The sequence below is a fragment of the Pungitius pungitius genome, chromosome 12, assembly GCF_949316345.1.
Source record: "Pungitius pungitius chromosome 12, fPunPun2.1, whole genome shotgun sequence".
NCBI lineage: Eukaryota > Metazoa > Chordata > Actinopteri > Perciformes > Gasterosteidae > Pungitius > Pungitius pungitius.
Genome location: NC_084911.1, coordinates 16,829,133 through 16,901,221, shown reverse-complemented (window position 1 = coordinate 16,901,221; position 72,089 = coordinate 16,829,133). Strand labels below are relative to the sequence as shown.

The 72,089-nt window shown below is 45.7% G+C and overlaps 1 protein-coding gene across 3 annotated transcripts; it reads right to left on the bottom strand.

Annotated features, from left to right (window-relative positions):
• Positions 1-31,903: 31,903 nt before the first annotated feature.
• On the bottom strand, positions 31,904-68,901 carry LOC119220241 (protein TANC2-like). 3 transcript variants are annotated; one of them, XM_037476087.2, is made up of 29 exons: positions 68,672-68,901; positions 60,500-60,599; positions 60,277-60,381; positions 50,868-51,007; positions 50,280-50,448; positions 49,867-50,187; positions 44,897-45,022; positions 44,538-44,804; positions 42,983-43,122; positions 42,125-42,356; positions 41,870-42,042; positions 41,214-41,294; positions 40,928-41,128; positions 40,546-40,680; positions 39,776-39,972; positions 39,574-39,682; positions 39,165-39,287; positions 38,949-39,086; positions 38,752-38,850; positions 37,690-37,881; positions 37,494-37,587; positions 36,839-36,972; positions 36,628-36,751; positions 36,311-36,486; positions 36,019-36,151; positions 35,516-35,607; positions 35,304-35,438; positions 35,096-35,196; positions 31,904-34,425 (listed from the first exon to the last, which is right to left on the bottom strand). In XM_037476087.2, exons 2-29 carry the CDS (start codon positions 60,555-60,557, stop codon positions 32,592-32,594), a joined length of 5,829 nt encoding a protein of 1,942 aa, XP_037331984.2. In that variant the 5' UTR covers positions 60,558-60,599; positions 68,672-68,901; the 3' UTR covers positions 31,904-32,591. The 3 variants fall into 3 exon arrangements, with proteins under 3 accessions (XP_037331984.2, XP_037331986.2, XP_037331983.2); XM_037476089.2 differs by having other exon boundaries at positions 60,500-60,586; XM_037476086.2 differs by lacking the exons at positions 60,277-60,381; positions 60,500-60,599; positions 68,672-68,901 and adding an exon at positions 57,024-57,881.
• Positions 68,902-72,089: the final 3,188 nt, after the last annotated feature.

The window sequence follows — 72,089 nt, the reverse complement described above, 5'->3', positions numbered from 1 at the left end:
TCTCTCTGACTTTCTGTCTGAATGTTGATTGATCGTCTCTTTCTGACCTTCTGAGCTGCGCTCAAAATGTCCTGTGGTCAGTTAGCAGAGAGACTGCAGGGTGGAGCTGCTCTTTATTGTAACCATGCACACACACACACACACACACACACACACACACACATAGGGATGTGGATCTTCACTGTTGACAAGACATTAGCGAACATTTAGCGTTAGTAATACATAAGTATTTCATGATATATTCCTACACCTACACAGCAAAATTCTTAAGTTAATTTTCCAGTGTTGGGCAAAAGAGTTGAAGTGCAGAGTTGAAATCACGCTGCAAAAAGTTGATTAAACTTGTACGAAAGAGTTAGAGTCCAGTCATCCAGTGTGAAGATCAGATCCATGTGCAACACTTAGTAGTTAAATGAACTCTTTGATATGATTAAAATGTAACTGTACAGTGTCACACTTCTTGGTATCAGGCTTAACTCCATGTAATGTGGGCGGCACATGGATTGGTGACGGTGGTCCAGGAACCACAGGGTTGTTGGTTTGAACCCTGGTTTACCCATGTTCCATGTCATAGTGTCCCTGAGCAATACTCTAAAATGGCTAAAATGTAAACTCCATGTGTTAAAAATGCAACATAAGTTAGTTTTGATAAAAGCATCAGCTAAATGACGTTGTATTCAACACTGAGCAGATATATTTTGACACTTATTCAGTTAAATTGTTAACACTTTGTTGAGTGTTGATTTAACACTGACAAGATTGGGACAATTAAACACCAGCTTAGAGTTCAAATTGAATCTCACAGAGTCAATATAACTCACTACCTACTGGTGTTGAGAAACTAACACTTGAGTATTGTTAAATTTCAACTATATAAGAGTTAAAATGAACTCTATAACAGTGTTATAATGGCAACACTTTAAAAAAGTGTTACTTTGACACTGTGAAGTGTGGACCCCATGGGACACTTTAAATTATTTCTTCCTAAACCTAACTGGGTATTAAAAAATATCTAACTAATTCCAGTAGTAGTTAAGTAGTTTTGTTGCCTAAACACTTACCTGTAGGCTTACTTTTGAGGACACCGGTGTGAAGTTCCTGGTAAACCTAAAAAAAAGACCTTATGTCTACAGCACTTGATTTGGTAAAAACATTCACCTTGAAATCAATTTGAAAGACTAGTACTACTTTAGAGGGTCTTTGTCAAAATGTATCTTGGAATACTTGGAATTACGACCAAATACCTGTGAATGGCATTGAATCCGTGCTAACAATGCTAACTAAAGAAACGTTTCAACATAGTTTCTAAACATCGATAGTTGATTCAGAGGCGGAACAGAATCAGCCTTAAAGGCCAAGGACCGTTGCACATTGAGACGTGGTCTCTTTTAAGTAAAATGAATAAATAAATAAATATGTGTCCGTTCATTTTTGGCTGTGAGATATGATAAAGATCAGTGACATGATTTGATGGGCTTTCACGGCAGGAGATTGAATTGAACTAATCTGCCCACGTGGATTGAATTAAACTGTACTTAAATGTACAGTAGCGAGCCGCCGCTTTGATGTCGCCCTGTTGTCGACTTTGCACTTCCTCTCAGGTTGTAAAAACTTGAACACACAGCTGTCTGTCATCATACACAGCAAGACAGCCTCTGTGTGTGTGTGTGTGTGTGTATGTGTGTGTGTGTGTGTGTGTGTGTGTGTGTGTGTGAGCGAGAGAGAGAGAAGATGAAAAGCATAGCCTACCTGCTGCTTTCTCATTATTGCCTTTGAGAGCCTCAGCAATAGTTAAACATCTATGTGTGTGTGTGTGTGTGTGTGTGTGTAATGGGCTCTTTATAAACGGAAGCTATTGGATGTTTGAAGTTTACGCTACTGGCAAAGAACGAAGAGGAGAGGGGTTTGGGTTTTATGTGGAGTGAGCGTGTGTGTGTGTGTGTGTGTGTGTGTGTGTGAGTAAAAGGGGGCTCCCACTAATAATCATTTACTGCAAGTGTGTGTACGGTGGGTTTACACCTAATAATCGTGCTTCAGCTTGGTGTGTATGTGTGTGTGTGTGTGTGCGCGTGTTTTTGTGTCCTCATTGCTAAACAGGAAGTGACCACCTGCTGATTGTTCATTGTGGGTCTGCATGCTCGCTGTGGAGCTCCACTCGATGGCTGTTCTCTCCTTCACGTCCACCATGGACACGTGTTGTGATGGCGGCCCTAAAGAGGACGATTGCTAAAATCCTTTTCTTTGTCTGAAAGGCTGATGCTCGACAAAGTGAGGACTATGTCACGGACTGTCAGGTACGGCCCTGCCCCCCCGCCCCCGGCGCTAGATTGACGGCGCCGTGTTAAATATGAAGTTAACTCCGACAGCTGAGCTTGGAAGAAGTTCTTTAAGAAGAAGTCCTTCTACAACGCACAAATTCAGGTTGTGTTAACTTTTCAAAATATTCTCTTGCGTCACTTAATATTTCTCCGTGCTTCATTCTCTCGGCTGGTCAGCAGTTTTTCACCTTTCACCCTTTGTGTTTGTGCAAAATGCAAGGTGTCAAAACTACATTTAAGCCTGGCCGGTGCAGCACGCGAGGAATCACATTCGCATTTCATCATGTTGTTGCTCTTTCAAACCAAAGTGGAGTTTAGCCTTTTTAGACCGATGGTTCCCAAATATAAATATAGAAATATAAATAAAAAGCTGAAGAACCGTACTGCCATCTGAAACCAACACAAAAAAAGTCTCCACAATGAATCAGCTCTTGATAAATGAATCATGTATACAGTAGTATTTACATTTACATGTATGTATACAGGGCTTTGTTTCTTCTTCCTGCATTGATGTTCTGAAATGTACTTCGTATCTCAAGTAAGATTCCTTGCATGTGTCCACAAACCTTCCCAATAAAGCGGATTCCGATGCGTCTTGAAAAGCGTGCGTTACGTTTCTTGCAAAAGAAGCGCAGTGAGACAGAGGGATGCAAGCGTTGCTTTAAACACAATTGGGCAAGACGTCACACGGCCCTTAATGATGTATTCGATAGTGACGTGTCTGAGAGGGGACTGCACTCCACCACCACCCGTCACCTCCTGGAATCATTTGCCGAGGGAGAAGGAGAGGAAGAAGCGGTTTGATCTCAGAGGACGTAATGAAGGAATCTCCCGGGTCGGAAAGGGCGAGCGAGAGAGGGGGGGGGGGGGGGGGGGCCTCGCCAGTCCTCGCTCTCCTTCTCCCTCCGTCCCTCGCGCAAAAGCAACCCGGATAATTGAAGGCCTCGCTTTGGTTTGGTAATCAAGAGGAGGGACGGACGAAAGCGGAGACAAAGTGATCGCGGAGCGAGAGAGAGGGAAGCCACGTCCACATGTGTGACTCACTCTCCCTCCCTCCCCCACGCTCTATAACTCTTCCTCCATGACACTCTACCTCGCTCTCTCTCTCTCTCTCTCTCTGTCAACGAGGTCAAACTGAACTCAGAGTTGCACCGATGTTCCCGTATAAAACATATAACACAAGTACTGATTATTGATAGTAGTAATGTGAGGAGTAGCAGTGGTTGTTGGGAAGTCACAGCTAAAAAGAGCACCTCTCTGTGTTGTAAAATGGGTCTGAATGTCAGGGACACGCACGCCGTCGGTTTTGGATGTGCACGCCATGTTGAAGTCAGCCACAGTTTACTGTCGCTCTTCTGCTGAACGAGGAGGATGGGCAAACTTCATACCAGCTTTTCAGCTGCCTTTGTCTCCGCAGCATCAAAATAGGAAGGCACGCCCCTTGCTCCGTTCGTAGCCAAATCCATGTGGCTCTGAAAGCCTCCTCAGGCTTTTTTCTGCCGACATTTACACGCATCAAAAGGTCCCGCTCGTCGGCCTTATTCTGAAGGAGACGGTAAAGCAAAGTGCAACATCAAAAGCTTGTGCCTTTTTGTCTCTTTGCGTTGTGCAAAAGGATGCAGACTTGATAGATTAGGCTTTGTAACACATTGACCAGTTGGTTTGCGAGGAAAAACCCAAACATTGTTTATGTTCCGAATGTGCCGTCCAACGAACAATGTCGGAACCAACGTTGTTCTTGCGTCCGGGCGAGGGAGACCCTCACGCGTCAACCCATCACCCATCTGCGGCCAATCACACGCCGGCAGCAGACGTGGGGAACGTTCCGTCTGAGGCCAGCGTGGCCGTCGGTGCAGACACGGGCTCCGTCGGACATCGGCGCGTGAAGGACAGTCCCGCACGCGGGATGTGTTGCATTAAGGAGAAGGGACGAGGAGGCCAGCTGAGAGGGAATTAACGAATGGAAACGCAGACTGGGGGAGTGACTCAGGAGAGAGAGGGAGAGGAATGTTTAACACACTTTCATGTCTCTCTGCTGAGACTCACTTTCTCTGTTTCCCAACACGCAGAGAATATCAAACCCATCCCCCTCCCTCCTCCTGGCGTACACACACACACACACACACGCAGCAGACGGGCGGAGGATGGAAACTATGAGCACGGCGCTGCTGCCAGACAGCAGAGAGAGAGGAACGGCCCACAGAAGGAAAAATATCCAGCAATGCTCTGACTCGGTTTATTCTATTCTTTTCTGCTCTGTGTTCGGCTTTGAATGTGAGAGAACGAGAGTGAGCACACTGAGCCTTTGGTTGTGGATTTGGTGGCACCAAACATCCATTTGGCGAGCAGAAATCAAGTCCTGCTGCCGTTACATCTCCAGAGAGCAAGCGTGGGCATAAGGGGCCACCAATGTAAAGCTAACGCGCATTAAACGTCTTCTCATTGGAAGAGAGTGTGGAGTGCTGTGGTACACACACACACACACACACACACACACACACACCCACATCCACCACTCACTGATCTCATTATCGCAAAAGGATGCATCTAAATATCTTTTTCTAACTTGGACACGTACCAAGATTATAGCAGCACATGCGCCTGTGCTCTCACACACACACACACACACACTTATACGTCCACGCGGCGGCCATGCACAGTAGCAGCACATGAGCGCTGCTCAGGCCTGTTCAGAGGACCGTTCCACTGTTTGACTCGGATTGCTAACGTAGCATGTAGCATCATACTCTGTCCTCCATCCGTGGCTCACTTGAAACGTGTGTGTGGGTGTGCGTGCGTGTGTGTGTGTGTGTGTGTGAGAGAGAGTTAATGACGTGCCCTAACCTCCTACCATCCTCCATTTCCTGTGTTGTAAACCTGCAGCCTCCAGTCTCCCGACTCACCTGTGTGGCGTGTGCTTGTATTTGTGTGTGTGTATGTTTATGTGGGTGTGTATTTGTGTGTATGTTTATGTGCGTGTGTATTCTTCGCCTCATGGTGCGCTCAGGCGCCATTTGAAGCCATTTAAAGAGGCCACCCCGCTGTGTGCTGACTCAAAGAGGCGATGCTACATCTGGGTCAGACTCATGAAGCTACGCTAACAAGCTATGTAAAAATGAGCAATAAAGCAAAAAATAAAATAGGAGGCAGTGTTAACTTTTTGCGGTTTGGTTGCTTCTTGTACTCGTGTCTAAAGGCCAATAACACGATGGAGGGTGGTACAAGTTCCCAAAGTGAAATCACTCAATCATCATTTTTATCAGAACGCATCATTTATGCTATTCAAATTGTCAATATCTGATAATATTATATTGTATCGTATTAACAGTTCATTGAGTTATTCCTTCAGGTTCTGTTTAGTGAAAATGAGTTGTGGGCTTATGACGTGATGAGGATGTGCTCAGTGATCTGGTAAAATGGAGTGTTTTTGTTTAAAACTCAAATAAAATGAATGGAGATGCAGATGGGAAACAAAGATAAGAAAACAATAAGTAAGCTGTACAACATCTTTCTATCTATGAATCCACATAATTCCGTACAAATAAAGCGGAGATGGGAGGCGGAAATGAGCAGGATCATTCCACAGAATACATGGGACTTAAACTTAAACACTTGGAGGGAATTTAAATGTAAAGTAATTACCAGATTTTTCAGAACTCCCGAAATATTAGCCAAGATGGGCCCAACACATTCCAACTTGTGCTGGAACGAGTGTGGAACTCATGCTGCCAATCACACACACACATATTCTGGCTATGCCCCAAGTTAGGTACCTACTGGAAAAGAGGTCTTTGACGCCCTCAAAGAGATATTCCAACAGGACCCCAACGTAGCACTATTTGGAGCAATACCCGAGGGGCTGGATGGGAGGGCCAAGAAATACCTTGAAAAAATACTGCTCACAGCAGCACTAAAGGGTATAACTCGCCCCCTACATATGACACGTGGATCCAAAAGGTATAAGACATCGATCAAATGGAACAAATAACATGAACATCACGGCTCAAAAAGGCTTTCTTTACAAAACGTTGGGGCCCTGCCACAGCGTTATTGATGCAATAAGGGTTGTTACCGTATGTCCTCCAGCTGAGTTAACTCTCTCTGCACATATCATACACCACAAAAAAAATGTAACCCCCTTTTTCTGTTGGAGTGACCGCCGCCTCTTGTTCTTTCTGTGAGGCACCTGAATGTCATGTGCACCGAGACCACATGCAACTGTAAAATGGACAAAGAAAGTCCCGGTTCTGAAAATGCATGTTGTCATGTTGTTGAAGACAAAATACAAAGTGAGTTCAAAAGAACAAAAAAAACCTCAAATAAATACATATTTAAGATGAATTATGTCCGGTTTACACTCACTCAGCAATTCACAATACCTCATTAAAACTAACTGATTAGATGTATTCCTAATGCATAAGAATACAATATTTTATTTTCTTATCATTTGAATTGTGTGTTTTTATGTGGACAAAAACACTTTTACTGTACCGTAATTACTGTAACAAATTAAAAGGAGAACTTTAATCACTTTTGATGTTTTAGGGTGACTTTAAAGCAATTTTAGGGTTCTCTATCGACCAGTATGGACCCCACTGTGGCCCCTCCAGCCGGCCTGCAGCTCCCCACAGCCCACAAAGCATGTGATTCACCTATACCAGCTCCGTGGTTACCCCATCACTCAGCGGGGGAGATAACAGAACGGGATTTGAGCATCCAGAGAGTACAGTTGCAATGTTTCCCTTTGATGTAAGACTCCGCACTCAGCGTGCGAACGCATCGTGGAAGCAACACTGACCTGGGGTCATTTCCTCCTCCTGAGTGTGTTCTATGCTGCACGAGCTCACTCTCTTTAGACAGCAGTGCAGCGCAACACAACAGCATTGGCTTTGTTACATTTTTTTTTATTTTTTCGTCCCCTCTAGGATTTTGCGTGCGGGACATCTGGAAACGCTCAGCCCAGCGTTGCCACGGTAGCGACAGGGAGGTGGACGAAGCGTAAATCCGCCTCGTCCCTCGGATAAAAGAGGGATGATGAGAAAGCGAGCAAACGAAAAGGCAGGGGGGGGGGGGCAATTGAAGAGAACTGAGGGAGTGTTTGTGTGTTATTGTGTGCGTATGGTTGTGGTGCTACAAACTTCCAAATGAGAGCAGGATGGGTCACTCTGCTCACCCCCCCCGCCCCCCCTGGTAGAGGTCAAAGGTGAGCTGTGGTAAAGAGTCTGACAAGCTAAACTCTTTAGCAGCTGCCTCAGCTCCAGGCTCATTCTCCACCGTTGGCTTTAACGTAACCCCTGCAGGGCCAGGTGGGCGGGGCTTTGCCGCATAAGGCGTGGTGGTCGCGGCATCAGATGGGTTTCAAATGGACCGTTCGAAAAAAAAACTATTTGAACTCCTCTAAATATGTTGGGGTCTCCAATGCTGTGTCCATCTCGAGCCTCCCACGGTTCTCGCATGTGTCTCGCCCATCCATGCCGAACACTGCGCCTCATTGGCTGAGAGGTCGGCGACCCCGCCGGCCCGCGGGAACGCACGGCGAGCAGGGACTTCAAGGTGCCGCTGCTCTCTCCCGCCGCACACACTACAGCGACTACGTTACCCAGAAGGCCGTTCTCGGCGGAGGCCACGTTCAGCCACGAGACCTGATTTAAAGGGCCAGGCTGCGTTTCTGCATGTGCTGTTGGGGTTACTTTTACTATCCTTTAACACTTTGTTAAATTAGGTCCAGACAGCATTTTTTCAGCCCTTTCTCTTTCTCCTTCTGTTTTTGATTAACACATGAAATAGGCACATTTTTTCTATGTGGCTGTCCCTATTCTTCACACAGTTACATTAGATGATGAGAACAAAGCTGCCCTGCCAATTAGCCCTCTCTTTCTGTCCTGGAGTTTCTGCCTTCCACATGTACTCTTTCCTTCTGCTTCAACCCTTTGCCTTCTAACTCTTGTTTTCTCTCTCTCTGTCTCTCACTCCGACATTAAAGTGACGTTGAGCTTTTGAGGTTTCGCTTTAATGTCTATAATGATAACGTTACGGCCTCAAGGCTCTATTTCTTTTTTTTTCTTCTCTCCACGTTCTTTTCATTTGTCTTTCTCTCTTCAGCGGCCCCCTCGCAGTTCTCATGTCTTGCTCTGTTGCATTACCTCCTTTGACCTCTATCCGCGGGTGTGCGTGAAGCGGTGAGAGAGAGAGAGAGAGAGAGAGAGAGAGAGAGGAAGACGGCCCGTCCTCAACGTGGCAGGGTGACGTTTCAAAAACCGGATCATCCCGAGCTCGACAGAGAGAGAGAGAGAGAGAGAGAGAGAGAGAGAGAGAGAGCTGTATTTCCTTCTTCGTTTTGATCACTCAAAGTGGGCGTTTGACACTTTTATCGATACAGTTTGGGAATTAAACGAAGCAGAAGTGTGTGCTTTGTGAATCCCTTTTGTAACCGTGTAACAGCTGTCAATCTCCCAAAACATATGCTCCTAAAACCCATTGAGTGTGTGTTCATATGCACAATCCCCATCGATACTCAAATAAACCCGTGAGTAAAAACGCTATTTCAGCCGTCTTTGCTCGGGCCCCAATTTTACAAAATGGAAATTTTGCAAATCTTGCAAAATGGCTGAAAATATGAAAGTGAAGGAGACATTGCACATTTTGCATGTTCCTCACTATTGAACCAACTTAACCTCCCTAGCAATGCAGATGGCATGTTGGTGATGGTCATGGATGTCTTGGGGCAACATGAACTCACCACGCTCCCAATCCACTGAATGTCACTTTGGGGTGAGATGATTTTTTATTCTTTTTCCTTTACTTAACAACCAATTTACAAAGACACTCAAAGCTCAAATGGCACAAATCTATTTAGCAATAGTTTAAAACTAGCAACATGTTATCGTGAACCGAGACTGCCCTTTATTCCCCAGCTTTGTCGTGTTTTTTTTTTACTTTTAGAGTACTGCAAACAGAGAAACGTTCTGTTTTGTAAATATTCTGCTCACTGAGCTGATAAAGAAAGAAAAGGAGAGTAACAGGAGAGATGACAGTATAAAAAAAAAAAGAGTCTGGGTCGAATATGGGGAAAAAAAGGTTTCCCTCTCTTTCCCTCCCTCTTTCTCTCCGTGGCAGTTTAATCTAACCAATATGTGTGTGTCTGACACATGAGGGGAGGAGACGGAGGGAGGGAGAGAGAGAGAGGGAGAGAGAGAGAGAGAGAAAAATTGCATTCTTTTCCATTGAGGTCAATGCTTTACAGATTCTTTGACCACGGCCTGCCGAGTCTCTCTTGGTGTGTGCGTGTGCACGAGTGTGTGCGCGTGTGCACGTGTGTGAAATAAGTCATTTGGTCTGTTGTCACTGATCAGATTCCAACGTCTTTTACTTCACTGCTCCGTCGAAGTTGACCCTTTTGTTGTATTCTCCGAATGACGCGTCACCATCGTCCCGCAATTATGACATCACTGCCAGATGTGTTAAAGTGTTTTTCCTGTGTGAATATGAATCACACATGACGCCAGTTACATTCAATGTAGAGCTCAACGGCATTTTCACGGAGTCAAATATGATACATAATTGTTTTCAAAGAATTTTAGTTCAATCTTTTTGAATCTTTTATACTTTAGCTTTTCCCTACACTTCCTTCCCACTCTCCTCCCTCAGTGTTAGTCCATCTTCAATCCAGCACCCCTCAGAATCCCCCTCTCAAATTCCCCAGTTTATTCAGATCCAAGTCCACAGTATGCTCCTCCCCCTTCTCCTCCTCTTCCCCCTCCTCCTCCTCCTCCTCTATCCACACCTCACACTTCATCTGCCACATCTTTTCTTCTGTTCCCTTTTTTTCAATCGCTGTAACTTCAATTCTTTCCTTTTGTCGAAACTTTTTTTTGTCTTAGTCCACTTAGGCGCATTTTACTGTCCAGATCCCAATATTTGTTGTATTTCTCTCTCACTCTCTTTGCTTTATTTCTCCCTGATGTTTCAAATAATGATAAACATGCAGACCAAAATAAAAGCATTCCAGGAACGTAGTGTGTGGATGTAAGACGGCAACCTGCAGCTCTTAAAAGTGAAACTTGCATTCTCTCTAATGACCATCAGGGGGAGCCTCCTCTGTGTGCAGGACGAATCGGATTGTGTAGAGGTCTATGGGAAATTACTCTACTTCTAGCTTGATTTGTTCCCTCTCTCCCAGCCCGTCAATCAACAGGTAGCTACCGAGTCTCTCTATGTTGCTCGCCCATTACTTCTGGGCACCGGTTACCAAAAAAAACAAACAAGATGCCGACGGCCTAAACGCCGAGCTCCAGGCTCCAAAGCGGCAGGATAACAAACAACGAGGAACAACACCACAACTAAGTCCTAAGTCTTAAATACCGTCGATGATGTCATGTTAACATTGCTTATGATAAGTGAGTGAATAAAAGTAAGCAACCGGTATTAATGAGGGGGGAAATTGAAAGGACTTGAAAGGATGTTGCTGCAGATCACACTGACAAGGGAACTGGGTGTGAACGTTTGTTCTCCCTCGCGCAAAGGTCAAAGATCGGTGTCCATGCTCACTGACAAAGGTGGTGCCCGGCTGTTGCTTCGAAGCGATCCGAAGGGCACGAGTAGAACGTGACGGGTGTGGAGACGTGGCACACGTGCACAGTTTACACCAGGACGGAACACAAAGAGTACACCGCGCTTTGGTCCTCTCCACCCTGGTTCCTCACACACACACTCACCCCTCCCTACCATGAGCTACAGTCCACCGCAGCACTGTGTGTGTGTGTGTGTGTGTGTGGGTCAGACTCCAGTCCTTCGTCTCTCTAAGCCGAATTGGGAGACGTGCTGGAATCAGCGGTGGTTCGTTTATTCGGTTGTCGGAGACGGAGAGAGAACCGAACTACGGGAATCTCAATCAAACACATCTTTACCAACTTCCAACACCGCAATCACAAAAGAAGAAAAACTTGGTTCATTCCCACACACGTACTCTGGATTTTCTTTGCTGACGTGTGACTACAGTTTAAGGATTTTGTCATCAGCCATTTTCTTTCTCTCTTTGTGTCCCTCACCATTACTTCCTGGCATGCCTTTCGTTTTCCTTCTGTCTCCTGTTACTGCAGTCTGCATGTCCACTGTGTGTGTGTCCTCTCTCTCTCTCTCTCTCTCTCTCTCGTCTACACTCCTTAATCTCTCGCCCACATGACCACCTATTTCCTCTTATCCTCCTCTTCCTTCTTTCTTCCTGTGTTTACTTTGACCCTCTTCCTTTACCATTACACCAACAACCTAGTTCATCTCTGAGAATTTAACTTTAAGTTTTTTTTTCTTTCTCTTACTTTTTCTTAGAGTCAGTGGGAAATGCTGTTGACATGAACCAGTTTTTCCTAATGAGCAACTGAAAGGGATACTCTGCAACATAAATTGCAGAGTATCGCTTATTGTAAGTCGCCTTGGATAAAAGCGTCAGCTAAATGACATGTAATGTAAAATTGGCTTGAAGAACATAATGGCTTGGGTATGATGTCGAGGTGGATGGCCCAGGGTAAAAATAAGGGGTTTAATATATATATATATATATATTTAACCCTCATTTGTTGGCAGCAAGGAGACATCTGTGAGGACACAAAAAGGCAGCTAAGTATGAATCTAACCATCATCAGGTAAAAACGCTCACATAGCGGCGCTATGTTTATGACGCTGTTTAACAGCCGAGCTCGCCGCTATTTAAAAACTGTATTTCTTGAACTAAAAATAATGATACTCTTTTAAACACATTCCTCAACCAAGCCTCACCTGTTCTGTTAAAACTCTTTAAATTACACGTTTCTCCGCACCTCTTAAAGACCCCCCCCCCCCTCTCTCTCTAATTCCCACTGCCCACCTAGCCCTCCCTCTTCCTCCACCTGTGTGCTCTGAAGCAGGTGTTTCCCATGATGCCGTTTGCTCTGTAATATGTGACATTATGGAAGCAGAAGGGAGAAATATGCATGGTTTTATGATTGCCGTGACACCCCTGTTATTTTCATATGATTGAAGGTTCACCCACAGGAAACCGTGTGTGTGTGTGTGTGTGTGTGTGTGTGTGTGTGTGTGTGTGTGTGTGTGTGCGAGGACGAGGAGAGGACTCACACACCAGTGTCAAAGGAAAAGGATGGCTAGGGTTTTTTTTTCATTCCATCTTAGAGATGGATCTGCAACATTATAGATGGAGAGAAGTCACAAGGTCAATCCTATATCACAACCCCCCCCCCCCCCACACACACACACACACACACACACACAGACTCAACACAGCCTTGCCCTGTGATCATGTGTGGTTGGGTTTTACCGATTAAAGGACGTTCGAGGCAGACAAGAAGAAAACGAGAGACACACAGAGGACAATAATCACTGAGGGGTCAGATTTTCTCTTCTCTCTAAGGGTGAAACCACACAAACACTCAAACAGAAGGCAGCTCACGTGGATGGTATTCTAGAACTGCACTCTGACCTATTTTGCGTTGCCATGTCTTTTCCTCATTTCAGATGACGATGTCTTTAAAATGTGAGTCTTCCAGTATCATGGGAGTGCACTGCGGATTTAAACAGAGCAGGCATTAAAAGTAATTTTATTTTATGCATTGTCACGGTCTAATATAAAGAAATAGCTATGAAGAATATGAAGAGGTTAACACTTCACACAGATGATGCATGGGTTCAATAAGCATACAACTGATTCCTTATTTTCATATTCAATCTACTTACTGTGAGGTTACACAGAATATTCCGAAGAATAACTTTGTGTGCGACTGTAAAATGTGTGTGTGTGTGTGTGTGTGTGTGTGTGTGTGTGTGTGTGTGTGTCAGCTGGCTGCCTGATTGAAAAACCCGCTGCTGTTTTTCCACCAGGAGGGGTGGCCAATGTGAGTGGACTTACACGTATCCACTTGTCTGTGTGTGTTCATTTCTATGTTTTTCAGAATCTGTTTCCCACATGATAAAAAGTTTGTCATTTCAGCGTGTCATTTGAAACTCCAACTCAGATCAGGGTATCCTCTTGTAAGGATCTAGTACATCCACATTATTCATCATTTTGACTTGGCAATCAATCAAAATCAAGTTTGGTAAAGTTATCAAAATGCTGAATCAAAGTGAGTCTGTAATAACTTTCATTGCACTCATCCTCAGAGACGCATTAAACAAAGCTAGCTCCAATCGACCCCTAAGGTGTGTCTGTGCATGATATTTGTGTGTGTAGCTGTCAGTTATCATTTCCCTTATTTGGAAGGAAGTCGTAATGCTGATTGGTTTTTCTTTAGCAAAGCAGGTCACCAATGGAAAATAGGGCAAGCGGACACACCTTGAAGGATCAGTTACAGAAGAAACATGGTCTCCCCATGATTTCTATCCATTGAAAGCAAGTCTGCTCATTGTCGTTTAAATGAGAACATTCTGTCGCCAACTTTTTGCCTCGTCCAGCTCCTCTTTGGGGGGGGGATGAGGAGATGTCACGGGTCAGATATGCATGGCCTCCAGTGTGTTCCAGGTCTGCCCCTTGGTTCTCTACACAGTTGGACAGGAAAGCGTTCTTAATTAGATGCTCCAACCACCTTGACTGGAACATTTAAACACCAGTTCTACTCCCACCATCTGGACGTCCACACTCTTTTTGTTGTTACCTTTACATACAAAATCACTGACATGCACGCTGTCACCTTCCTACAGGGCTCCAGCTAACATTCAGAGCAGAGACACACCTCCAACCCTCCGACCATGCTCCACCACTCACCACTTTGGGAGTCCCAAGAACAAAAAATGAGCCTCTCATTGTAGTGTTGCTTCAGAATCCCGTTAAGAATTCAGTTAAAGAGACAGAAAACATTTAAAAGAAATAAACAAAACTCCCTGTCGTCATCGAAATGTTAAAAAAACGGGTTTGGGACACAAGTATATGGGTACGCAACCCAATTTTAAGTAGTGTTATCTACAAAGCCACGTTTAAATTGGCTGGACCAGAGCGATATGATCTCAGCTGGTAGGAGCACCACAGTCACATTATTATGATGCACTCAGGCTCTGTAAAGTTCTAGCAATTTTAGGGCCTGTAATTTAAGAAGATATCCAATTGGTTAAAGCATTAGAAAAGAGGAGGAATTCTGATCAGTTTTACTTCCTGTAACAAAGAAGTGCACCTTACACAACGAATACATTTTAATTGCGTTGCAAACAATTTGATTCATAACTGAATCACTGCTGCCCACGTAGGTTCCAACATGCATCTTCTCAGAGTAAAAAAGGCCTAACTGCAACAATTCAGTGTGCGAGTCACAGGAAGGGAGTGAGAAGGCCGGGAATAGCAGCATGTAATCACGCCTCGACATTTCTCCATCCACCGTGGCATCGAGGCCACTCAGACCGCTATGAATACACATCAAATTAGAGACTCCGCTTTAGTGTGTGTGTGTGTGTGTCTGTCGGGGAACTGATGGTCCTTGGGTTCACAGAGCGAAGACAACTTGTGTATCCGCCTGTGTGTGCGCATCGATTCACAAAGAAAATCCTTTTTTTATTCTGAAGTTCTTCTCCTGTTTTATAAAAGTCGGTTCAAAACAGAGTTTTATTTATCTGCACAATGTTATCATCATTAAGTAAAGCAACACATTTTCAGTCCTGAAAAGGCCAGAAAGCCAACTTTGCTTTAAAAAAAATCGAAATAATATTTGAATATTACAAAGTTATAGACTGTAAATGAATATACATGATAGCAAGAACTGTGTAAGGGATCTTACACATCAGGCATCAAATCAACTGCCAGTTACATTAAGACCAGGAGAAGCAGATTCTGTCTTTGAGCAATAGTTACTTTATTATTGCTATATTCCCAAACAATGTTATTATAAATTACCTATTTATTAAACCCAATTGACACATTGACTCTGTGTTAGAAAACAGAAAAATATAAAGAAGTTTTCCAAAATGGGATTTGGGACTTCACATCACATCATGGTTTGAATCCATTTTTTTTTAACTAAAAACAAAGAACAGATGGGACTTTGCCTCTCTATACAGCTTGTGGATGCACGGCATTCTGGGTAAGGTGAAAGTGCGCCAGTCATCAACAAGAAGCGGCGAGGGACATGTTCACATCCTTCAATCACTGCTACAATACGGTTGTGTACCTTTTAGCAGCAAGCATCTGTCCAAAGCCGGGACTGATGTTCTCAAAGAGGTGTGTTGTGTGCGCTCTCATCACCAACGAACCGTTGTAAAGTTCAAACGACGTTGGTCCACACACGGCGTGGGGTGTTTGGCGTTGCTGGCGGCGGGTTTTTTTACACATGAAAAGATCAAGGAAGAGAAGCGGTGAGCGTGGTGAGGTACCTGGTGCGTTTACTGCTTCCTTAGAAACCAAAAGCTCTTATTGGGCTGTTACTGTGTTTGTGTAAAGTCAGCGACATTTCCATCTCCACGTATTTCATGTGCACGGCCTTTTTCTAAATAATCTCTGTCTTTACAGGAGTTAAATTAAGGCGACAAAACGCCACATATTGTGTTAACATAGCCACTGAAGGACGTGAGTTGACGTCATCGTTGCCTTTTCTAAAACGTCACTGTTTTTCTGACCCATCCATCAAAACCCCTCCCACACGGTATGTTTTAGTAGTTTTTCAAATTTTGTGGTATACAAGATATATATATATATGACAATAAAAAGTCAAAAGTATAAAACACGAGTGCTCAGGCCTGACAAAACAAAAGATTATTATTTACAATTATCCAAATTGGACCAACGTCGTTTGAACAGTTAATTTTAGCTCAAATTTGAAATAAACCATAAAAGAAAGCACTTTTAATAATCTGACCAAACCAGGTTCTTACAGGTCGGACTATACGACACAGCTGTGTCGCTTCATTCTCAGATCTTCAGAGTATAAAGATAGAATCTTAGCTGCTACGGGGACAGTTTCGATGACAATGTCCAACATCAGCCCCCCCCACAGGGCCGGAGGAGGCCCATCTTTAGATGCGACTCAGCAGCACCTGGGTAAACACACACAAACACACACACATTGGACCGAAAGATCAGCACCTACCTGCATGCCACGCTGGCAACCCCCAAACAGCTAAATGGGTTTACAGAAGGGTTTTAAAATGCCCCCCGCCTCTAGCGGTTTCCAGTATGACATTGGGGGGTAAGGCGGGGGGGCACAGGTTACCTCTTCCTTTCCTTTCTTCTCCTCTTTGCAAGTCCCTCTTCTATTCGTCTCAGCAATTTTTATATAACCCTTCTTTCCATATTAGCTACTCTCAAAGACTATTAACGACCCCCCAAGACACCCCCCCCTCACCCCCCCATTCTGCACACCTCTAAACTCGCTGCTGGTTTCTGTTGGCACTTAGCCCCGTTAGCAGGGCTCGCTCCATGTGAAGACCAGGAACTGCTTGGATAAGACCTGCTCGTTTTTGAAGTTTTATGGTGGTGTTTTAAATTGGATTTCTGGGGCTCTACGCTACAAAAGTTAATGGTGCCCCCCCCCCCCGTTCGGCTTTGTTTATGGTGGGGCACATTTTCCTCCTTGTCAGGGAGCCGGGAGCCAGGGGCCTGAGTTTCAAAACCCAAACCCGGAGAAGATGCATTTGTAAATAAATGGCTTTTCTTTTACTAAACTTGACCCAAACCGTGTTGTTGCCCTCAGGATCTTGGACAGGTGCACTGAAGAAAAAGATTTTCCCCAAAATCTTTCATTTGGTAAAATTGTGTATGAATACACTCAAGGTTGCAGGGCTGAAACAATGGTGGGTCAGAGGTCAGTAGAAGAAACCCAACAGGACTTCACTGTATGTATAAAGAGAAAGGGAGAGAATGAGGACAGAGATCTCACTTTATCTTCCATCATGGACCAACATCTGTCTTCATTACATGTGTGCTTCTTTGTCTCCTGACTGCTGGGTCCTCCTGTCCGCAAAGTTCAGGTGTCCTCGTGAGAGACCCTCAGCCATGAGTTGCTCTCGAAGTGCTCTTCAGGACCCCACGTGTCCCAAGAATGCTGTGGATGGGTGCAACGTGGTCTAATATCCTGTATGTCACAATTGAAGTGAAGTTTAACTACGCAGAGAAATACGTGCTGCAAATCTAACCTAAGATCTCAAATCTAATCTAAGAGCACAACCTGAGCCTTTTATGTTTCTACATCTTCATGGTTTCAAGCCAGTGGCGTCAAACGAAGAAAAAAGATGAAAATGTCTTCACGCCCAAACGGTTTGATTTGCAGTGGAAAGAGCAGCAAGATATTTATACTTTGAGAGAAACCCGTCGGAAAAGCGGCCTTGGAGCTTCAGTGGCTGCTGGGCGGGACCTCAGATCTCCACCAATCACAGCAGAAACTGACCAGCCCCAATTGAGCTGGACCCAAGCAGGTTGCATCCCATTGGCCGCAGCGGCAGTGAGACATACGAGCTGCTGGAATCTGTGAGAGTTGATGAGATCTGCAGAGGACCAACACACACACACACACACACACACAGAACCATGGATTACTCATCACAGCCGTCGCCTGGTTTCCTCTCTGCTGCTTTCTCCGTAGGCAGTCCTCCTAATCTTCACTGTTCCTTCTGCCCTCTTAGAGATGTTCCTTCCTTCCTGAGAGCAAACCTCATTGTTTTAACGTTAATACAGTTCTGGTGGAGCTGCTCCTTCATTATGAACCTATAATCATCTCTGACGTGTGAGTTCTACTTTTGTCGGGAGCCTCCTCGCTGTATATTTAACTTTTCCCATTTGCTTCCCGTGTTGGACACTGGTCACGTTCAACAATCGTGCAGTGTCTCAGCGCAGTGCGGTGTTGTGGTTTGTGTGGCGAAAGGGTGTGTGAGGTTTGAACCTCTGGTTGAGCCGGGGCCGAGTGTCTTTTGCCTCCAGGTCCCATCCGCACTTCAGCAGACATTACAGGGAAAAAGACACACCTTATCAATATCAAGATGATGCCTGATGCGTTGGTGGATTTTGTTCAGGAGGGAGATGGAGGGGGGGGGGGGGGGCGGGGGCATTCATGAATCAATAGGGATAAGTTAGAGGCTATTTGCTTACTTGCCAAGAATTAGACAATAACATTGGTATCACTCTGGTTTGGTTTACCTTTGATTGCTGCATAATGACCATTGAATACGTTTAAAGAGAGACATGAGATTCCAACCTAGTTTTCAGGGCCTAATTTTATGTTATTTTGGTACTTTAACGTGCAACCACCTGTACAGCTGCTTTAATTTCACCCACACGCCTTCATCCCTCTGTGGACACTCCGATTGGCTCTGTCGCCCGGGCTGCCGGTGAGCACGCCATCGGCTCTATGCCAATAGCTGTAAAAAAAAAAAAAGACAAAGGGAAGATGGATGTAGACAATGAGTCAAAAGTCGGCCTTCAATCCAGTCTCGGCACCTTAATCTCACTGCGTTAGGCTCTTTTATCCAAAAGGCGCAAGCGTGCAGATGATCAAGTGACGTAAAAACTACAGACACAAGCTCTTCCAGAATGATTATGTTATGTTAGACAGTGGGAAGAGATAGTTTTTATGGTTCGAAGGATCTCAACAGCTTTTCTTAGACAGACCCAACTGTCCTGGCGGCCCCTCGTGGTCAAACTGGAAACTGCTTCCTTACAACCAGAACTCCCATTCACACACGCAGACCCTGGATCACCGCAGCTCCTCTGACCAGTGACTCTATCGGGATTACTAGTAGTACTGGTCTTGCTGGTGGACTAGTTTGCTGGAGGTGGAGCTGGAGGAGATAACATGCTGGATTACTCGGTAAACGCAAGCAGACGCTGGTCCTGAGAGAAAAACACTATAGATGTTGAGGTGTCGGGGGGAGAGAGAGAGAGAGAGAGAGAATGGAGGCTTAGGGTGGAGCAGTAGAGAAAGCAGGGGGCGTGGCCTTTCAGAACAAAGGGGTGTGGTTAAGGAAACAGAAGGAGGTGTCCTGTGTCCTGTATGGAAGGCAAGAGGAATGAAACACTCAAAGATGCCGTTTTGCCTCGTATCCTCAGGCAGGAGACATCGCTGCTACGAAATGGGCCAGGGGTCAAGGGTCAGGTGTACAGACACGACATTTACTTTCATCCGAAATACAAAATCTATGAAGCGAGTTGCTCAGCAATGAAAGCAGTGCAAAGATTATTGCTAGGGAGGTGCTGAAGATGCAAAGAAACGCTCTTGGGGTTGGAAGAAAGAGCCAAAGTGAGCGCATGGACCAGTTGTCGTACCTTGAAAAGGCCCAAGTGGATCCAGCTGGTTACCCTCTCCCACCACGGCAAACTTAAAGGGGAACTTCTGTCTTCTCCCAACCTGGATCTCCCTTGTACAGGCGATGTCATCTGAAAATCTGAATCATGATGGCGTATGTTTGCAACACACCAGGTAGCAAGCATTCAAACATTCATTTCAAACCAGACTGTTCCTGGGCACAGCAGGTGGTTGAGTTACTTGGTTTGGACGGACACGTACATTTTCTGCTTGTACCGTCAGTCAGTCTTTCACTTGCTGCTCCCGCCCCCCTCATGTTGTATGCCCACCTCCTCGTTTCGCCACACTCAGTCCACCATGTGGGGAGAGCGGCGTATTAAGGCCTCCGGATACGTCTTCCACCACCGGCTTGGACGTCTTGCAGGAAGGGTGACTCAACCTTTCCAGTTAGCTGATTGGGGACTGTCTGGTTGTACAGTTCTCAGGTCAGAATTCAGAGAGACTTTGTCTTACTATCTGCTTCTCCTGTGTTTGCCTGGTTATACGCTCAATGTTTCACTCGTTGGCTTCGGTCTTCAAATTGGATTCGTGAACAGGAAAAACACTTAAACGAGGGAAACGTGTCTCAGGGGCTTCATTTGAGGCAAAGTCACCATCCCACAGAACAGAAGCACATGAAAACCTCGTGAAGCCATTCGGTCGTCTCTCTTCATCATTCCACATTCCACCGGAGTTCTCTGGCTCGGGGGGGAAAAGACACACCCTGTGTGAACGCAGGGAGGGAGGAGGCGTGTAGGTCTGCCCCCCACGCCAACGCTTCAGCTCACGACTGAAACTTTTTTCCTCATCTGAACTGAGGAGGAGACAAAAATGCAGGGTGGGTCTGTTTGTCTGTTGCTTTAAATCCACTTCATTTAGGAGGCGGATGGGTGATGGGCCCAGTGAACATTCTGAGGAGACACAAGGGGGGGGGGGGGGGGGGTGCGAGAGTGTGGTGTGTTCATGTCTGACTGAACGAAGAAAAAGTCCAACACAGACAAAGCTGAGAAAAGGAGTGAGAGAAGACGCATCTTATTCCCAGAATGCACCTGGGTCGTCATCTAAAAGGGAGCCAATCTGAGACCTACTCCCTGCCTCGCACACAACCACACACACACACACACACACACAGCTGCTCCACATCAAGAGCCGAGGAACTCGTTTTTTTCGAGTCAAAGCTCCCCCACTCAGTTAATGGCCCCTCCCCCTTTCTGAGGTTGACACAGTGCAGACCAGCAGAGAACTGACACACACACACACACACACACACACACACCTCCCTATTGTGATTGCTCGTTCTCTCTCACATTTTAACATTAACTCTCATGCTGAGCCCTGTGTTAATAAACAGTGCCCAGAGGCTACAAGCGGGGGGGGGGGGGGGGGGAGACAAACCAAAAAGACTATTATTGAAAGTTTGAATACATTTTTGCATACAAACATTATTTCATTAAAGAATGACAGATCTTTAAGTTATTGAGTGTACTAAAGCATACGTGTGCAACAAGAATTCTGCACATCTGAAAAGTTTCATCCTGTCCCTCCTCTCTGAGGCCACAACAATTAACGTATGGTCCAAATTTAGACTGCAATATTGATGCATTGTACTGTGATGTGTATTTGAACGGCCTCTCTCAAAGTGAGACCACGGTTGACAACATTTATTTCATCAGATATCACCACTCTTGGTCTTCCTCTCCTTTGTCCTCCACACATTGTCCCTCATATCAGTCCTCCTTTTACTGGGACATTGTAATGTGATCGGGACACCTCATCGAATGCTGCATGCGACAATGTGGCCCCAGAACAGAGAAAGCAGAGCTATACTGATATCAATGATGACATCTTAATCATATTCTTTCTTAAATGTATATTTTTTAAGTGCCCCAGCGCTCTATTCACCTCTCTCTGCCTGCCTGTGCCTGCATCCAGCATACCTGGAGTTCCCGAGTCTCCCCCTACTCTCCCATCCTTTTTTTCTTCTTTTTTTTTTTTACACTTAAAGGTGTTTTATTTTGTGAACCTCTCTCCTGTACAGTATTGATGTTTACAACAATAATAAACGCACAAACAGGTTTACATGTTCATTTAATGTTACCTAGGAGGACAGGAATAAGACCAGCCATGCTTTAAAACACACACGCACACACACACACACACACCTGGGCCATTCAGTTCCTCTCGTTTGACCTCTGCCTAAACGCACTCATACAGACAAGCCCGGACAGGCCTTGTGCCGTGGATATAGGGTTACACACATTGGTGCAGGACATCCCAACACACCAATGAGTATTAGAACACAGCAGTGGAGGTCAAGTCCCATGATGCACAATAAAAACATTTATCCTAAAGAGAAGGAAGATTGCATGTGTAATAACAAGTGTGTTTTGCTTACATGGAATTTGAATCCATATACAAATAAACAGGTGATGGTGAATATTGACCGTATCTAGACCGTACTTTGGTATCAGTGTGGAGGGCAGGCTGGAGCCGATGAGTCGCTCGTTGTAGGTCAGGTCAGGTCATGGATAGATGTGTAAAAGCACATAAACGCACGCTGCTCGGGTTTAATTAACACAAGTCTTGTGTTGAAAATAGCCTTTGATCCTTCAGAGATCCATTTTCTCCACAATGAAGATTTCCCAGCTTCCCAGTTTGTGCTAACTGTGGACAATTCTTATCCAACACATTTGAATTATATTAGGATCTTAAAGATTGGCGGACTTGAGGGCGTGTCTGCTTTGAGTGACAGGTGGGCGCCAAGCCGCTAATGAGCCAGCACCAACCATCTTTCCTTATCCCACTTTGGGCTGATTGGGAGTTAGGAGGCGTCGTCCTAGCCAGGACGAGTCCTCCTCACAGTCCAGGGTTCTCACCTCCTCCCTGAGAGGACTTCTTTAAAATGAATCATTACAACATGTATCTGTGATACAGATGTGGGAGAGAATATGCTTCCCTCGAAACAATAAAAAACAATGCAGTTTTATTGCATTGGAACTTTTTTTTAGGGGACCAGGCTGGTAGACGGGCAGGTAGGCCATCCAATTATTTCAGTGCCAAAATTTGATTTATTGATTGATGTCGGGGCGGAGAAAAGACAGAATAAAAGAAAAATAAATGCAGAAAATGCTTCTGAAATAGACGTTGGGTGTTTTTTTTTTTCATCTAGTTCGAAAATGTTATGCACCTACTGAAGAGGCCATATCTCTGCACCTTAAGTGTAATGAGTGTAATATGTTGATGGTTAAGAGTAAATAATCCAAAACACAGTAAATCCTGTTTGTTTGTTTTTTGCCTAAAATCAGGAATCAAAAGAATATACTACTCACAGGGTGTCACTGTCCCTAAAATATGCAGATGGCAGGCTGAAATAATCACTGAAGTAAGAATGAGAGGTTTTAGTAAAAGCCTAAGACTAAATAGTCTCTTATAAGAATATTGCTAGAATCTTGGTGTTCTGGACTACATTAGCTCTCCTTTGTTTGTGTGGAGCAGTGCGTCCACCAAAGGGCTGAGTCATCGACCAAGTTATCGGCCTTATTACGCGAAAAAGGTCCCCTTAAGGAACCCCTCAGCTGCTAATGTGTCCCCCTATTAACTAAGGGTCTAATCCGCCCGAACATAAATTATTTTTACACAATCAAAAAGAAGAACAAGAAAGAAATAATCCACGTAAAATTGTTTCTTCCTCGTTCTCCACTTTTGGTGCAAATGGCCCTTCAACTTTTTGGAGAGTGCAGCCTTCACCTCCTTTTGTAACAGGCTGAATTAGGTGAGGAGAGATTGAGAATATTATTTCATTCCGCACTTTCAATCGTCTCACTTCGTATGAATAAACTGTGATGCTACATAATTACAAGCTCCATGTGTATGTCTGGGTTTCGTATTGTCCCTTCGGAGCGCGTCAGGTGACGTCTCATCAAGTTCGGCTGTCTCTCGATCAACCTCCACGTAGAGCCCCCTCTGGTGGATTATTGCTTGCACTTATTGGTGATACACGTGTACCGTTTTCTCCGGGCGGGGGGAGAGCAGCCGAGTTGGCTCACTAGCCGTGCATTATGGGAGCTCTGTGCATGGCGAGCAACAGACTGTGAGCAACGAGGTCAACTGGCTGGAACTCGTCGACGCTTGAAGTGGACGTGCCGTCGTCCTCGGCTGTAATTCTATGTTGCAGTAATCACACACACAGGGACGTCTGCTTTCAGTATTGTGGTTTTCCACGATGTTTTTCTGCTTTATTCTACATCCAAACCAAAGGAGACGAATGTACAGACATGCACGGTAAACTTACTCACACACTCCTTTTTTTAAGGATTACACCGATTTTACTCTTTCATTTTCTCAATGTTTTTCCTCCCTATAGTGCGAGGAACTCAGTCTGGTTGAAAAAGTACAGCCTGAACTGTATCAATCAGATTTCTTATTCAGTATTATAAAGCATCATGAATAATGGGGTGTTTGGTTGGACATCAGAAACTTGTGTTTCACATATTGCGTCTTTCCCTCTGAAAACATGGAAAGTTTACAATACTTCATGGTGAGAACAGATTCATGGAGAGACACAATGAATGACCAAAGGAGCCAAATGATGACAAAGACATCCAAAATTACTACAATTACTCCATTTAGAAACTAAAAAACCACAAAGAAATCCAAAATGACTGACACAAAAGAAACACAAAGATGCAAAATTGTTGTTTTGCGAGGTGATCTGAGTGGATTTCATTGGGGGTGAGCAGCCTCTTGAAGCTCCAGGTGATGGAGTCTCTGTGGAGGAGACGAAAGTCTGGCCGGAAAAGTGGGTCTCGTCAAACTAATCTGTTGAAGCACTCCGGCGCCCCCTGGGGGCCGCGTTGGAAGATTACCGGGAATTTTTAGTACTGAAACATGTGACCGATTGACATTTATAATAACAATCAAATGTGGAGAGGCTAATTCATGACAATATTGACAGATACGTTTTGCAGTTGGTGATACTGACAAATGAAAGCAAGGGACACTATTGAATAACACACCATCTTTTCCCCCTTAAATGGACCCTCTCTCTTTCTCCAGCAATCTCTAAATCTAAAGCCAAAGCAAAGTCCACTTGAGATCATAGCAAGATACGACCTTTCTAATGTTAACAAAAATTTAAAGCTCCCAATTTAAAACTTCATGAACTCAATACCCTAGGTCTCCTTTTAGTCCCAACCAATTTGTGAGAGAGTTATTTTGAGACTTCTGAAGTTTGTTCATGAACAAGGACCACACATGTATGATTGAAAACTGAGATGCGTCATTAAGAAACAGACCCAGTGACTTCCTCTTTGACTCAGCTTCAACAACCCTTTGTTCCTCCCTCTGACTATCCATCTCTCATCACTATTTCTCATTAGAGCACAGGAATCAAGGGGGGGCGTCCCAACAGATAGCCCCTCGCTCAAGAGTCCACTCTTCCAGTTCCCCCCAGCCACCGCACATCAGGGACCCTTTTTACCCTAATTCCTTTACCTAGACCCCTTCATCACACTACTCTAATGTAATAGTCTTGTGTCCATCCCTGGAGATGGAGCTCTCCTCTGTTGCTGTCCCTAATGTCCCTTTCCTTCTTTTTATTTGTTCCTGTTTGTCCCCCTTTATGTGTATGTGAGGTAAGTACACATACATGTATGTGAGGGTCCACGACAGAGAATGTTGTACGTGTGCAGATCCTAAAGCTTAAAAAAGCCTATTGACCTATTGGGCACCTGTGCCATGGACCATTATTGAACCAAAAGAGCTGCATTTTGGTAGATAGTGAACCTGGAGGAATGGGGAAACACACAGAAATAGTGACTTCATTCAAAGCCTTTGATATAATAACCTGTTCAGGACATCTACATGATTGAAGTTTGGACAAGAGATGGAACGATCACAGTTAATAACTTTTATAACCCATGTAAGAATGTTTGTATTCTTGAATACAAACGGGACCAGATGGAACATTAGAACAGGCACGTGTCTGGTATAGACCGTACTTTGGTATCAGACTCATAGTGTTGGCTCCTGGGACCTAATAAAAGGGACAGCGGTAGGAAGTGACCATCTTCCAATAATGGTGGAAATGGGGCGCAGTCTAGAAGGAAAGCTTAGCTGTTTTAGCTTTAGCTGTTTCAAAACCTCTCTCCGCACTCATATGTAAACAGCTTTGCACAAGGTCGTGAGGGCGCCCCCTGCTGTACCTTTCCAAAAAATACATTCTGCTTTCTCCTCCACACAATGCTTAAAAGCTTGCATGAACATTTTGAACTTCAAATGGGTCACCTTCAAAAACAGGTAGTTGTCTTGGCGGCAGTTGGCTTGCTTTGTGTTGTAAGAGCAGCTCGAATATTTCATTTTGCCTTTCCAGAATCTGTCGTGTAGAATTGTCATCAACTGCATGTGCAACTGCAATTAGCAGTAGATCTTGCAAATGCAACAGGTAAACTTGTATTACTCAATCTTGTAGATAGCTTTGCTTGATCGACTTGATCTTTCACTGGTACGGCTTTTAGTGCATGAGGATGGACCAACATTTGATACACTATCCGTTGGCTTTATATCATCCTCAAGGGAAACCGTTTCAGTCGTACCATTATTTGCACTCTTAAAATGATTTCCTACGCAATGGCAAAATTCGTTCTCACCTAAAAGCTTTGAACCAGGTTTCATGCCTTTCCTTTGCATCCGCGGGTAGCAACTGTGAGATGTATGTTTTTGTTCGTGTGCTTTTTACATGTTTATTCTATAGTGCAGATGTTGTGACAATGCAGTAAATAACGCTATGACCATATAAGGCACACAAGGGAAATGAGGGACGAAGGGGTACAGAAAGGAAAGAACATTTTTAAAGGACGCGGTTCAGACGGAAACATTTGGCAACACAGGGGACGTCTCGACAGCTGGACACTGCTATGCAAAGTAAGTTTAGCAAAACCAACGCTAATTATCTAAGGACATGTGAATAAAAGTCAGTAACGCTAGTGGTTTTTTGAGCGGCTTCTAACCTTTTGTTTTGAAACGGTCCATCTCAGCAGAACAACCATGGCCAGCATACAAACAGTTCATGGAGTACAGAAGCTCGAAGTCAAAAGAACGACAGTCTTTTAAATGTGGGCCAAAAGGAAGACATATAGAGGAGACATAAAGAAAGAAAACACGTCCAGGTAAGTTGTACTGACCGTCCTATACAATTTTGCAATGCTCTATATTTATTTGTGTGTTTGTATATTTATTTTACCTATGTATACAGTAATTGCATCTTTGTTATTTTACCAGATAAACGTAGGATTGATGGTGCCAAAGGGAACGGATTTAAAACCCTCGGCCGCAGTCCATGTGTAAAATGTAAATGTGTTTTAGAAAATGTTAATTTGTCTTGAGCTTTGTAAAAGTGTTTCATTCTTTGTAATGTTGCTTTGCACTACAGGGCCGCTTTGCAGCTTCATAACCAGACTGACACATTAAACCTTGAACAGTTTGTTTTATGTTGGCAGCTTTACTTAACTTGGATTTTCTTAGTGTCTCTAAGCCACTTAGTTTGGAAAACAGCGCTTTTGGTGTCAATTTTATAGACCTTTTTTCCACAGAGGCTTCATCCTCATTAACCTTTTGTAAGTCCGCTGACACCACAGTTACCTCAGTACCTTCATGATCTTCATCCATTTTACCCAGAAAAACAGCAATATTTCACAATATCATGAAAACGAGAATCAGAATAAAAAACAAACCATAAACACTTTCATTTTCTTGTAAACCCAAATGTCTTATTTCATGTCCTCGTTTGAAAATGTCAATGTCGATAAACCACATGTTCATGCATTGTGTTAATAACTGCAGGCAGCTCGGCTTCATTCCTTCTTACTCGTGTGTGTGTTAACTGCTCCTACCTCGCGGCTCGTTCCAGGTCCAACCGAACTTTCCTCACACGTGGTGACGTAGCGTCCGATCCTCACTGACCGATGTGAGAACGCTCACCAACCTCCGTCGTGACCGAGTTCGGACAGCCTGGTCACCGACCCGCAGCCGCCGGTCACCGACCCCCGCCCGTGGCTGCGTGGTTTGCTCCACTGTCCAACGTGAGACGCGCTGCGCCCGCCCGCAGGACACGACCAACGTTCCATCCAAAGCACGCGCCAGCGTTTCCATTCGAAGGCAAGGTGCTCCAACAGCGGACGTGTCGTGCCGGCGTGCTGTTTCCTTGTGGCTAAAAATAAAAAATAACTTATTTTCAAACTTCGGAACTTAACGTCGGATATGTCAATCCATTTATTGACGTAACAAAACAACAACAAAAAACTATTCGGTCCACAATCCGCCGTGTCTCGCGGTCAAAAGCCATCTGCCGCGCTGTGCGCCACACCTGCACCAATTAGCCCTGGTGTTAAATAGGCTTGTGGCAGAAACAGCGCCATCCCATGGCAGCACTAAGAATGGCTCCAACTGATATGAACAACATTCCATGCGTCGTCACACATTCTCTTCTCGATCGTAAATCAGTTTATTGGCTCATAATCCTTTGAACAATACAACTGTTTTTAAGTTGTATCGTGTACACGAGTATTTTTTACCAACATTTAAATCAAAAAGGTGAAATGGCTGAAGCAAACGCCCTTTTACACGAGGGAGCATCAGCGTCAAATGAAAGCTTCAGTGCAGATGATATGAGCCTGCCAGAGATCTCCAACGTTCTCAAGACTCTTGGCTGGAAAATTCACATGAGCGCAATAAGGGTTGCAGGGTGGGAATCTTTAAAGGTTAAAAATAATACAGCACAGAAAGGAGGAAGCTGATGAAAGAAAAAAATGTGAAACCCTTCAGAAAGAGGTGAAGACTCTTATTGATGAGGTTAAAAATCATCAATATCTTGATCAAATCTACCAAGAGAAAAAAACATTAAACGAAGAAATGTCCTCTAAACATGAAAGACTGCAAGTAGAGCTGATAGAACAGAAGAAAAGACTGACGGTCTTAAAGTCAGACACTGAATTCATGGCAAAAGAGAATCAGGAGCACAACAGTAGAATTAGGTTCCTTGAGACTCAACTGAAGAAGGTATCGGATGAATTTAACCAAGTGTCCGAGGTTAATAAAAAGCAATCTTGATCAGCTTAGAATAAAAAGGGAGACTATACAATCTTTGCTGACTTCTTTGGAAACCACTAGAACTACGGGTCGCTTGGATTACGAGGCTCTGCAAGGTCAGAATGACAGTTTGGAGAGAAAAAATGACTGTTTAAAACAGCAAATCCAGGACATCAATAAACAGCTCACATCCAAAAATCCTTTTGCGAGCGACATGGTTGAACAGAAAGCCCGGGAGAGGGTTCTGAAAGAGCAGCACCAACAGTTGATTAAGGCTCACACCGAGGCCTCCAACCAGCTCCTCGGGGAAAAGGCCTGTAAGTTAGAGTAGGACCTGCAGAAAGAACGAAATGACAACTTGCAGCACAATAACATGGAATGGAATGAAAAGACTTTGGCTCTAATGAGCAGTCTCACGGATCTGGCTGCCTGTAAGGCAAACTTCAACGCAATGAAGGCGACTATTAAAAGTCAGAGTCAGAGAGAATGACAATCTAAAAAAGCAACATCGGGCCCTGGAAAAGAAGTTCTCAAAAGAACAGACTTATGAGGCGAAGAACAATGCAATAATGTTAGAGCTCACAACCGTGAGGGCTGAAAACTGCACCCTTCAGCGGCAGGTTGTGGAAGTGCAGAGCACCCTTCAGGGAAAGGACGCTTTGACTCGTATCTACAACGCCCTGCTAATGGATACAAACACCCTCAAGCGACGGAAGGACGACCTTCTGAAAGAACTTCGGCAGCTGGATGAAATGGCTGCTGAAGAAGCGCCTCTGAAGGAGCGTGTTAAGGCGGCGATGGCAGAGAGGGAGGACGATAGCAGAGAATTGCTCAGTTACAAGGAACAATTAGACTCTGTTCGCAAACGCACGGCGCGTCGGCCAAAAAAGGGTTGTAAGCCGCTCAATGTCCCCGAGCCAAACACCCGAACCCCTCCCCCAAAGCCTAAACGGCTGTTCCTTGCTCCTTACGGCGCTAAAGACACCGCCCCCCCCCCCCCTCCCTTCAACCCCACTACCACCCGGGGTTGACAGCGCTAAAGACACCGCCCCCCCCCTTCAACCCCACTACCACCTGGGGTTGACAGCGCTAAAGACACCCCCCCCCCCTTCAACCCCACTACTACCCGGGGTTGACAGCGCTAAAGACACCGCCCCCCCCCCCCCCCCCCCCTTCAACCCCACTACCACCTGGGGTTGACAGCGCTAAAGACACCCCCCCCCCTTCAACCCCACTACTACCCGGGGTTGACAGCACTAAAGACACTGCCCCCCCCCCCCCTTCAACCCCACTACCACCTGGGGTTGACAGCGCTAAAGACACCCCCCCCCCCCCTTCAACCCCACTACTACCCGGGGTTGACAGCGCTAAAGACACCGCCCCCCCCCCTTCAACCCCACTACCACCTGGGGTTGACAGCGCTAAAGACACCCCCCCCCCTTCAACCCCACTACCACCTGGGGTTGACAGCGCTAAAGAAACCCCCCACACCCTTCAACCCCACTAACAACTAGGGTGGACAGCTCCACCCCCCCCCCTCCCCCCCACCCACCATCTGGGGGTTCCCCTGTGGGTTTCCCCCCCCTTCTTGGGTTTCCCACATAAAAAAAAAAAAATCTCCTCCATGAATCGCCACCTTAACGTGGTGGAGGAGTTTGAGTGGCTCAGTGATCCTGTGATCTGTTGTCTCTGTGGCCCGAGCCCCTTGTAGGTCGGCCCAAGGACAACCGGTCTCAGGGGAGAGTCCAGACTAAGAGTGATTCAAAAGCCCACACACCCTCAACCCAGCACAGTCACAGCGGCCCACGAAGCCCCCACGTTGTGGAGGGTGAAATAAAACTAAAACAATAAAATGTCTCTTACAGCTTAATATCTCTATTTCCCCCAAAACACAATCCAACACAGAAAAAAAGGTTCTTTTTTGCTTGTTTAGAAGGATCTAGGTTCTACAACTGTCACCTTCTTAAGAGCCACTTCATCTATTGGATGGTTCTACGTGTTTTTATATGGTTCTTTGGGATATTACAGGTGAAACCTCAAAAATTAGAATATCGTGCAAATGTTCATTTATTTCGGTAATTCAACTTAACCGGCTACCAGGACATTTTAGAGCACTTCATGCTTCCTTCAGCAGACGAGCTTTATGGAGACGCTGACTTCATTTTCCAGCAGGACGTGGCACCTGCCCACACTGCCAAACATTTGCTGAGATTTTGAATTTGAGGTTTTCATAATCTGTATAATAATAATCATCCAAAATTATATCAAATAAAAGCTTGAAATGTCTTACTTTGCTTGTAATGAGTCTAAATAATATATTAGTTTCACCTTTTATGTTGAATTACTGAAAAAAATGAACTTTTGCACGATATTCAAATTTTTTGAGTTTCACCTGTATGTGGTTCTTTGAGATATTATATTAATTTGGGGGGGGGGGGGGGGGTTAGAGAAAGTCCCTTCAAAATAAAATCCCTGGATGAATTTTTTTTTTTAAACTTTTTTTTTCTCCATGCAATGGCCCGCGACCCACTACAAACGGGTCCGCGACCCACTAGTGGGTCGGGACCCACCAGTTGAGAAACACTGCTTTACCAGATGCCCAAACCACCTCAACTGGCTCCTTTCAACGCAAAGGAGCAGCGGCTCTACTCCGAGCTTCTCACCCTTCTATCTCTAAGGGGTTACATCGAGGCTTCTAAATATAGGCTACCTATCAACACTGGAGTAGTAATTATTTTTCTCTATGAGATCGCCATAGCAAATCTTTTCTCTTTACACTCAGTCATTCCCCTTGTTAATGTAAAGCAGCTGTACTGTCAGTGATCCTGAAACCCATGTGGTACTTTCCTAAAAGTAATCAGTCATTTGAGTAAAATGAACGTGGCACTGAATATACTGAATACTTGGGCCCTGGAGCATATAACGAGTCTCCTCTGCAATCTCCAACTACGGTCAGTGACGGACAGGCAGGAAAAGTTAACAGTAGTTAAGGAAATGCTCCTTTTGGTCTGGGATGTAGCTAAATCCTTTCTTTACACATGCTTTTCAGAAGACAAATACACCAACTTCCAACCTAATCGCCAGTATAACTACCACCTAGAAATGGCCATTTTGATGGGACAATCACAGTTTGGGGGGGAGATGGAGGAGTTATACAAAACGTCTTCAAAGAGAAAAACAAAATAACTCAACCTGGCACAAACATTTTTTGATGATTTCTCTCTTCAGGATTTTTATTTGAAAAAATGTAAACCAAAACAGAGCAAAGCTGAACTGACTTTGCTTTTATTATCTCTTTGAGAAGAAGATTTACATACGTTTTATGTGAAAGACCCTCTAAATAAATCCAAAAGGAATATACAGTAAGAGAAACAATATTCATACAGATTTATACAGATATAACTTAATAAAGATAAATACCACTTAGTTTTTGTTTTATATACAGCAAGCCAGTGCTTATTCAAGGACAGCATCATTTGGGGCTCAGCAAGGAAAGGATTTCTATTTTTGTGCTGAATGATTTGACTTTTTTCAGTTGACTCCTGATTTCCCCCCAAATCCTCCTCTTCCGTCATTGTGCAATGTAACGGCAGGAGTCCTCTCGTCCTTCCCTTACTCCCTTTGTAATGGCTTTTCCCTCGGCCTCTGGCTCGTTAACTGACCTGACTTGTAAAAAAAACGATATGTTCCTTCTCAAACGTGTACGTTAAACCTCTGCCTCTTCTTTACAACACAGAGTCATTACGTCTGCCACTCTGTGAAAATGTACACAGGATTTAATCTTTTTTTCCCCCCTCGGCGTGTACATGCAAGAACTGCATGTGGTACCAACTCGTTCATTTCCTGCAGCCTTGATGATCCAATAGCTCCGGTGCCTACTGGAACACATAAGGGCACTCATTTCTTCTTTAACCCCTCTTCCCTTGTCCTTACTAAACATTTGAACCTGCCTCTACACATTGGACTCTACGAAGGGTCTTTTTGGTTTCACCGGAGAGGTCGGTCCCGTCTTTCTGTCACTGTGGATCACTGGCAGCGTTCTGGCCAGCTTCACATCCAGGTAGGAGGGATTCTGACTAGCGACCTTCACCGAACCTTCGCCCTGGGGATAGTACTCCGGCTGGTTGTCGTTGTGGGCGTTGTTGTTGCTGCGGTTGTGGTAGGCAATGGAGGACGGTTGGGCTGGGCCGAAGCCTCCCTGGCTGCCGGGGCTTTTGCTGGGCGAGGTGACGACCGTATCCACCGAGGACACGGCCCACGACCGAGAAGGGCTGAGGCAGGAGCTGGAGGGAGCTTGTTGTTGATACTGCTGGTGGCCCCTCGCGGTTCTGTCGCTGACGCCCATAAAAGGAGTGTTCCTCGCGGACCGGCCCGCCTCCCCGGGATAAGTCCCGCCCCCGGCCATGAATGTTTCGGACTGGGGAGAGGACATCAGAAAGAGGTCGTCGTGGTAGCCGGTAACGCCTCCCGCGTATGCCAGGTGTGAAGGGGCCGTCATGTGCTGGGCGGAGGCGGACGTCCTGAAGCTTGGTCCGTGATTGGGTGGCTGCCCGCCAGCCAGGCTGCCGCTGCTGGTGGAGAAACGGACACTGATACTCTGGGAGTGGACAAGAGGCCTTGGGGGAACAGCGGGGGAAGAGGTTGGGTGGGCACTGAGGTGGCGTTGCAGTGCACCCTGATGGTGGTATTGGTAATCGTGGGATGGTGGGAGGCTATCAGGAGGTCCCATTGGTGCCTCAGTCACTGCCATCGGGTAGTAGGCTGCCTTGGACTGGTTGCGACTTAAGTGACGGGCCGGACCGAATCGACTCATCCCAGCCCGCTCCCCTCCTCCTTCTCTCCCGTAGGCGGATGCAAGTCTTTCCTGGCCATCAAAGTCAACGTCTACATCGTCCAGAGGATACGATCCAGAGATCAGACCAGCCTGGACCTGCAAGCTGGGCCTGACATCCAAGTGGCTCGGGCACAGGATTTCCCCGAGCTTGGCCAGCTCTTGTGGCAAATGGCCAAACTGGGAGTAAGCAGAACTTCCCAAAGCCGTGCTGGAATGGGAAGCGGAACTGGGCTGACTGCATCGGACTACCTGCACTTTGGCCGCTTGGAGCCACTGACCTTGAACGGGGTTTTGGAAGGATCTCTGATTGGACCGGTGGTGGTGGTGTTGCTGCTGCGCCCCCTGGATCTGGTCTGGGTGGTGTTGGACAGAGGCGGCATGTGAGTGGTACTGCAGGCTTCCATTCCCTGACAACGCGGGCATACTCTCTGACATTTGGCTGGGCCGCTGTGGGGGGATGAAATGGTGGTAGGAGGTGGACTGAGGAGGAGGAGGGGCGGGGTGACCCGGAGAAGAGGAGGGGGAGTGTGCGGGGCTCGGGAGGTGACGGTACAGGTGAGTGGGAGAGAGGGAGGAAGGGGGCGGCCCGCTGGGGTAGCAGTGGGCGTCGACACTTTGAACCACAGGTGGAGGATGCAACGAAGAGGGGTGAGGATGAGGATCTCCTTCCCTCTGACTCTCCTCCTCCTCCTCATCATCTTCCTCCTCCTCCTCTGTAAGCCCCGCCCTGTCTTGCGCCTCCAGACACCCGGTGTCTCTGCCCTTGGCCTCGTTGACGGACATGGACGCATTTTGTTGATACGCGGGATTCGACGAGGGAGGGGAAGAGTCTGGTTGGTGCACAACCTGCCGACACTCTTCCTTGACCCGGGACAGAAGGCGCTTGATCTCTCGGTTGGAGGGGCACAGGCGGCTGGCCTCAATCAGGTCCTCCAGGGCTGCATGGAACTGTCTGGTGAGAGAGAGGACAAGAGTTGAGAAAAATCAGATTTCAGAAGAGGACCAAACAGACCTTGATTGTGTGGTTCTTCTCTGTTCCCTCGTCCAATAGGAACACTGAAGTGCCGGAAGCTGGTGAACTGTACGCTGGCTTTTTAGAAACAACTAAACTTTTAGTAGTTTTGGACCAGTTAACTTCAGGACTCTCGCCCCCTCTTGTTTGCGTTTTCCTTCATTTCGGTTACAAGCTGTTGTGGTTACACATTATTCAAAAACATTGAAACCTCAACGGCCATAATGTCGTTACATCAAGCGAGCGAGGTGGTGAGCATTTTATGCAAACGAGTGACCTAGAAACACCCTGTGGACACGCCTCTGGCAGTGGTAGCGCCTTGTCAATCATAAGTTAGCCCCACCCTAACGTATACCCTGCTTTGGGTCTGCTTACAATGTTTACTCAAATAACAAACTTTTCTTGTAGACTTCTATACAATATAATACAACAATATATTTAAGCTATTTGAAGGACTGCAAGTTCAAGACTTAATTCGGGCAATTGCAAGGTAATGTGTAGCATGACTGACATCGTCCAGGCCCGTCAGCTGGATAATACAACACATGCATCATTCTTTTAAAGGGAGCCATTAATGATTTTGTTAGGGTTGGGCCGTCGCCATGGTTACCTGCGTCCACGTTTGGCACGGGCTCGGGCATAAAAGGCTTCGTAGGATTTGGCTTTCAGCTCGAGCGCCTTGGTGGCAAAATCCTCAGCGAGGCCAAAATCCTGCAAGACGATGGAAGAGAATGGCCAAAGTGTCAGGAGGTCGGCTCATTTTTAGATCATGAGCTACAAGTTGTTTGTCACAGAGGTCGGGGTGGAAAGAGGCTCACGTTCATCTTGCGGTGGCAGCGAGACAGGTTGAGCAGCACGCACACCCTCAGCTGTCTGGAGGTCTTCAGCTCGTCCCCGGGGAACTTCTGGAGAGCCGACTGGTACGAGTGAGCCGCTTCCTCCACGTCGCCTTGCTGAAAACGCACAGGATACTTCAGATGATCTGGCAAATGGGACAAAGTGTTTGCTCGCTTGTCCTACCGTGGCTTACCTTGTAGAGGCGGTCTCCCTCTTGGATCAGTTTACTGAGCAGAACCATTAGGATGTCTGGTTTAGAGGTTGCCATGGCCCACGTCGCAGGTCCTGCACACACACACACACACACACGCACACACACACACATTTTGTTACATCTGTGTTATAAAGATCTTACTCCAGACTGGTGGAAAAATCATTAAATAGGACATTTATGAATGCTGTTATTCTTACTACTTTGTTCTGCACAAAGAAGACCAAGAGTTCCTGAGATTATCTGGACAAGCATGAATCATCTCGACTATCGGTTCACACGTATCTCTGCGAGGCAGCACGCTGTCTGTCGTCTGAGTGACATCCTTCCCAACACTCCGCAAGGGAGATTTTTAAGCCTACTCATAAGTCTGTTAGTTAGGGGGTGGGTCCATTCATCATTTACCTATGCGTCTCTATTTATGTCATCAAACATTTCCGGAACAAACCAAACCAAAACGTGGGAACAGCGAGTCACGTTTCTACCTATCTTGGCTCCCTTTTTGAGCAGAGCGATGACTGCCGAAGTGTTTCTGCAGCCGACCGCCCGGTCCAGGGGGCGCATCCCGCTGGAATCCACATGCTCCACCGACGCGCCGTGATCCACCAGGTGCTGCACCTGACGTGGGATGAGACCAAAAGAAAGGTGACGTTTAGCACGTGTGTTCATGCAAAAAGGGTTGTGACCCTCTAAAATAAAATTGGCAGTGTTATCCATACACACTAATATTAGGAAGATGTGTAATCTGCTAAATAGGACCACATGTGCTGTACACACCACTTCTGGGTCCCCGCGGAAAGCAGCCAGATCCAGAGGTGTCCGCCCGCTGCGGTCGACGTGGGTTGTGGCCGCACCTCGCTCCACCAGTTCTTTGACCAATGGGAGCTGGCCTTTCAGACACGCCCAGCTCAGCGGCGTTAGGCCTTCCCTGTCGGTCTGTTCGAGAGAGGCTCCTGGTCACAGAGAGAGAGATGTTGATCTCATCTGTGTATTGGATGGCAACTCTCCAGATGAAGGATGCCCTCCATGCACGCATGTGGTCCCTCCTATTTGCATATAGCACCCGCCCCCATTGTCGATCTGATAGCCAGTACCGTGATCCAGCAGCAGCTGGGCTGTGTTCATGTGTCCCTCCGAGGCTGCTGTCATCAGGGCCGTTCGACCCTGCTGGTCGACCATGTTCACCTCCACCCCTCGACTCAGTAGCAGCTCCACCACCTGATGGAGAGACACAGACGGAGACCGACGCTCAACGTTTGAATCTGCATCGGGTTCATTGTCGAGTGCACGTGTGTTCCACTGTACCTGCAGGTGGCCACGTCTCACGCTGCTGAAGAGGGGGGCCGTGCCCCGCCTGTTGCACTGCTCCACGGCAGCCCCCTGATCCAACAGCAGGCGGCAGATAGCCAGCCTGCCGCTTGCTGCCGCGGCCGTCAGAGCTGGAGCAGAGACACAGACGGACAGAGACAGGTGAAGACAGGTTTCCAATTCAACCACCCGCAAGGTCGTTGCAGTTTCGGGGTCCACTAATTGTAGTGCAAGGGATCTGATCCCACTCGGGGGAGGGGTACAAATTACAAAAAGTACAAATTAACGCTGTAAAAGTTTAACAAGAGATGAAACTAGAGATTGAGACCATGAACTGATGTTTATAATGTTTACTAGAGAGAAGTAGAGTCATTTTCTCATGCACTTCTCTACAGGACGAGGAGTCGCCCCCTCATGGCCATTACAGAGAATGAGAATGTTCAGAAGTGGAAGTTTCTGCCTGATGTAGGGTGGGCGTCTCCCCGTAACATACATATGATACACGATCTTCATAGGTATAATTATAATTAAGTATGCAGATAGTACAACTCAGTGAACTGTAACCAAGTCCAGAGCACTACTGCAGTGTAGCCAAATACTAGATGTGAGGGCTAGTGGCATGGTATCCATGCAGCAGGGACATTTGCTGTACCCGTCTCTCCCCACAGACTGTCGGGTGTGTTGATCTCCGGTCTCTCCTCCTCTTCCTCTTCTTCCTCCGGAAGGTCCAGGAGGTACGACACAATCTGCACACGCATGGCACGGTGCCAAATGTTACAAACTCGTGGCCAATACAGCACCATCATTTGGTAACTACGTGTTATCAGGGTGTGTGTTTGTAGGCTGACCTCGGCGTGGCCCGTGCTGGCCGCCGCGACCAGAGCCTGCTGCACCGCCTGGCTCCGGCTCGCCGCCCTCTGGCCACAGCAGGAAGCACAGCTCCAGTCGGCGCGCCTGAGCAGGAAGCGCAGCACGTCGAGGCGCCCCCGCTGGGCGGCGTGCACGAGCACGCAGCGCCCCGAGCTGTCCACGTGGCCCACCTGCAGGCCACAGGGGAGGGACAGAGGCTTACAGGACTGATAGGGAGGAGCGGGGTGGCTGCAATAACCTGCTGCACAATGTGTTGTCGTCACACTCTTTAAACTCACGTTCAACACAAGAAGTTTCAACTCGTCTTTGCTTGACACCTGCTTTTGGAGCCATAAAGTCCATTTGTCATTCTAAATGTGGTTAATTCTACTTGTATAGCTGGGGCCGTAAGTTGGACTGTGCTGCAATTAATATAAATTATTCTTTTGAGCATTTACAGCCGTGAGGCTTTCCCTTCAGCTGCTGCTTGTTTGTGTCTCTTTCTGCCTTCAGTTGGGTCTTAAGTGAGAAGCATGTTCAGTTGGGTTGAGATCAGGTAACTGAAGGATATTCTGTGTATTTGTCTTGAGAAACTCTTTGGTTCTGATCTGCAGTTTAGCCCACATGTCAGAATCCATCCTGCTACTTCCATCAGCTGAGGCATCACCCATGAAAAAGTTAGAGAGGTGGAGTTATTGTAAGAAGATGGTATGGTTTCCATAAAAATAAGTCCATATGTTCAAAATATGAAATGCTGGTATTAAAATAAAAAGCGCCAGGTTGGCACCAAATAAGTAACTTCATATATATAGAATAAGCATCAATGAAATTCTTAATGTTCGCCTGCTATACAGGTTATACAAGAGCAAATGAATCTTTATAGCTCTGCTGCAAATGATCTCCAATGTATGTAAATAAAGAGACATCGTAGACGGCGTGATTCTTGATTCGACCACTGGGTGGCGCTGCCGTACTTATTGTACATTTCAAGTGTAAATCCTTCCCGTTGTGGCATAAATTCTAAGCCACAGCATCTAGCCGACAGTAAGGTGAACAGGTACCTTAGCGTTGTGCTGACTCAGCATGGTAACAATGTCCATATGGCCCGCCGCGGCGGCGAATCCCAGCGCGGTCACGCCCTCCTGTGACTGAGCATCCACCTGGAAATAAAAACACACAGAAGCCACGCGTTGGGTTACGGCTCGGGCACCTACTTCTAATCGCAAAACCCTTGAAAGTATACATATTGTTGTTGTACCTGAGCTCCGAGGTCCAGCAGCAGCGCCACGGCATCACTGTGGCCCAGGTGAGCGTGGACACACAGCAGGGGGGCGTTGTTGAGGACATCGCAACGAAAATCCACATCAGCCCCGCCCATAATCAGCAACCTGCTCACCTGGACGAGCATGGAGCCAAGTTACAGTGTGCGTGCATGTGTGTGTGTGTGTATGTGTGTGTGTGTGTGTCATGGTACCTTGATGTTGGGGGTGTAAAGGTTGCGCAGCGATGAGAGTGCAGGGCTCAGGCTCTCCGTGCTGTAGGACAGCCACAGCCCCTGCAGAACTGAGGAGGAAACCCCAAGCTTCTTACTCAGACCCTGGAGGATAAGAAAAAAGGGAGAACATTTTTTCTAAATGGTGTTAAATCAATGTAAGCTTTCCCTAAAGTATCCCCTTCTTTAAGCTCAATTTCACTCTAAATGGATGATTATTTAATAAATTAGCATCATGCTGAATTGCAGAAGACTTGCAACTTGAGATTGAGACCATAAACTCGTGTTTAAGATGTTTACTTATGGGGATTTGTCAATAGAGAAGTAGAGCTATTTTCTCATAGACTTCTATCCAACCTGACTGAAAGCTTGTGTGTGTGTGTGTGTCCACCTTGTAGATGTGAGCCTTCAGGATGTGATGTCCCAGCTCCAGCGTCTCCTGGCGGTTCAACTTCCCCTCCTGCCGGCAGAGCCAGAAGGCCAGGAGAGTGTGACCACTCCTGGAGAGACAAAACAGACCAGCGTCACTGAAGACGTCTCTCTCTCTCTCTCTTCCCCCGCCTCTCTCCCGCCCCCACTCTCTCCCAGGGTACCTGGGGTCGCAGAGGAACCTGTCGTCCTGACCGTCCTCTCGCCACATTAGCCACTCCCTGAAGGAGGCGTGGTTTAGCATCCTGCTGCCGTCGCTCCGCCGCAGCAGGAAGGAGGAGAGCTGCTCCAGGCGGGGCACAAACTCCCCCCAGTGCAGCGCCCCCCCGGTCAGAGCGCCCGCGTTCACAGCCTCAAACAGCTAGATTCAGACACATCAAATGAAATATCATGGGGCCTTTCTTTAATCTGCAGTATTAATATTGTTGTTTTCATACCTCAATGATATGCCCAAAAGGCTCATGTTGAGTTCACACTTTTGTGTGGCGTGATTACATGCTAAGGGGTTTAAGTTTGTAGTGAAGGCTACAAATTGGTCTGACGCTGTTGTTAGCTTTCCAGCGTTTAGACCCTCATGCTAGCGACACCAAAACTGCTTTCAGATCAGAAGTATTCTACTAAATTCACTGCTGCTCCATTATTATTATTTTTTCTACACGATTTATGTCAAACACATGGCTAATACAACACCATCATTTGGTAACTACGTGTTGGTAACTACGTGTTAGTGTGTGTAGGCTGACCTCGTTCATTAATTTTCCGATGTGAGGGTCCAGAGACAGAAAGGAAAGACCCAAAAAGGTGCTAAGGGGGGGGGGGGGGGGGTTGAACCCCAAACCATCTTGCTGTGAGGCAACAGCACTACCACCACGGCACAAAGTGAAGGTTGTTGTAATATGATGCAAACACACACAGACAGACAGACGGCGGGTACCTGCTGGTCAGTCAGCGGGTGCAGGGACGCCACCGTAACGTTGAGCAGCGGCTGAACTCGCTGAAAAGACGACTGCGTGGGAAACCGCATGTTGAGCTGCAGAAGGTAGACCTCTGCTAGGCTCACAGGGACCACCTGCACACACACACACACACACACACACACACACACACACACACACACACACACACACACACACACACACACACACACACACACACACACACACACACACACACACACACACACACACACACACACTGTACTTCAAAATGCAATACTGGGATTGTATGTATCAACGAAAAGGTAATGATTCAGAGAACAGAAATTTAAATGGCTTTTATCTTTTACATTTAAACTATTTCCACTGTTCATTCCTCACCTTGAAGCTGGAACTCTTCAGGACCAGGTATCCCCCCTCAATCAGATCCAGGGTCAGCTTCAGGTAAAGGTAGGAGCCCTTACTCAGGCTCTTCAGGTGGCCGATGAGCTTGGCCAGCCCCGTGTTGTCCAGGCGACCGTTGCCCAGCGACACGTTGCTCTGGATCTCTGTGCTGCTGTGGATACGCTGCATCAGGTAACCCTGAGAAACACAAAAACACAAAGGAAAGTGCGTATGGATGTGCTGATGGGTTGAGAGCCAGAAGGACGGACATGACGCGTGTTACCTGCAGGTCCTGGTCTATGGCGCTGTTCTCCTCCATCCTGTTTAAAGAGATGCAGTGAAAAGGAAGAGAACGAGCAATGTCCTGATGGGGGGAAAAACACAAGACAGCTTATTTAGTTTAAGTTTGTTAGTTCTATGAGTTTGTGTTAGACTGTTACATCCCTGCTGTCTCTTAAACATAGTTTAAATCTCACTTTGAATGTTATGGGGGAAAAGAGACAAAAATGCCTTTAACCGGCATGTTTATCAAAAGGAATGAGTACCAGGGGTAACGCTGGATAAGGCTGCTGGTGCGTAAACTCCAGAATCCACTAAAGAGCAGGAGAAAGCCCTCATAGCATCAAAAAATAGCACAAGCTTTGTTAGTGGAAACCTCCAACCTATAGACTTTACTTTTCTACTTCACACTAGTTAGCTCATGCTTTACTTTACAAAGCTTGCTCTGCTAATATTGGCCGCTAACCTCTATTTCATTTGCCATTTTAGTTTAAACGTTTTTTGTAAAGGATGAAAAATGATTTGTCATTATTTGTTTGTTGTTGGAAGGGAATGTGATATTGACCCCCACCAACGGTGAGCCTACATGCATCTCAATGCATAGTTTCCCAAATCCCCAGGTATTTGTTGCCTGTGTTGTGCTTCCTGTGGTGCGTGTACCTGCTGGCCGGTCCTCACAGTGGTTATGACCTTCAGCCAAGGGGGAAATTTACGGACATTTCGGGAAAGGAAGGAAGTCAGAGCGTCGCCGTAGTCCGGCCGGTGGAACTCTGCCTCGTTGAGCCCGTCAATCAGTACTATGAGCCCCGCCCCGTCCACGTGCAACTTCCTCTCTAAAAACAACAAACCACACAGCAGTATTATACCCGTGGATGTCAGAGAGGGGAAGCACAGCGCAGAGCATCTCCACTGTACCTCTGTAGAGCGCCTCCAGGGGGTCTAGTATTCCTCTGTGCAGGGCTGAGCTGGGATCCTGGATGCAGGAGCGCAGGCTGAGCGTGCTCTGCAGCTGCGGCGTGCAGTGCAGCAGCTCCCGATAGGCCGACAGCTGGGGGGCGTCGCTCAGCATCGCCGCCATGTTGTGGACGAACTCGGGCACCAGGCAGGTGTGACAGTTATCAGCTTGACAGAAGTGATACGCGACGACCTGCGAGGTCAAACAGGAAGGCGGGTGTGCATGGTTGGTGGATTTAAACGAGCATTTGGCGTTTGTTGCTGATTTCCTGGCCAAAATCAGTAGAACAGCAACTGTGCAACATCCACAATAACCAGCAGGTTGCATCTCGCATTCTGTTAACTAGGCTAAAGCTATGAATGCTGTCCTATATATTATGCTTTCTTGCCTCGCACTGTATTACCTTTACGGAAAGCAACAGCCACGCATGAACATAGCCGATAGCTCCCATGAAATATGTCTTAATTTGTTTTGACGAATGACAAATCAACATCAAAGAAGGAAACATAGTAATTGGATTGGTGGGCACCGGGTCGTCCTCCTACACAAACCGCTTCCAAAGCTAAGCTAAGCCAGCAAAGGCCTACGGCTTGAGACTCCAACAAACTCGGGCTGACCTGATGCTTGGTGCTCAAACATAGTTTCAGTGGATCAACAACGTTTACCTGAAGAAATCATTTCACTGGAGGAATTTTAGTACACCACATTCAAAGTAGCATACAATGCAAATACTGGAGTTGAGTACTTGGGGGTAGTGCCTGAGTTTATGTACCCCATGTGCCTCCGGTTATCTACATTTCGTAAAGTGGGGATGTTACCTGTGCTGCGAGCCTCCTCAGCGCGTCCTCTTGTCTCTTCCTCATCTCTGGAGTCCCCGGACAGCTTCCTCCCCCTCCTTCGTCTCCCCCTCCCCCTCCTCTCCCCAGGGAGTCGCGGGTGTAAGACTCGGCCTCTGCATCTGGAGTGAGGAAATATTAGAAAATGTTACATTTTCAAAAATCTTAGCCGTAAAGGCACAAACCATCTGGGTCTCTCTCTCTCTGGCTGTATTCACTGCATGGTTTAATGGGTTCTCCTGCTGGTTGGCTCGGCCTTGAGTGTGGCTGCTGGTCTGATTTTATTGGGTTCTGCATGATGACTCAGCCTTCTCTGACAGACTCATTGAGGCTGTCTTCGTGGCTGGAATAACTCACTGGGGGTCCTTGGCAAGGATGAGACAATGGCTCCTGCCAACGAGCTACTATGTCCCCTTCATGAGCTGTAAAAATGATTCTATATTTTCCATTCCATTTTTGATGTACTCTTACATAAGTACAGTTTTCCTACATGTAAATCAGGGCCTGTCTTAGACCTGCTGTATTAGCGTGCTGATATAAATAATAGGTGGTAATTGGGAAATTGATTTGTAGTCATCCAATCACTCAACACTTTAACACTAGTTGTCATCATTCATCCACCAATGGGAGGGCGTGCCATGTAAGGTCCACTCATGGTTCAGGACTAATTAACAATTCACACCCACTCGACCTCGGAGCCGGGAATCAAACCGCTGGTCCTCAACCAGCAAAGTTATTGGTTCCAGTCTCCTGGCTACATTGAACAGATATCTGGCCATGCGACAGCTGGAAACCAGAGGGTAGTTTTCTGTTCTACCTTATTTATTCAATTTGTATTTTCCGTATTCAGAGTACGTTGAAAGAAAGCCAAGTTTGAAACAATTGGGTGTTTTTTAAAAATGATTGTGGAATGACAGTGGAGGATATAGACAAAAGTAACCTCTAAAAATAAAGTAATCGGGTACAAAAGTAGTGTTTGGGGGACATCCAGTGTCGTGAACATTTAAAATTGTAGCCACAAAAGGCGTGTTTTTAAAACCATGTCCCACGTTCATAGGAATGACACGTTGCTATTTTACTTGTACATATAACAAACTTTTGAAAAAAGTACCTGATTAAGTTTCAGGCTAATTTCCATCAGCAGCGCCAAAATTAATTGTTGTGGTTGAAAGTCAATTAGTTAAGCCTTAAAAGTAAGGCTTAAAACAATGGAAATACAAGCTTTATACCAATGGAATCCTTAAGATGGATCATCTTGGTAAAACATATTGATACTGTAATGTAACATTAATATTCATGATAATTTATGATTCTCTTTAATCCACCTAGTGTAAATATTGTATTTTGTGTGTATTTCGAAAAGATGGTAGTATGAGTTGGGTACGTTTCCAGAATTGATAAGATCTTCAAACTTCAACCGAACTGACATTTATCATTAGGACGAGTTGATATAATACATAATAACATCCTTGTTTATTACAGGTAACCTGATTTTAACACATATTTTTACATATGTTGATATTTAACCTCTGCTTACATTTAGCCGAGCTCAGGTTGCCGGCGGCGGTTGGCAACATGCGGTTTCCGTGACAACTGAGCGCCACCAGCCGGGCGACAATGGCCGTTTTGCCGAAGCCCATGTTGCCGACGATCACCACGCCCCGACTAGTCGCCGGGTCGCCACTTCGAAGACAGGCGTCCACTTCTTGGAAGAGCCATTCCCTGCCGGTGAACAGCCAATCAGAAGAGAGACCCGGAACCTCAAAGTGGAGGGGCTTCAGGTTGAGGGAGGGGGTGAAACACACTGCGGGAGAAGGAGCACGCAGGACGATTGTAATACTGCTTGCAAATAGCATGGCTGGTCTTTTTCTACATGTACGCTCGAGTGCGTTGTACCTCTGTGATCCTGTTGACCACGACCCCCAGAATTCTGCCGTGGCATTCTGAGGGACGTTCTTGAAGGGATGTGTCTCTGCTGCTCATCCAGATACGCTAGATCTTCCAGGTGGGCAGAACTGGTGGCTGGAGTGAGAGAAGGTTGGAGAGACTTTGTTTTCTGCATAAAGAAATGGTGAATAACCCGTTCAAAAAAAAAATCGACACCTTGACTTTTGATAAAATGTCCAAGCTACAGTACATAAAAAAGTAAGGGGTGAAGGTTGTTACAGCTCATATAAGAGGGATTTTGGTGTGAAACATCCAATGACACAACGTAAAAATATGGTTCCTGGGCTGTTTATGGGGAGTGGAAGTTTGCACATTGTAAAGACGTGATCGTGCACTTGGGTTGCACCTATGAGTAATGTTCTGAGCCGCGAGTAGTGAAAATGACTAAAAACGGTTTATTGGCGATGCTTGCTTTCCCAAATTGAAATAAAGAAATAAGTTTGCTGTCGGGACCCTAGTAATGAAACTAGAAAAGAGAAGTCAGTGAAATCGTCTTTTGGCAGCTCTGTATTTCTTAACGCAACGTTACCTTCTTTGCTAGCTAGCTAGCTAACGTTATTAATGATGACTCGGCAAAGAGGCCGTAACTTCTGTTGCTTTGAGAGAGACGTGTTGGCAAAAATGTATGGAGCGATAGCTGCACAGGAAACCCAGAAGTGAGTCAGCAGTTTTTCACTTCTGGCTGTCTCGTCTTATCGTCTGTAGGCCTCCACCTGAGAGAGTTTTGGGTTAGATGTCAGAAATAAGGTGCCCAGTTAACTCACAAGAGATTCCAACGCTTTGTTCTATTATATGAAATACATTAGTTAATTCTGATTTTTTAAGTTTAACATGCTTTTTAAAAAAGCGGTTGAGGTAGTTGAACATAAAATGTTTTTCATTAAGTGTTAATTACCGCAAACACAAGAGCTCTCGGAGGGTACAGTCATAAATGAGCACAAATTAAAGTATAGGCTAATGGGTTCAGTAGTATTTGAGATTAGCCTAGGACAAACAACACCAAACACACAGCTTAGGGTTGGCGGAGATAATAATTCTAACTAACAGAGCAGTACAGGTACAGGATATTCAGATATTGATGCCAGTTCTGATAAAAAATAGGGTTTAAAAATAATATGAAATGAACCAAGTTGGTTCACCTTCTCATTAATGCGCATTACTAATTCAGCTTCTTCCCCAGAGTTTTTGTGCTTTCTCGCCTCAAAAGGTTTCCATGGATCGTGGTTATTTCTGGCCCTGCTGACAACCGATGCTGCTATCACTATCATTATAAATATTTAAAACATTACCATTACTGTCATCATAAACCAACATTACCGACGTTGCTTCTTTCCTGAAGTCTCTGTGCGTTCCCTCCCCACAGGTTTCTGTGGATGGTGTTTCATCCGAAAGTGGTTCTATCCGACAGTGGTTCTATTCGACAGTGGTTCTATCCGACTGTGGTTCTATCCGACTGTGGTTCTATTCGACGGTGGTTCTATTCGACGGTGGTTCTATCCGACTGTGGTTCTATTCGACTGTGGTTCTATTCGACTGTGGTTCTATCCGACTGTGGTTCTATTCGACAGTGGTTCTATCCGACTGTGGTTCTATCCGACTGTGGTTCTATTCGACTGTGGTTCTATTTGAGGGTGGTTCTATCCGACTGTGGTTCTATTCGACTGTGGTTCTATTCGACAGTGGTTCTATCCGACTGTGGTTCTATTCGACAGTGGTTCTATCCGACTGTGGTTCTATTCGACTGTGGTTCTATTCGACTGTGGTTCTATCCGACTGTGGTTCTATCCGACTGTGGTTCTATTCGAGGGTGGTTCTATTCGACAGTGGTTCTATTTGAGGGTGGTTCTATTCGACAGTGGTTCTATTCGACAGTGGTTCTATCCGACTGTGGTTCTATTCGACAGTGGTTCTATCCGACTGTGGTTCTATTCGACAGTGGTTCTATCCGACTGTGGTTCTATCCGACTGTGGTTCTATCCGACTGTGGTTCTATCCGACTGTGGTTCTATTCGACTGTGGTTCTATCCGACTGTGGTTCTATCCAACTGTGGTTCTATTCGACTGTGGTTCTATCCGACTGTGGTTCTATCCGACTGTGGTTCTATCCGACTGTGGTTCTATTCGACAGTGGTTCTATCCGACAGTGGTTCTATTCGACAGTGGTTCTATCAGACAGTGGTTCTATTCAACTGTGGTTCTATTCGACTGTGGTTCTATCCGACGGTGGTTCTATTCGACGGTGGTTCTATTCGACAGTGGTTCTATCAGACTGTGGTTCTATTCGACTGTGGTTCTATTCGACTGTGGTTCTATTCGACAGTGGTTCTATCCGACAGTGGTTCTATTCGACTGTGGCTCTATCCGACAGTGGTTCTATTCGACTGTGGTTCTATCCGACGGTGGTTCTATTCGACAGTGGTTCTATCCAACTGTGGTTCTATTCGACTGTGGTTCTATCAGACTGTGGTTCTATTCGACTGTGGTTCTATCCGACGGTGGTTCTACTCGACAGTGGTTCTATCAGACAGTGGTTCTATTTGACTGTGGCTCTATCCGACAGTGGTTCTATCCGACTGTGGTTCTATTCGACTGTGGCTCTATCCGACAGTGGTTCTATCCGACTGTGGTTCTATTCGACTGTGGCTCTATCCGACAGTGGTTCTATCCGACCGTGGCTCTATCCGACGGTGGTTCTATCCGACTGTGGTTCTATTCGACTGTGGCTCTATCCGACAGTGGTTCTATCCGACTGTGGCTCTATCCGACAGTGGTTCTATTCGACTGTGGCTCTATCCGACAGTGGTTCTATCCGACTGTGGCTCTATCCGACAGTGGTTCTATCCGACAGTGGTTCTATCCAACTGTGGTTATATTCGACTGTGGCTCTATCCGACAGTGGTTCTATCAGACTGTGGTTCTATCAGACTGTGGTTCTATCCGACTGTGGTTCTATCAGACTGTGGTTCTATCCGACGGTGCTCTCATCTGATGGTGGTTCTATCTGGTAGTGGTTAAATCTGATGATGGTTGTCCCAGCAGTGGCTTACTTCTCTCAGTATTCTAATTATTACTCTCATAGGAATTGAATGTATTGTACATCTTTGCTCATTCAGTACACAGGACATCCATTGTGGTCTCTCCATCCCGGTGGAGGGATCCTTCCTCTGCCGTTCTCCCTAAGGTGTCTTCCCTATTTTCCCCATCGAAGGGTTCTTAATTTTGTGGGGGGTTTCCTGTGCTGATGCGAGTGTCCTGAGACTGAGGATCTAAAGCCCTCTGAGGCAAATTTGTCATTTGGGCTATATATACAAAATAAATAAATTGAATAGTTATAGTAATAATTGTAATTTTGAGGCACACGCTTAACAGCATTTGGGTGGAAGTTAGAGATATAAGAAGAATGGAAGAGTGGTTAGCTTAGCACAAGGACTGGAAACCAGGGGAAAGAGCTAGCCCGGTTCAACCCGAAGTGAGAGAAAAGTTAAGGAAAGGTTGTATTTCTTGTCTTATCTATCGTGCGTGAAGGGAAGAACGGGAAGAGTTTGCAGGATATTGTCAGAGGAACGCTGTGTCGTGATTTCCACTACAGAAGAATAGATTAGATTTGAAATCAAAACATGCATGAATATTGTTAACTTTGAGTTGTCTCAACTCCCAACAAAGACCGACAGACACCTACCCAAAAACCGATCCAATTCATCCAGTTATAATCCACTAAAGCCAAAGAGAATGTCATTGCAGGCTTTGTATCCTGTGGGTATGTGCGTGTATTTATGTGCATGTGGCATGTGTGTGTGTGGGGAGGGAGGGGGGGGGGGGGGGTTTAGAAACGTCATCCATGTCATTTCCTTCCTTTTTTGTTTTTATGAGACACAGAGTCAAGCTGCAGAACATGTTACTGAGGCACTGTGTTTTACAGCCTAATTGTTTTGTATCTACACAATAGAACCCACAAAAAATGAACAACTCAGAGTTACCATTTACAGAGATTTTAGTAGGCGATTAAATACATTTGGACAAAGCCTACCGTTTCCCCCTGCTTAGTTCTTAACGCTAAGCTGGGCTAACCAAGCCTTGACTGAAGCACCGAAGTGTATTTTTGAAAATGTTGAACTATACTGTGTATTCCTTCTCTTGGCTGGATGTGTTGCTAAGGCTAAAAGGAAAGAGACTACATAAAGGTCAATTTTTTTTTCAAAACACTGCTCGGTATCATTTTTAAAAATGACAAAGCCAGTACCGATAGTAATCCCCATACCAATAGAGTACTTCATTTAATAGCAATATTAGAAGCTGCATGTGTGCCTCACTGGCTAGCTTATTGCTAGCTTATTGCTGGCTTATTGCTAGCTTATTGCTGGCTTATTGCTAGCTTATTGCTGGCTTATTGCTAGCTTATTGCCGCCACCATTCTTAAAGACATGTCATTCGGATACTTATTACAACAGAATCCTCTTCCCGTCCTCCGGTTTTACTGATTGAATGCTAGGCGTTAGCTAGAAGCACAAGCCGGGCTGAGACCCGCATGCAGGCAAACCCAATCACACATCACATTGAATCAGAGAACACTTGCAGCGATTGGCTACTGGCTCAAAACCACACCCAAAGAAATATCAGACACGGGTATAAAAGGGTTTCTTTGCAGTCATTGTGTGCCTGGAAGGAGTCCAATACCACTATGGGTTATTTTGATCTAAACCTTACACATTTTTTAGTCCCTTTACCCAGCGTTGGTGCTGCTCGTTTTAGTTATTAATGCTAAAGTTATTTTAGCCTATACAGAATTTTTCCCTCTACCGCGATCACAAGGACAACATTACACATAATAATGGCCGCCACTCTGACCAAGCGGCTACGTTGATTTAAATGGGAATGTCACGTTTTCAGTAATCCTACGCGTCATGCATTTGAAATCTTACCAGCAACGGAATTAGGGCGGGGCATGAGGTACAGAGGGATGGAGTGGGTGGAGCCTGATGAGCGGGCGGAGCCCGGTCCTCGGTCTGGGTGGAGTTTGTTGAGGCTGTAAGTGGAGGCGGCCATGATGTCCTCCACCTGGTTCAGGAAGCCGTCGTTCACGCTCCCTGCTGCTACCATACAGGAAGAGGAGTTGGAGGCCACCACCGGCCGCCCCCCTTGCTGCCAGAGATTCAGGCTGCTGCCGTGGTAACCGTCGGCAGGATACTTGCCGCTTTCGTCCCGCTCTGCTGCCGACTCAGCAGTACAGCTGGTCAACGTGGCTGAAGGGACAGTGAGGGAAGACAGAGAAAGTGAATCATTTAGCATCCAAGGGGTTTCTTCTTTTGAAGACGCTGTAGCTACGGCGTGTCACCTATGATGCCGCTGTCTCTGCTCTCCAGTGTGGAGGTGGGGGAGGTGACGGGGACATGGAGGGAGGAGGCGTGCTTGTCGTTGTTGTGGCCCTCCCCTCCAGCAGGAGGCTGCAGTGTAGAGCAAGGGGAGGTGGTGCTACTAGCCAGGCTGGAGGAAGGAGAGATCCTCTGTGGAAAAGCATTTTGAAATTTCAATTTGACGGAGAAACGGAAGAATAAAATGTCATTTTGAGAAGATTTTTCATATCAGGAATCTAATGTACGGATGAAAGTTTGGCAAGAAACTTTCTGTACCGACTCTTTGTGATGCAAATAACTACTTACATCTACTCATGTAATGTATAATATAATATTATTATAATAATAAGTAAAATATTTGGGTATATTTATGATATGTACAACTTGTGAAGTGGAACGGAACACTTACAATAAGCAATACAACCGCAAAAAATTGTGATATGATTGAATTCACATCGGAAATTGGAATTTTCTCCAGGGGACCCAACCTTTCCTGTTATCATTTGTCATACAGGTAGAGTAGGATTAAAAACAACATCTACCCTGAGGTGAGTGTGCGAGTTGAATACCTGTCCATCATCCTGGCCGTGGTAAGAGGAACCCGGCTCTCCGCTGATTATCTTGTCCCCCAGCAGGAAGCCCAGCCTGGTCATCAGAGCATCGGCCGCCTCGTCCACTGAGGGTGGGGGCCCTAATTCCTGGTCCTCACCTGGTGGGAGGAGCGGAACTTGTTTTTTCATTGTGTTTTTCATTTCTCGCCGTACACGATTCAGAATTTCAGTTTTCAAATCACATTTGGCTCATACTGTCCATAGCTGGACGAAGACTGCTGGGTTTACTTGAGTATTTGGTCACACTGTCCAGGATCCATTGTCTGTATTTAAGGTCTGTTGGAAGGAAGTCTGAATTGGTTTAGGCATTGAATTTATTCTGCAGTGGGGGTTGGCAAAGTAAATGCGTTTGTGTACGTCGCAGGCTAAAACGAAGCAGCGATCGGCTGCCCGAAAAGCCTGAGCTTATTGCCGGTATTCCTTCGTGGTAATAAAGTCTGTAGCTCCACATGGAATGAGAATGGCTCGCGGCTTTGGACCTTGAAGGGTCTCCAGTCCAGCCCCTGAAGTAATCACCTCCAAATTGGTTCCAGTCTTTATGCTAAGCTAAGTTAACCAGATGTGGCATCAAAGTTATCGCGCAGATATTTATAGTATCATCAATCGTGCCGACAAAGCGCGCCGCTCCTTTGACATCTGCTTTGCCCATGCGTTGTGGCCCAAAAAAGCTTTGCAGCCAAGTACCGATAGAAAGGAAGCCACGCAGCACACTGACAGAAACTACAGGACTGGACTACTGGAGCCAACCAAAAAGTGGAGGCCTCAGAGCTCTGCCAAAACGACACACAGTGCCACTCAGAGGTTTGGACACACTTTCTATTGAATGACAAAGTATGTCCTTTTGACTGGTACTGTGTGCTTATATGTACATACTTCGCTGTCCCTGCCTCCTCACACGAGGAGATTAGATCCCAATCAGAGGAGACTGAAAATTGTAAAAATATCTTAATACACACAAAAGCAGGAACCTAAATCCCACAGGGACGATTTTGTGGGGAACAGTAATTGATCTCTATATTAACATGTTCACTATTATGACAGATTTACCAAGAATAGACACACACAAGACGCCACAGCATGAAAGCTCATACTCTGTCTCTTTCTCTGAAGGCCTGTAATTAGAGCTATAAATTGCTGACTGTAGGACTAAATACTAGAGAAACAGACACACACATAAAAAAAAACCCCAACCAAACACAAAACAGCACGCTGTATGTGTGCACACACGCACACATGTGCATGTGTGTGTGTGTGTGGTTAGCCAATAACAGGGTGTGTGAGTCATTTTTAGAAAGAAAAATAAAATGGAAAGATGTGATAGAGAGAGCTGAGTCTTTTTAACTACTATAGCTTCTGGTTGTTCCCTCCCTCCTTTCTTCCTTTATCCCAATAATCACGTCTCCTCCTTACGTATGCTTTTTAGTTTGGCACTTCTCAACACATTGGTTTTTAGACACGGTGAACAATCTAGTTCGTGTTAAGTGTAGGAGCCACAATGGTGCATCTTTCTCTGGCTGTTTTCAGCTCTGAAGAGTAAAAATAACCACAAAGGAGCACACCAAAGGAGTAAAGGCGTGATAGATCAAACAATGGTAGGTGACAAAGAAATTGTCTTTGTCTGTGACACACAAAGATACTGTATCATTTCAATTGCAGCTTTAGGGGGGGGGGGGTCAAGTCAAAAAGCGTGAAAGTAGGGTTCAAAGTAGGTTATTAATAACACAATAACAGACAGATTTTTGTGGGTTGGGTGTAATGGAATATAGCGAGGCAGGCATATCGCAAGGGACAAATCCTACTCATCCTGCCCTTCAAGAAAATGCTCCGTGGAAAAGAGTTCAGCAGCGTGTCGTTCATGAGGATGCACAAATATCTGCTAAAAGCAGATGCAGGACCCGTCCAAAGTTGGGACACCCTTTTGCATCGAATAGAATGACAAAATGCAGCGTTTCCCCTACTTTTGAACAAGAAGGGCACCCGGCCTCCCCAAGGAAGTACTGCAGGTTTACAATGTTTGACTCGCCGTCACTACAAATACAACGGATCTTATCATTAGAGACAGACGGGAGGGCGTGGTGCTGCGTATTTAGTCTGCCGAACGCTGTCTAAGTGCCATGTTCATTTGTAGCAAGACCCATTACAACATGCTAATAATGAGTTAGCTTACACGATTTGTAACATTTTGATCAGCAGTTAGCTTAGGCACTCGCTTGACACGGCAGAGCCGCCCCAACACGGACACGTCTGCGACAACTATCCTCCACGGGCCTGTCCATATGTTATTTGCTACACACAAATAAATGGAGGCTTTTTAACTCCATCTGGCAATTAGACACAGAGGAGTAACTCAGTGGCAACGAATTAATAATAAACAGGTAGGATCGGTTTTGATTAGCTGGTTAGCAAGTTAGCTGTTAGCGTAGTTCACCATTTAGCCGTAATAGTTTAATTCCTCAACAAGCGTGGAGGAATTTGGCAAAACCAGACATTTACAACACTGTTCTTCTGTAAATTAAGCTAGCGCATGTGGACAAAAGGTGTTTTGCGTTGTAGTAGAATGTGGATATATTAGAAAGGTATGCAGTATAATGTTTGCTAATTACTGTTCCTTGCTTATATATGTCTTTCATCGGCATGCTAACATCTAACTTCATCATCCACGGTGTCAAATGATCCTTTGACACGCCGACATGACATGCTGTTTTTAGCATTTTAAGTCTTTGGTCCCTTCTAAAGTGTGAAAACTTCAGTCCGTCACAAATCGACCATCTTGTCGATACTGCCACAGGCTCTTTGAGAATGGCGCTGGACGGTATTGCTCCCCTCAAAAGAAGAATGGCAACAAGAAGGAAGTTCGCGCCTTGGTATAACTCTCAAACCCGGAACCTAAAGCAAACTGTGCGGAAACTTGAGCGGTTATGGCGTTCCACCAAATCAGAAGGATCTAGGCTAACTTGGCAAGACAGCGTTAAAACATATAAGAAGGCTCTCCGTAACGCAAGAGCATCTTATTACTCATCATTAATCGAGAAAAATAAAAACAACTCCAGGTTTCTCTTCAGCACTGTAGCCAGACTGACAGAGAGTCACAGCGCTGTCGAGCCGTGTATTCCTGTGGACCTCAGTAGTAATGACTTTATGAACTTCTTCAATAATAAGATTCTGACTATCAAAGAGAAAATTGATGGTCTACTACCCCCAACCGGAGCCAACCCGTCCGCGGATGTAGGATCCTTGGACGCAGCCGTGGGCCCTGATACCTACTTGGATGGTTTCTCTTCCATCAACCTTGATCAACTGACTTCTACAATTTTGAAATCCAACTCTTCCACTTGTCTCCTGGATCCGATTCCAACTAAGCTGCTTAAGGAAGTTTTTCCGTTAATTAGCACATCCCTACTGGATATTATGAATCTGTCTTTGTTGACAGGACATGTACCACAGTCCTTCAAGGTAGCTGTAATTAAACCTCTTCTGAAGAAACCTACCCTAGCTCCAGAGGTGTTGGCTAACTACAGACCCATCTCTAATCTTCCCTTCCTCGCTAAGATCCTGGAGAAATCTGTCGCGAATCAATTATGTGACTTTCTACAAAACAATGCTTTGTTCGAGGATTTCCAGTCAGGATTTCGAATGCATCACAGCACAGAAACGGCACTGGTGAAAATTACAAATGATCTTCTACTTGCATCGGACCAAGGACTTGTATCTTTTCTTGTATTGCTGGACCTCAGTGCTGCATTTGACACCATCGATCACCGTATCCTGCTGCAGAGACTGGAACACTTGATTGGCATCAAAGGAACTGCACTCAGCTGGTTTAAATCTTATTTATCGGATCGATCCCAGTTTGTGTTTGTGAACGGTGAATCATCGAGGACCACGAATGTTGGTCACGGAGTCCCACAAGGTTCTGTGCTTGGACCGATTCTATTTACCCTGTACATGCTTCCTTTGGGCGACGTTATCAGAAAACACCGCATAAACTTCCATTGTTATGCAGACGATACTCAACTGTATCTATCGATCAAGCCAGAAGACACCAACCAACTTGTTAGACTTCAGGACTGTCTTGGAGACATCAAAACCTGGATGACCTGCAACTTCCTGATGTTAAACTCGGAAAAAACGGAAGTTATCATGATAGGCCCAGAGCGCCTTCGAAGTCAGCTGTCACGTGATACAGTCTCTATGGATGGAATTGCTCTGGTATCCAACAGCACCGTCAGAAATCTTGGAGTTCTCTTCGACCAGGATATGTCCTTCAACTCTCATATAAAGAAGACTTCAAGGACTGCCTTTTTTCATCTACGGAATATATCAAAAATCAGGAACTTCCTGTCTCAAAGTGATGCAGAAAAACTAGTTCATGCATTTGTTACTTCTAGACTGGATTACTGTAATTCTTTGTTATCAGGCTGCTCTTGTAAATCGCTTAAACCTCTCCAGCTGATTCAGAATGCTGCAGCACGTGTATTAACAAGAACTAAGAAATGGGATCATATAACTCCTGTATTAACTTCTCTGCACTGGCTTCCTGTTAAATCAAGAATAGAATTTAAGGTACTTCTCCTCACCTACAAGGCACTTGCTGGTGAGGCACCGTCTTATCTTAAAGAGCTTGTTACACCGTATTGTCCTACAAGGCATCTACGCTCCATAGATGCTGGGCTACTTGTGGTTCCTAGAGTTTTAAAAAGTAGGATGGGGGCCAGAGCCTTCAGTTATCAAGCTCCTCTTTTGTGGAACCAGCTTCCACTTTCAGTCCGGGGGGCAGACTCGGTCAGTTCATTTAAGATAAAGCTTAAAACGTTCCTCTTTGATATTGCTTATAGTTAGGGCTGGCTCAGGTTAGCCTGGACCAGCCCTTAGTTAAGCTGCTCTAGGCTTAGACTGCCGGGGGACTTCTTAGGACACACCGAGCCCCTCTCTCACTCTCACTCTCTCCTCCCACAATCATCCATGTTTTATTAATGTACATCACTAATTAAGCTTCTTTCCGGGAGTTTTTTGTGCTTTCTCGCCTAGCAGGTCTCCGTGGATCATAGTTTCGTGCGGACCCCGGTTCTGACTCCTGGCTCATGGCTCTGCTGACACCTGCTACTGCCATCATCATTACTTTAAATATGATTCATATTACTGTCATCAAAAACCAACATCTTTCTGCTCTCCCTCCCCACAGAAGCCTCTGTGGATGGTGGTTCGATCTGATGGAGGTTGTCCCTGCAGTGGTCCTGCCGTACACCTCTTCTGCTACTTGCAATTACTTGTATCATTTCAGTTAGAGAAATTGAATGTATTGTACATCTTTTACATTGTTGATTCTGTACACATGACATCCATTGCAGTCTGTCCATCCCGGGAGAGGGATCCCTCCTCTGACGTTCTCCCTAAGGTTTCTTCCCTTTTTTCCCCATTGAAGGGTTTTTTTCATATTTTGGGGAGTTTTTCCTGTGCCGATGTGAGGGTTTCGGGACAGAGGATGTTGCATGTGTACAGACTGTAAAGCCCTCTGAGGCAAATTTGTAATTTGCGATTTTGGGCTATACAAAATAAAATGAATTGAATTGAATTGAATTGAATTCTAAAGCAGCAGCATTCTTTTGGCTTTCAAATAAAGTTCAAGCCAACTTACGCAAAACAGAAATGTTCTTTTGTGGGTTTTTTCGGCTCGAGGAATGAGAAGTTGACAAAGTGTCGCCATCTAAGCATCCACGAGAACAACACAGGGAGGTTTCCGTGAATTTGTTTCGTTTGGGCCTGTTGTTGAAGTTATGGCGATATCTGACAAAGCGGAAAAAGCAGAGGCAGCATCTTGGTCAGGTGGGTTGGATGTTTCGATGAAGGATTCTTCCATAGTGCATTCAACACATTGCCTCTGTTGCTGGCAAAATCTTGCCATTTCCATAAAGCTTTTTTAATGGAAATATGGGTTGTGAGTAATTACATTGTGCAACATGTCCATGCTAACAACCCACATTTCCCGGATATATAACAATAATACCATTAGTATACTCTACTATACCAACACTAATTTTGGAGGGTTTGACCTTGGTGGAAACAAGAACATCGAAAGAGAGAGAGAGTAAGAGAGAGGGAGTCCTTCACTCTCACCTTCCTCCTCACGTTTCCCTCCTCCCTGTGCACCACTGGGACGGTCGAGCCGTTCCGGGCATCGGTCAGAGGCGTCCTCGTGGGACAGACAGCAGCAAGCCTTAAACAGCATGTGCTGCAGGAGGGAAGAGGCGCGCCCGCTGACCCTCACTGCGGCGACATTGCCGCTGCAGCTGCAGCCCCCTGCCCGTCTCCCGGGGCGACGGACGGAGGACCGCTCATGCCGACACCACTTGGTCCTGCAGCGGGCGCACGCCTTCAGGATCGCCGCCGTGCAGTCCATCGCTGGCTGGCGGTGGGGTCCTGATAGGCTCAGAGCGGCTCCATGGAGGGGACGCAGTCAACAAATCAAAATGGCTCTTATAGGCTCATAAGAGAAGGCAATGTGGTGTTTTTGGTCCTGAGCTCCTCCTTCTCCGGAGCACACAAAGGAGAGATGACTGACGAGATACGAGGAGGAAGAAAAAACAAACAGCACGAAGGTCTGCGGGATAAGTGCTGCTAATGAGCCGGACAGTCAGAACATAGCAATGCTGTGACTTTCAGGGGTAGAACCACACGCCACACGCTGCTCAGCTCAAACACAGCATACCCTGACAATGTAATCCTCTGGTTACTTGTCCTTTGTGGTAAAGAAAAAATGCCATCCAAGCAGTTCATTCACAGGTAGAGCCTCCTCCAAAACGCCGCCGGCTTCTCAAGCATGACACAGAAAGAGTCGATCTCCTGCCCGGTCCATCTCCCCTTTGATCAGTAGCACCACAAGTCAAGTTTCCAAGTGTCGGGAAAACTTTTTCTTTCAGCCTCCATATCTGGTCTGTAAGACGACCTCCCTCGTCCGACTGCACGGCAAATCAAAAAGCTCCCCTCCTCCAACCCGAAAGAAACCCCACACACACACACACACACAGGAGGGAAGGGGGAAAGACTGCAGGAGGAGCAGAACAGGGAGAGTAATGTGTTGTAGAGGAGCACGCAGAGCGTTTGTGGAAGACAGATTAGACTTCTTTTTCTAACGGGGGGGGGGGGGGGGGGAAACATGGCCGAAGACCCGGCAGACCAGAGAAATGCTGCAATTGAACTCGTTCTCCAAGAACAGAGGAACAACTGACCACAAATCACAGTGACGATGGAAGGGTATAATCCACTTTAGCCCAGAAAATGTGAAAAATGTTGTGGAAAAAAAGAGTTGGATCGAATTTAAACCCCATGTTGCTGGATGAAAGTATTTCTGGAAACACAATCGGAGATGTTTTCACGTCTTTTTTTCAATGACAAAGGGAATGGTAAATCATGGGCTACGGATAAAAATTGAAGAAAGATTTAGCGGTTAACTGCTGTCCAAGTGAGAGGGGGCAGCAACAGAGGTAGAGAGCAGTAAGCAGGAGAGGTGCAGTTGTGAAATGAACATTTTTCCAGCCGACTGACTGATTGTGTAACCATGGTCACCGGGATATAACCCTTTGGTCTGCACACTGCTGTTGTGAAGCCTCGGATCTACAGTTTTGGTCGTCGCCCAAAACCAGGAGGAAAGCCAGGGGGCGGAGCCAGGTACAGCCAGGTTTGGTGTGTTTAGGCTCTAGATGGACATGACAATCATGCTGTATTGAACGAGACTTGGAACTGGAGTTTGACACCATAAACTAAAATGTGTTCACGGTTCAGTGATGGAATAAATTCAGAGAGTAGTGTCATTTTCTCATGTACCTCTATACACTCAGACCTCCAGAGGAGTCGCCACCTGATGGTCAGTAGGGAGAATGCACGTGCATGCAGCCCAAAACCAGAAGGTAAAAGAGAAGGAATATTGGGGAAATAGGACTAAGGCTTTGTCAGAGAAAATAAAGATTCAGGTCTCAACTCCACCAAATGTGCAGTGACGGTGTTTTGGCTCCCCAAAGAATACATGACAGGACCCCAAAGAATACATGACAGGAGTCAGGAGAAAGACGACAAAATGGAGGAGAGGTAAAGGGGCAAAGAGAAATAAACTGAAATCAGAGCATATGTGTGTGGGTGTGTATGGGGGCACGGCGTACCGACTCAAATGAGTTAGCTCGGGGTCGGAGAGAGACTCCACATGGTTATGTTTAGGAGAAGTGTCAGATCAACCGGGAGGAGGAGGAAGAGGAGGAGGAGGAGGAGGAGGAGGAGAGGCCGGTGGAGGCTTGGGTTACACTCCTGTGTTTTTTCTCTCACTAAGGCACGGAGGCACGACCGAATGCAGGGTCAAAGGTCGAGCGCCCCCCCTCTGCTGCCAGACACAGTTTAACAGGTCACAGCTGTGTGTGTGTGTGTGTGTGTGTGGTGTGTGCGACAGAATGGGAGACAAAAAGGAACTATTTAAGCGTGGCTCTCCTTCCTTCCTTTCCAAGTTGGGAAAGAGGGAAAATCGACTTATATTACGCGTTAAAATAAACATGCATATCCCACAGGCAGTCTTCAGGAGTGCCTTATCTATGCCTAGATTTGATAGATACATATGTGCTATTTGGAGTGTTGATGGAGCGGCTACAAAGTTAGCATAGCACCTGTCAAACCCGGAAAACATGCTCACATTTTAACAGTTGCTTGCTGCAGACCTGAAAGAGCGTGAAGTCAGACGTTTTATAAACTAGCAGAATTGTGTTGTTTCTGCATCCTTTGAACATGTTAAGTGCAACTCAGGGGTTGTATCGCTTCTGCAATTCAGCTGACATGTGCCTTGCTAGACACGGCTTGGTGGGGGGTAAACCGGCTCTTTTAGGGTTTCCAGCATCATTAGAAAAGACAAGGACCTTTTGTCAAACCATCGGTCTGCTAAATCTCTTCTGTAAAATAAACCAAAACCGACCAAAAAATGAGCACGAAAAGAGTGTATATATGTACGGTCACATGATCAGCCCCCATATTCCCTTTGTAATGAGGAAGCGACGGCCGTGAGTCAGCAGATAATTCTCACTTTTCAGCGAGCAGTTGGCAGGCGACTTTAAAGACAACGGCAGTGTGCTTTCTCTGCGGGCCGGGGCGGGGGGGGGCGAAGGATTGCTGGAGGGTGTGACTTATTTTAGGCCTCGTCCCGAACTGAGCAACTTTCGTCCTCCCACCGGATCCCGTTGTCCTAACTCATCCATGTGTGACACTGGCAGGCAGCCATGTTTGTTCCACCGAAGTGAACACTGACGGCCCATCCGTTTCCCCCCCCCTGTGTGATAAGTGGCTTGTTGGTCTGCTGGGAATGACTGATGGACTCAGATAAGATAGATGGTCCTACCAGGTCTTTTTACCAGGCGAAGGTTGAGGAGGGGAGAAGAAGGGAGCGAGCGGCTGTATCCCTCCATCATCCTGACCTCCGACCCCTCCGACTCTATCCCGCCGCCTGTGAAAGAGACGGGGAATCGAGGAGAATTTGAAAGATGCAGCCTTGTGAAATCCTTGAAACCACCAGAAGAAATCTAGACGTCAGATTAACATACAATGACTAATGAAGTACTCACCACTGGGATTCTTGCGGGTTTTGCCTCCCAGCAACATTTTCAGGCTGTTTCGGAACATATTTGCTCACGGCAAGTCCCAGACACCTCCTGTTAGCACACCCTGGGGAGAGAGACAGAGGGATAACGTGTCATGGTTTTCATTCCAGCTGATTAGTAATGACCATCGTATTCATAGCTCTGTTGGCGCTCTTGAAGCTAGATGCAAGTGTTCAGGCGGCCAATCCCGGCTGTATCGGTGTCTCATTGGATCAGAACGCTTGCTGCGATTGGCTGCAAGCAGAATTGTGACAATAATCCTGTTCCTTCCATAAAAAGCTATCGAGTATCAATACCAGGCCATTCTGGCTGGGGAAATAGAAAATTTGTGCTTGGTACCCAACCGCAGTAAATTCTTTTTCATTTGACTATTTTATTTGGAAAAATGATCAAATTATTTTTCAATTACATGCGTACATCCGCTTGACGCAATTCTCAAGCCACACAATGTGTAAATCTTATATAATTTTGAACAGTCTACATGTGTGTGGTAGTGTGACTGTGTCTGTATGACCGTGCTTGTTTTAAATACATACCGAGTATTCTGCTTTTAAATAGCTTAATCTGCACAGTTTCCCTTTTCCTTACAGGCAGTGGGATTATTCACACACACACACACACACTCACACACACACCCCCCTCTTCTTTTACTACGGTGTGACTTTTGAACACACCAAACGCGCTGGCTGATAATGTTACTAGGCAACCGTCTGCCGTTGCTAAGCAATGCATTACTGAGTATGTGTGCTAGAATAGGAACCGCTGTGGCTGCTGATATTTGCATACGTATGCTTTGTTTCTGGGTGCCGTCTGAAAACCATCGGATGCACACTTTAATATCTTTGTGTCAAATCATACTCTTAAAAGAAAAACCTTCAACGCAATGACTTTAAGCCTTTTGATTAATCCTACAACCCTTTCAGTTGGACAGTATGTTTAACACACCCGCCATAAGAAGCGAGGGATATTATTGGGTACTGCCTGTCACTAATATTTTCTTGCCACTGCTCGGTCACATAGAGGTGATTAGAAAAACAGAAGCAAGCAGATAGCAGATAAAAATAGCACAAAGGCTTCCTTTTTTTGTTATTCACACGGGGAGAACACACACAACTACACACCTTTGTAGAAACTGTGGCAGCCCCCTGGACAGCACCTCAGGAGGCTGTCCAGGAGCAGAGATCAGCACCAAGGTCCGGGGCACCGACTAGCAAGAGGTCAGGTGACCAAAAGGGGAAATGACCCCCCTCCCTCCTCTGGAGACAACGAGCGGCCCAGGTGTGGCTCGTGAGGCTGATGAGGGTTGGCCACACTATAAAGGACCAACCACTCCAGCAGCACGGGGGTGTAGACGCGAGTAGGAGCTGGCTCAGTAAGGAGACGCAGGGCCGCACAGCCTGGTTGGACCTACTGAACCGGTCCCTCCAAAGAGGAAGAACCTGTTTCTGTGCGATGAAACAAAGCGTACCCTGAGTGCGATCCTTTCACTCACACCCGTTCATTGCCACAAAACGTTATAATGGTGGTAACGTTTAACATTAGCTGGTTAGGGTAGTGCTATATTTGAACGGTTTGGACTTGATTCGACCAAAAACTAAATGTATGCAGACGACACTGTCATTTACTTGCATGGTAGCACAATGGGACTAGTTGCAAATGGTCTCACTAACTCCATGGTTCATGTGACTACATGGATAAAACAATGCTGTTTACAACTAAATGTATACAAAAACCAAATGTACAAGCTCTGCTAGTGAGGAGCCGGATGTTTCTGTATCTGGGGAGAAGCTACGGGTTGTAGCCGACTCCAAGTATCTCCGAGTACTTTTTGATTCCGATTTATCATTCAAGTCGCAGGGGAAAAAGGTCTATCGAATTTCAGGTTCACACAAAACTAAAACTATGTCAACAGGCTGCTAAGACTTTGTATAGTTGTTTCCCATGTCTCCTACTGTCAAACAACCTGGTCACAGGCTAGCAACCCTACAGTCATTCTACAAACAAAACACACTTGTTTTACAAACAATCGACTCATGTACAAGATTATCCATGGCTCGACGTCTCCTGTTATCTCAAGAAGAACTGGATATGGGCTCACAAGAGGTGCAGCAAGAGTCAGCCTTTTCAGTACAAGCTTGACTACTATGGAACTCCATCCCAGTGGCCAGAAATACAAACATGGGGTTCATTTAAAACCTGCTCTGTCAGCACTAGCATGTAAATGCACCTCTGTCTGTGTTGAACGTCCCTTCATTGGTCTGCTGACCCTTGTGTACCTGCATACATGTTCAGTGGTTGTGGGGCTGTGTCTGACCGATTCATGTGGTCCACATACTCTGCACGCTTTTCATGTTTGACCATCTATAGCAGTTTGATTCTCACGTTTTATATTGATTCTTTTCTTCGGTTTTTAGGTATATTTTGAAACATCTGCCACTCGGGACTACAGATTAAAAAAAAGGCTTATGGCTAACTCTTGTTTTTATTAAAGGTCCCTGTTAAAAATAAATTTAAAAAACTCATGTTTAACGTTAACATAGGATTCAGATTTGGTTGGAGGGTTTGAGTTCAGGGTTGGCAAAAGTTTGACTTTGGCATCACAGTAAATTTGGAAAGTTACGACATTGTTACGGTCAGGGTAATTTTATACGCTTATTAATGTAGGCTATAATATAATGTCTTTATTTACTGAAACTATTGTGTGTGTGGGAAAAAGTGTAAAACAATCATAATTGTATGCATCTTATTTTAATCTACATTTTTTTCAAAAATTACACAAAGTATTGTAAATAAGAGCAGAAAAACATGAATGAGGGTAAAGACTTGCATCTGTCCCCCTCTGTTGTCCACCAGTGGTCACTGCAGCATGCTTTACAACCATTTACTGTCTCCCTTTCGACTCTGTTCTGATGCCTTAGGCCAGACTACATCTATTTTCCATTTAATTTCATGATATTGTCATAACAATGAAAACCCATTATATTTTTATGAATATAAAATGCATACTTAAATCCACTATCTGCTACACCCTAAATCACACTGACATTGATCATTGTCCTCATGACTACCACTTTAATTTCGGGTGTCTTTTTTATGCTGCTTTATAACACCGCTGCACATGCACGCCCACTATGGAACTAAATTTGTGTCATCGGATTTTAAAAGAAAAAGGTGATTGAATTTCTAGCACTGAATATTTATGCATTGAAATTATGTATCTGAATGTTTTTCAACGTTAAAATGTTCAACTCCAAAAAATTAAACTGCTAAAATTTCAACCGCAAAAAATTCAACACCAACATCCGGGACACTAAGGAAGAGCAATCGATTCTAGATTAAAGATCAGGAGCGTGCGTCAAGCTAAAGGAGCGAGCACCCAAAACACCTTTGGCTTCGGATTGTAGCCATGTCCAATAATAACGGGGCTTTAACTCTTCTTCATGTCATCAGTGTGGTTTGTGTCTGTAAGATTCCGTAATAGACGGCTGACATTTGTACATTAACAGACTGTATTGGACATGAACTAAGCGGAAGTTAAACGGGAGCGTACAGCCGCTCACAATACTAACCCTAACCCTGACTCAAGGAGCGCAATGATTCTTTTTTTTTTAAATTCACGGTTAATATAATTAAAATCCCCAAAACACGTATAAGGAACTTCCATCATCTCTTAAAAAGGAAAAACAAGTGCCCTCCATTTAGATTTAAATGCGTAGCTGTAATCACTGGACCTATCAAGGAAAATACTGAGCACTTCAAGCTGTCTGGGTAAAGTGAAATAATCGTCTTGTCGCTGTTAAAGACAACAGAAAATGTCAAAGGGTGATCAAAAACCAGGAAGCAGGTGTTTGAGGAGGACTTGGGCCGATTTGTCAGTCTGAGACGAGACATTCACACAATTATCGGACAAACATAGCTTGCATAAGTGGGACACTTTCAGCAGGAAAGGATTTATTTCAGTAACCGTATTAGGGCTGTTCAGGAGGTCTCGAGGCTTTGTTCTTAACAGACTCCTTCAAATCCTAAATCAACGTTTGAATGCTTTGAGGCCGTTTTCTATAAAGATGGTGAGATAAATTGCCTGTAATACTTATAGTATAATAGATGAGGATGAACTTCATAGTCATTTAATAAGTTTGGCCGATGCGTTTGTAAGTGAACGCTTTTGAATGTTACCGTCTGTTGAACCAAAACAGTTCAAAAGTGCGTATCTAGATCAATAGAGACGTCCATGTCTTTATTTTATTTTGTTTTTAAACATTCTCAAAAATATCTGCAGTGTGAGCAAAAAAAAAGGTGGGAAACAAATCCTTACACATACAAAAAGGGATGTTGGAAATGATGTAATAAAGTGACTCATGGCAGTCTGCAGCCAGTAAACATGACTCAGCGCTGACATGGTGAGAGCTCATTCATGGAGATACTGTAAGTGTGGCCTTTACAGGACCTTCACTGACACTCACACACACACACACACCATCTGTCCCCAGTTACTGCTCCATCTGACTGCCTCGAACTTTTTTTTCATTCCAAACAAGATACAGGATATTAGGTTTGACTAATACTACTGAAAACATAAACATAGTTCATGCATCGGTCCAGCAGACCACAAAGTTGAGGTATGGTAGCCAGGTTGGAAGCATATTCGAAAGTAAGCGAGACGCGAGACCCAAACGTGCAGCTGCTTTCGTTCTAGCTGCATCATATAACCCGGGAACCGGACGTGGTCATCGGCACGTCACCCATTGGTTTGCGGACTGCGGCTCTGAAGCCTCCAGATCAGCGCTCTCCCCTGTCGCCATTTTGGATTGCAGGTGTCGCCGTGGTTTGTTTCTGGCAAACAGGAGTTACCATGTTCTCAACGTGGAGAAGTGACGTTGAGATGCTGCATATGGCTCCGGTACGGCATCGCTCATCACAGTGAGCATCTAGACCAGTGGTTCTCAACTGGTTCTGGCTCCGGGACCCACCATCAGCCCTTAATGACAAGCCGCGACCCAAATCGAGGAACATTCTCAACGCCTCAAATTTATTCAAAATTGAGTTCAGCTGAATTTCATATTCAGGATGTTAAATTATCCTAAAAACCCAATGTCTCCCCCATTTCAGAATGGTTTGACCCAACCTGGCACACGCTGCTGAAAACATGGACCGACACTCCGCTGCATTAAAAAAGTCCCTTCAAAATAAAATCACAGGATGATTTTTCTTCTTTCTAATTTTTATTTTCCCATGCAAAGGCCTGCGACCCACCAGTTGAGAATCACTGATCTAGACCATAAACTCATGTTTACAATGTTTACGGAGTGTGAGGAAAGGTGGCTTTCTCTGAGACGTCCCCTAATCACATGGGACACATGCTCGGCCCTGCTGGCTTTGGAAGCGCGTCGCACCTGGAGCGGACATGAACAACATGCAAATTCAATTCAAACGGTTCCACCCTAACCTTATCTGTGTGTGTGTGTGTGTGTGTGTGTGTGTGTGTGTGGGCAGCACAGCTCACGCCCTTTTCCCCAGCAACTTTCCCGCGTGGATCCAAGGCATGCTGGGAGATGCTGTCCCCCCCCCCCAGCGCCTTCCTCAACACCTCACTTCTTCTCTTAACAAAGGACCGATCCTTCACACCGGTTATTCAGGAACACACTGACACACACACTGAACCCACACACTGGCACACGGGCTCGCTTATTTGACTGTACGTCCGTTTGTTATTAACAATAGCTGAGTGCAGATGGCCTTGCTTTTGGCCGAATCCACCCGGTGAAACACACACACACACACACACACACACACACTCTTATCTCTCTTCCCCAGCGAAGCCGACGCTGACTTCCTGCAAAGTGCTCGGGACTCTCTCTCGACTCCTATCCCCCCCCACCTAAGGACGGGCGGAAGGAAGAGAGCGCGGCGTGGAGGAGACAAACAACACGGACCAGCTGATTTGGCTGACCTCTGACCCCCTTTGTCCGTTCTGTAAACTTGATGCACTCCCTTTGTAGAGGTGCAAAGCTTTGAGGGCCGACTCGCGCTGGCGCCCCCTCCCCTCGAGAGGGTGCGAGGGGAAATCACAGCGTTGGAGCGTCTGGTCACATGGGCCCCGTGGCACTTTCTTAGTGGGGTCACGACTTCGGTAAACGGCCCACCCTGTGACTGCAACAAGATTAAATCTAATGTTTCGATGGATTAATCATTTTATATTTCGTTCTACACACTCTAACAAAAAGGGATTTTTTAGGAAAGCTGATTTCTCTCTATATTCAACTTTAAAAGGACCCCGGTGTTTACTAGAATTTTAACTGTAGCTCACAACTACTCTACTTCATACTGTATGCTGTGCTTTAAAATGCTATTTCCTATTATACAAAACCTGGTTATTCGCATCATTCAAATAAAAAAAATGAATTCTTCTTTTATCCGCATTTGGAAACCTCTTCAGCTCCTGCGCTAACGCTAGCTTCACGTTGGCTAACGGTACAATCCCACGCACTGTGGGACACTGGCACACCAACACCAGGTTGGAGGGACAAGTGTTTCAACACGTGCAAATCTTTAAAAGCCCTCACGGCTGCATAGCCACCTGAGAACATGGTCCAAAAGGTGACCGTCGGGTCGCCGGGAGGTGCAAACCCTTCTCACCACAGCGACCCGGGGACCGGAGAGAGGGGAGGGCAACACAGCTGCACCAGAGGAGCTTTAGGCCGCCCCAGTACGAGCCGCCATCAAAGTCATTTTTACTCAGGCAGAATATACGGAGATCAACAAAGGATGAAAGAGGAGCCAAATAATGATAGAAATGTAGCACAGAGCCTGCGTTTGAAAAATGTGTACGTTCAATAGCAACTCCCTGGATTTTTTTTAAATCAACGAATTAGTTGTATTGCATGATAATACATGTTTTATTATTGTATTGTCATTATGGAGAGAAAAGAAGGTATGCCATTATCCCTGCCACCGTGGGAACATTCCCATTACGAGAGGTTCATTATACAGGTGCATTAACTCACGCACTGCCCACACGGGAACGCTGGGTGGCGAACCCATGGCCCGCCGACTCTGGATTCTTGTCAATTGGATCCCACGTAGGGAGCCAAAGACAGATGAATCCCGGGTTCAGGGAGGTGAGCGCGTAGTGTCAGAACCAATGCAGAATGTGTGAGAGGGAAGCAGTTCGCAATAAAGGCGTCGCTTCCACGTTGTATCCTTTTAATTAGCACTAGCGGTGCCGCGCGAGTGATCTCATTAACCTCATGACTGGAGGGGGGGGCGGGTTCAAATCCGAGCCGCGTTGAACTCAGACTATGACTACGGGGTTAGGCAGATTAGGCGTGGGATTACACCCATCTGCAGCGCCACCGTCTAGGAAAGGAAGCCGGGGGGGGGGGGGCAGCGGGGGTGGGGGTGGGAACTAAATGTGAAAAAAAGAACGTTTTGGTCGGAGTGACACGATTTGAACAAAACACCTGCAAAGTGTTGAGAAGATCTGTTCTTCATGGCCCGGTTCTGTAGCTTGGACAGATGGACGGACAGAGAGGATTATACCAGAGACTCTAGAAATACAATGACAGCTTCATGATGGGCCAAATATTGTGAGAGATAATCCCTACAATTCCTACACAAAGGATTTCTTTTTTTTTTTCTGGCCAAAACAACTGTTAACACCAATCAGCCTCAGAGTCTCAGAGGGGGGAGACCGGCGGAGAGGAATCGCACATGCATATATTAATATACACACACTGCTAAAAAAGGCATACCGTTACTTTACTGTTATGTTCTACCTTGTTTGTGCCCTCTTCTTAATACAACCACACATTTTTGTTTTTATATATACACGTACATATATATATATATACATATATATATATATATATATATATATATATATATATATATATATATATATATATACACACATAACATGAATATGTAATTTGTATAATATACAATATTGATTTCCTGGCTATGGCTGTGCAAATCGATTCCACCAAACACGCGCGCGCACACACACACACACACACACGCGCGCACCAACCATCTTACTACCTCATCGATCTCTTCTTCACTCGTTCACACAAGCGCGCGCGGGGGGCAACATTCACAGAGACACACAAACACACACGGGAAACACAACAGACGTACCTTGGCCGTTTGTTTCCACCTCAAATATCAGCGGGGACGAGAACCACGTCGGGCCGGAAGATAATGGGTCAGTCACGGCCGGGTTATTGTCAAGCCCTCGGTGCGTCCTCCGTGAAAAACCCCCCGTAGAAACCTTCGGAGTCGTCGTGCGTGAGGCGGATTCCCACTCCCCACAATCTCCCATTCATTACCGGCTTTTCGGGAGCGGCTCTACCTACACACGGTGGCGGTGGCGGTGGGGGGGGGGGGGGGGGGTGATATCACTGACCGATATTCTCCTTCCACCGGTTGGCACAAGCTGGACGTCAGCAGCTCTCCGGTAGACACGAGTCCCCTCCGGTCGGCGGGGAGGTGATGCGTTGTTCGCGCGGCAGGGGCGTGGCCAACAGGCTCAACGTGCTTCTGCGCGTGTGAGCGTGAGTGCGCTGCAGACAACAACAGGACGCCGCGGCCACACAGCTGCTGTCACGACGAAGCGGTCCCCGCATGCAGGGCGACCTCTAGCGGCCAGGGGACAACTCGCACCCAGTGGGAGTGACGTTGAGTGAAGGTGAATGAAATACCTATTTGAACCTATTTCATACAGAAGAAGGACATAAAATCTCTTGTTTGGTCCAATTACCAATAAAAAAACGAAAGGTGGAATGATTTCAGCTCATTTTTACTTACTAGGAAGCCGTAGCCGTGCTGGCATCCCATCATCCACTCCTGGAACCCCCTCGCAGTTCGGCTACGCAGAGCCAACCGTTCAACGTGGCCGACCCCTTCATCTCGCGGCCTATGGACTCCTCAGGAACCTGTCGGAGGACCTCAACTACGCCTCTCTGTTGCGGGGCAAGCTGTCCCATTTACATGACTTAGTCCCGTGGTGCCGGAGAGGATTGACTACATCCCAGGTCGATACCACTTAGGCTTCGCTTAGACCTATGATGAGACACTCTCCCACTCACTGCTGAGACGTGAAATGCTCACATGAATACAAGTTAAACATTTATACGAATCTGAAACACTCGACATGCACAGACAAGTCGTGTATATATTGTTGAAAACCTCTACATTCATAACTGAATCACTTGCATACGATTACAAATATATAAAAGATATAAAAAGTTTAGATACATGTTCAAGTGTTCATTTGCATAAATGTCTTAAATGTGTATGTATGCTCTTACATGAGTATGAGCAAGCGTTTCACATGTATTCATACCAGTAATTACAGTAGTGACCGTGACAATAGTGAGTGTAAGAACATTTTAGTAGTGTATATAAATGAAATCTTACTAGCACACAGAAGGTACCTCAGTTTACACCAGAAGGTGGAAGCAAAGAGTGCATGTTTTTGCAATTTATGGTTAAGACTGGACTGGACTAGTGTTCTTGTGGACTCGTGAAAGGTCGCAGCCTGAGTACTGTTCCAATTCTAAAGTCTGCATCTCGCCGAGAACGGTCATAAAACACGGATGTGACTCGTCCCGCCCATTTCGCTGAGAATGCTACTTTACGACTTTGTTTGACTCCGGTGTGCGTTGACCTCTGACCCCTGAAACTTCCACGTGCAGCAGTCTGTTAGATTGAAGAGGCCGAGACGGTAGCTGAAGATCGAGAGAGTTTTGCATTGGAAGTAAATCAAACAGAAGAACTGTGCAGAGGAACTCCTCCATGTGTCAAACATAAGGGGGATGAGCGGGTAACGGACAGCTTTGGGACATGTTCGTAGCTGCTATAGGCTACCTCCATCTCTACCCTGTGTAGCACGCGGTCTGCAGACGACCATTAGTGGCTAAATGTGGGGGCATAGTTGGCATTTCATACACAGCGCTCAAATGATGGAGAGTTGAGAGCAAAGTGCACAAGGACAGCAGGAAGAGTTGCTAGTTCAACATGCTCCACTCGGTGGAATTCTGCCTTGGCGGTAATCAAGTGTTCGTAGTTTTGGATTCAAAAAATACAAAAAAACTACAGTGTCTACAATACACACTGTCTGCAGAGATAACTTGTTCATTTATAAGATTTAGTCTTAATATTTTTTTGTCACAATTAATCTAGAATAATTCAAAATGTGAGAATACTTAGTTATTTATATATATTTATTATATTCTATTGATAGCCTTAATACATCCACATGAACTTACTTCTTATTACTCAAACATCAAGAGGCTGATAATCAGTGTAGTAGCTCTCGTTCAGTTAAATGAACAAACATCACTTTAAATTTAATTTTTTTTTAAAGTGCGTCTGTAGTGATTAAAGAGTATGTATAATAATGTAAATGAGCATCCATAGGTTTACAGAGTTTGCATGTATGTATGTGTCAGTGTTTATTTGTGAGTGTGAGAGCGTTGCAATAGTAAAGGTAAGTGTCATTAGTGTGTGTGAGAATGTCTCAGTAGTTACAGTTTTTCTCAAATGATAAAACACAAAAGCCATTGCTCTAAACGAAATTACCAGTTGTCTAAACACATTTACTAAATCATTTTCCAATATCATAAACACATTTAACATGAAGACACAATTCACAAAAAAAAATCTAATGGCTGAAGCAGGACTAAGAGTCCGTCCAAACCTGAGTAGGTTCTCCGTGGCCACCATTATCAGGTTATTCAGACAACACAACAGGTATTGTGCTCTATTGCTTTCTTTGTCACAATACAATTTTACAAGCCTGTTAAAGTAGTCTATTGGTTTCAAATCAGTTGTTGTGTCAACTGTATTGTAAAACATGTCAATTGACAACACATGTTTCTTTCTTTAGAGTTGAAAGAATGCCACATAGAGGTGGGAGGGTTGCCATATTTACAGCGGCACAAGAAACCCTCATTGTGGATATGGTTCGTGAGAATAGTGATGTCAGCTTGGCCACAGTAGACCGAGTTCTCCGGCGTCAAAAGATGCGGATGAAACAGGTCTATAGGGTTCCCTTTGAGCGCAACTCTGCGTGACACAAAGACCTACGTTACGAGTATGTGCAAGTAAGTATACATCCATGTTCACAGTACAGTTCGTGGACATACTGTGTGGCTCAGTGGCCTACATTTCTTCTGGACAATACTGTGCTACCTGATTGACTGTTGTTCTGAACGCCTGTGCACTTTCACATTTTCACAGAGGATATTACAGTTGGAGGCGATGGCCAGACCTCATGAGTACCTCTTCCTGGATGAGGCTGGCTTCAACCTGCAGAAATGAAGGCAAAGAGGCCGTAACATCATTGGCCAAAGAGCCATCACTAAGGTTCCTGGCCAATGGGGGGGTAATATTATCATATAATCATTAGGGCTGTCAAAAATAGCGCGTTAACGACGTTAATTAGTTGTTTGTTCTTAATTACGTCAATTTTTTAAACACATTTCACGCATGCGCAGTGTGACAAATTATTCAGGTCAGGAAAGTACCTCTTCCTCTAGGGAATGCACTTCAT

Excerpts from the sequence above, each read along its gene's own strand:
- LOC119220241 (XM_037476086.2), bottom strand. The coding sequence starts at position 57,306 with ATGGACTGCACGGCGGCGATCCTGAAGGCGTGCGCCCGCTGCAGGACC. Across the intron at positions 50,188-50,279 it reads CAGAGACAGCGGCATCATAG|CCACGTTGACCAGCTGTACT; the intron begins GTGACACGCCGT and ends CTGTCCCTTCAG. Across the intron at positions 43,123-44,537 it reads CAACCTGAGCTCGGCTAAAT|ATGCAGAGGCCGAGTCTTAC; the intron begins GTAAGCAGAGGT and ends TCCTCACTCCAG.